This window comes from Homalodisca vitripennis, chromosome 6 (assembly GCF_021130785.1).
Source record: "Homalodisca vitripennis isolate AUS2020 chromosome 6, UT_GWSS_2.1, whole genome shotgun sequence".
In the NCBI taxonomy this organism is placed as follows: domain Eukaryota; kingdom Metazoa; phylum Arthropoda; class Insecta; order Hemiptera; family Cicadellidae; genus Homalodisca; species Homalodisca vitripennis.
In genome coordinates, this window is record NC_060212.1 from 86714942 (window position 1) to 86787030 (window position 72089).

General features: G+C 35.5%; 1 protein-coding gene across 1 annotated transcript; it reads left to right on the top strand.

The window, feature by feature from the left end:
- The first annotated feature begins 23387 nt into the window (after window positions 1–23387).
- On the top strand, window positions 23388–55002 carry LOC124365459 (homeobox protein OTX-like). The gene is made up of 4 exons (XM_046821442.1): window positions 23388–24118; window positions 31586–31731; window positions 44269–44423; window positions 51541–55002. The coding sequence occupies exons 1-4, from the start codon at window positions 23388–23390 to the stop codon at window positions 52108–52110; spliced, it is 1602 nt and encodes a 533-aa protein (XP_046677398.1). The 3' UTR covers window positions 52111–55002.
- Window positions 55003–72089: the final 17087 nt, after the last annotated feature.

Here is a 72089-nt window from a genome sequence, read left to right on the forward strand (position 1 = left end):
AACATAGACTCCGAACAACTATCTGGTCTAATTGCACAGCTTGGTCTAATTATTTACTGGTCTAATTGCACAGCTAATTATCGATTGTGCCATCTCTCAATGCTGTACTTGACCTTGTAGTCAATGGTCATTGGTCAAATCTCGTAACCTCCGAGCAACTATCTGACCGTCAACTGTACGTAATGGATTTTAAAATGCTACTACGCCAGAAAATGCTACAAAAACAAAACGTAATTCCAATTAAGTGTATAATTATTAGTAACATTACCATGACAATTCGTTAAAACAATGGAAAGCAGAGCGATGAAAGCCTATGCGCTATGTTCCTAAACGTCTATCAAGCACTGCTGCCCGATGGGAAGGCGTTATAAAACGTGATGAAGACAATACACATAGGGGGAAAAAATTATTTTATTTTACTATTAATACTAAGATCCAAATCAGCATTTTTTGCATAAGACAAAAATACATACACTATACATACCTATACCAACATACACACTTATATATTTACATATATTTTTTTAATACATATTTCACTCAGTTATCTTGTATGGTCTATTTTGTCTCTCATTATTACTGTTATTTATTTCAATTGCTAAACTCATGCAGTGACTTAACTCTTTGTTCAATTTAATAGTGGATCTAGATTTCTGTATAAATTGGCTGCTTGCCGTTTATAAATAAATAAAAAAGGTTATAATAGTTTATAAATCTTCATCATGACAGTATCATGGCAGAAGATACAATCTATATTCATGTGAAGCAAAATTAAAAGACATCCTTTTATACTCCTTCAAATAGACCGCACGCATTTCTACGTTAATAAATCCAGAAAATACAAAATTAAGGCTTAGTAATAATTTATTATTTAATCAATAATGATTTATCATATAAGCACAGTACACGAATTTTATACATATTATGGGATCATTAGATGTTTTGATGGTCTGGAGGAAATAAAATTACAAGTAAAGGTATTTCTGTTTTGAGCGTGAAGGCATGGTTTGTGCAGCAACATGGTTGTTAAGTCAAAAATATAAGAACTTGTAATAATTGTTGTTTCCTGGTTGCAAATAGGGTACTGTTACAAGAAGCCATCAGGAAGCGAACCGGCTCGGGCAATGTCCTGGCCGTCACCTCCTCAATCAAGTGCTCTCCATAAATCCTGATGAATTCCAATTTGAAAGGGAGAAATAATTTTAGTGTCGGCATGGAGAAGAGTTGTATGTAGTAGCCGCTAGATGCCGGTGGCGTAGAGATCAATAACTGACTGGGCGTGGTTTCCCCGCCCCTCGCCACGCCCCCTCTGGCCCCGCCCCGCCCACTGCCCCCTCCTGATTGTATCAGTCTCTCCACGGCCGAGAGACCATCAAGTGGCTTCCACAACTTCACCGCAAACCTCCATCATTTGCTGCATACAATTGCCTTGGGTCTGCCGCTCTCGTGCAGATGCTTCACTATGGAGAATCCTTACATCAGATGTAGGATATTTGTCTTGTTACAATGTCCCGATAAACTTAATGAGCATACAATTGTTTTCAAATATTGGGTGATAGGTTGTCAGCTCACATATGTGAAAATGCCAATGGATTTCACCAAGGAGTTATATCCCATTCATGTAGTGTTAGCAAAATCACACGCAGAAAAATCTTAGGTCGCGTCAAGGCTTAGTAATAAAGGCTCAGACAAGCGTCTCGTAAGAAAAATGTTTCTCCAACAATGTGGGCATGAGAATCATAGCATGTATGAAATAAACAATTCTAAAGTCTAACCAATCGTCTATATTATATGCTATTAGAAAAGTATACGCAAATGTATTGTTTCTCCTACAGTGAAATGGGTAATCCTATATTAACTAATTTGAAAAGTGCTTCTTGATTTTATATGATAGTAAGATGGAATACAATCATAATAATTTTCAGTATAAAAACCCATCAGGCACGGTTATAAAAACTACATAAGCCAAACATTAAGACTGACTATTCGATTGATGGTAAGTTTCATTCTCATTTTCTGACGGCGATATAATTTACATATCTGGAGGTTGACTTTAGGTAGGTATTTAAAGCATAATAAAATCTGAGAAAGAAATTAACGTTTGATATTTTAAACTCTTTCTTTTCCCTCGCATAATTCCTTAATAATTGTTCCGGTAATTACGAGAACTTTTCTACACACCCTTTAATTGTATCTAATCGGGAACATGTTAGATGTAACTTATGAAAACATTAAAACAAATTATCGGGTAAGAGCGATAAGAAAGTTCATTGACCTCGTACCAGAGGGGTTGAGGCGCTCACGTGATCAGAGTTTAATTTTTTAATAATGACCGGTAGCCTAGTAGGGGATGGCTCGGAAGCCCATCACTGATGATCAGGGTAACTAGAGATCAGTAGCTATACTTTTCCGTGATCAGATCACATTGAATGATTTGACAAGAACATAAAAACACCTCCCAATGTATTTAAAACCTAAAATTAAGCTGATACATCGTTAGCTCTCTAATCGTGAAGGGCATTGCATTGATTAACTAAGTAAGGATAAATGTACACTCTCCTTTACGCACGGGACTGATTTGACCGTGTCCTATACAACAGTAGGCCTAATAACGCCTGGAAACTAAACCCTTTTATCGCTCAGCAACGTCAACAAAGGCTTTCCGACACTCAACCTTCACGTTCCTTACTTTCTAAAGACTGTCTAGTAGTCATACCGAAAATACTATGGTAATTAACGTACATACTTATTCATAAGCAATATTTAAAACCTTTGTTACAGTCTATATTGTATAGAAAATTGTTCGTGAATGCAGGAATGTTCTGATAAAGACCTTCCCATTTTGATCCCCAAACTAGTGTTAGTTTCTTTTTTGGGGAAATTTTCTCTATCCATTTCACGAAAGATTACGTTGTGTGCTTCTAAGAAACAAATTGACTCTGGATTGTAGGCTATCAAACATTCATCTGTTTTCCGCAAGAAGCTGACCATTGAATTTGGGGAGCTGCGATGTTACGAGTGGTCTCAAACAACAAAGAACAAATGCTTCCTTTTTATGGAGTTGAATCCCGGTATGTATGTGTCGACCTAATTAATATTCCGTCTCATAAAATATGACACATAGGCCTACTTCTAATAGGGTTTACATTTGAAACAAAATTGGAAATATATTATATACACACCAGTGTTTGTAATTAAGTACATCAGTAAAAAATGTAAACTTTACTCTTTAATTCTTTGTTTGAAGTTTTGACCATTTTTAACAATGGAACGATTGTGAAGGAAACAGGATTTTTCCGGACATTTGCCATAGTTCAGTTTATTACAAACTAGGTTAAAATAAACAAATCTTACCAAAGCGACTCAGTCGTAGGTGGTTGGTAGACGAATGCAGACGTATTGCGACCTGTATTCTGTAGTTCAGTTTTATGATTAGTGTTGTGTATAGTTATTTATTAAGTGCATGTTTATAGAGTTAGTGAAGTTGACACACAACATGGCGGTTGTGATTCTTGACTTAGGCGTGCCACGACGCTTTGGTATGATTGGTTTATTTTTAACCTAGTTTGTAGTTATGTATTAGGTTAGTTATTTACCTGAATAAGAGATCAGATTGTAGATCTCGAAACGTAATGTTACTGATTTTTTTCCTGAACGATGGCAAATGTCCTGAACAATCCTGTTTCCTTAACTCTTTAATTTAAACCAATATGCGTTAAGATTATGCGCATTAATCAATAACTGCGAAACAATGCAAAACGCACTGCAATAAAAAAATCTAACTATGAATAAATTAAACTATAAAGTGGACACTGAAATAATTATCTGTTACCTAAAACTAACAGTTAATAACAGTAAACAAACTTGCAATGTGGCTAAGAATACTACGCGTTACGTTTAACGCGTTATTCGTTACAAGACAGGAGTAGGCTACGCCACACCACGTGTAGCGTAGCAAGCTTCGCCGGGGTTGTACGGAAATGTCAAGCCTACACAGCTGTCTATTTCAGCTATCTATGTCTATGTACAGCTATCTATGAGTCACTACTACTATTACTTCTGCTAATGTGAGACAATAATATTGTATTCACCATGTCATAATAATTGTTATGAGAAGAATACAACACGGTACATTACTACTCGTACTTCATGTTAACAAAATAAACAAGAGTAAGGCACACCACGTGTCATTTAACAGGCGTCGGTGAGGTTGCAAGCAAAACTGCAACTATGTCACATTTTAAACTGTCACATAAATGTGTTTAGTTTGATTACAATTGATGGTTGCCATGATTGCCATAATGGTTATACACGAACAATAGACTACTACCTACAAGAGAATGAAGCTCTCGCAAAATTTCAAATCTATAGCTCGGTCCGTTCTCGAGATATCGTGCGGACAGACAGACAGACAGACAGAAATGAAAAATTTTCCAGTCTTCTAGTGAAATGCTTCGCTGACGCTCAGCTAATAACATTTACTGTAGTAGGATACATCATTGCAAGCCTTGGTTGAGGCAAATAAACCTGTTGTTTAATGCACTTGGGCCTGAGATACACTGTATAAACTTTGCAAGACTAAACTAGATTAGTTTTTTTGCAGTAACTCCAGTATCGCTATATTAATAGACATCTCTTTAAGTTATGAATAAATAATGAAGTGAAACTTCTAGGCTTGCAATGAAATGTACCGTAGGTACTCTAGTAGAGATAAACAGATAACAGTACAATAGAGGTCAAAGGTCAGTTGATAACTGCGGGTAACCTACCTCGACGAAAAGGCCTACAAAATTATGATATGACTACATCCTTTAAACTCTTCTCGAGCAAAGATACCTTTAGCAGTTATGGATTTGACCACCTTGAAGAAATCAAGGGATATCAGGACGTATGCTGAGCTGAAATGGTAAGCTAACCTGATAAAATCGACAGTAATAAACTTGCAATGTCCCTTTTGTTAACAAATCATTGTTTCCGCGACGAGAAAGTAGTTTTTATATACTTTATTTTCACTAATATACATCAGTAACACCCAGTTCTTTATATGTATATACAAGTATATAACAAATACACTCTTACAAATTACAAAATAGGTTATTCTTATTTACTGGATTTATATTTAATTTAATTTATATTTTATTTTCTGTAATTTTTAGCGGAGAGCAGCAACAAAAAATTCGCAGTAGCCTAAATATTGCCGTAATTTATTTATTTATACAACGGTCATGACCATTTTTACAATATACAAGTCATTAAAATATACATAGTTATAGTTATTTTCTTTATTTTATTTCTAACGGAAATACTTCTCCATTATTTACATAGTTAGTCATATAGTTATTATATGTGTGTATTAAAAAATAGCATAACTGTAGCTGTAAATAAAGTCACAATAATTCTACTTTACTACAAAGGTTTTGCTATAGCAATCATTTTGCGTTCCAAAATGACAATGTACAATAATGTAATTTAATAAGCAATGGCATATACATTATTTTTTATTATGGCAGGATTGTGAATGGAACAGGACTTTTCTGGACATTTGCAATTGTTTAGTGATTAACGAATCAGTCACTACATTTTGGGTTCTGAAATCTGATCTCTTCCTCAGGTGGATAACTAACCTGACACAACTACAGTCTACAGGGTAAAACGTACAAATAATACAAAAGCGTTGTAACACGTATAAATCAAGAATTGCAAACAAGTTGTGTGTCAAATCCATGCACATTATCTTTCAGTGGTTGGTTGTAGCCTACCGTACGCACCTATTGTAATCTGTTTTCCCTAGTTCAGTTTAATAATTAGTGTTTTGTTTCTATTACGTGCATGTTTAGTGATAGGCCTATAATGCGTAGAGGTATTCACTTGATGAAGAGATCAGATTGCAGATTTCGAAACGTAGTGTTACGTATTTCGTGTATAGTAGCAAATATCCGGAGAATCATGTTTAATTTACAATGTAATATAGTGATTTGTGATTCTCTATATGTTTAAACCTATTGAAAGATTACAGGCCATTGTCCATAAGAATTGCCATCCATATATGTAATATATAACAAGGTAAAATGAAAATCTGGCGAGCTTCAAAATATGTTAACGGAACTCCTTATAATTTTACTTCATTATAGGATGGCCGTAGAAAGTGAAACATCGTCGTGTGCAACGTAACATTGAGAAACTCTACCCGGGACTATTTATTGATGCATAAATAATAAAATAATAATATTGGAAAGATACATTATGTAATATTAAGACGTCATTATGGTTTGATAGATAAATAATACTTTTTTCTCAGACAATGGGAAGGGTTTCCAGCTACGACGTAATAAAATTGTATTACAGTGCACGCGTAGTAGTTTGGTGTGACGAGTCCCTGTAAATTCTGTAACTTTAATTTTATTTATTTGAGGTTTACTTTGAAGCACATTTGATTTTTGGAAAGAGTAAGTAATTAATTTCTTATTCCGTTTTATAAAATTGGAGTCCTGGTTTGTAAAGCAATATAGTTCGTATCAATGTTATAAACAATTAAATGTTTTATTATGTGTAACATATATGTTGCACAATCAATAGTCAACGAACATAACTCAACTTTCAACAAGTGTAATATCCATATACAGGAGGAAATTTTGAGTTTTAGATTGCATTTCGTACTTGCAAAGGAATGGAAACTAAAAGTTGCATTGTAATTACTAATTAATTCGTAATATATTCACCTAGTGTACATACATTTGCCCAAATACATAATAGAACATCAGATACTGCCGGATTCTTCTAGAAAGTGTGTAGATTTGCTTGCAGAATTAGTAGTAACACAGAACCATCGATATCATGGAGAAGATCTAACTACCGGGGTAGTCATAACAGAAGCAGTATTTTTATTAAATAGTCCAAATTCAATATTTTGCATACGATTCTCCATGTCTCGAGATGTTGAGAATAATACACAACTTTATCTGCTATAAGATTTAAGATTTTTCATCGACTCTTCATGGCCGTTCTCATACGGGGATGAAGAAAGTTACCGATGGCTTAGAAATGAACGGTTTGAAACCCTAAATACAAGTGCTTATTTTTATTTTTACGCGATGGATTATAATTATGGTTACACGTAGGTTATTTTAACGTTGCAAAATATCATGGTACCTCTACTATAGTGGGCGTAGATTAAGTTTGGGGCCATATCCAACTTGAGTGTTTTGTTTTATACGATTTCTTGGATTGATACCTTTTTCTATAGAAGCCCTTTGCCTAGAAAAAAGCGTACTGTAGAATGTTTTTTCAGTATGTGTATTTTCATTTGCCTTATCTTAATCACTTATTTCAAGCCGCAGTCCCTGTATCTGATCATGATCAGCTGACTAATGATTGCGAACATGTTTGTTTATCCCTTGTTATCACGAACAAATTGAAGTTTTTTTACATTGTATTAGTAATTCTCTCGATAAATTCTAGCTTCAACCGTGGTGGCATCCCTGATCTTAAACAGCGAGTTCTTGAAATATCAAGCATTGTAAATCCTCCGTTTCGTTGTAACCTACTAAAAACCTATAAAATCTAAGTTCAGCCCGTAAACGTTCAACTTTGAACATAAAAACATAAAATGTACCTTTGATATCACCAGTAACTCTTCGCCTACGTAGAAGAATGTTCCAAAAACTAAAGTTGAAAACTCTGTTATATAAGCATAGATCAAGTCACCTATAGTTTAGAAGCCAATAGAAGCAGAAATCATAAAATAAGTGCAATAGACCCTAAATGTCCAAAAAGAATAGTTACCATTTAAAGTTAAAGTGCTATGCATATTAAAGAAACTTTGACATCACTGTGTATACACAATACACAGTGTATAGGAAGGGTGACGAGATACCTTCTGTATACCCACAATGCCACTGCCTTCTCTAAAAGCACGTACATATACGAATATACACAGAATGTGTTGATCGGAAACTTGTTTTGAGTGCGTTAAGTTGGAAATGTTGGATAGTAAGTTGTCAATCTGCACCAGTGACGCTTGTGTCTTAGTTAGTCAAAGTCAAAGTCAAAGTCAAAGTGTTTATTTGTCAATTAACAATTAACATTGCATGACAATGGTCAATAATTTACAATAATAATAAAAACAAAAGATAAAATAACTAAACATCTTATTTGTACATTAGATAATCTCTTACAGAGTAAAACTCTCCATCAATCAAAAAACACTTAAGTCTTTTTCTAAATTTGCTAACAACAGTTTCTGCTTTTATTTCCAGTGGGAGACTATTAAATAATTTGATTGCTGAAAAATATAACTGGTTTTCAAAAAATGAGGTCATTATAGTTAATGATATATAAGCTGTGCAATGGTCACTTGTTTAGGTTATTCAATATGCCCCGTTGTTGAAAATTTGAGGAATTCGTAAAATTAAATATTTATTGCCCAGTTAGAGCTGAAGAAGTTTGTAATCCCTCACGGAAACCATTACGATGTAAATGTCTAATAAAAATCCAATAAATTAGGGCCATTGTTTTCTTTAACATATATCCCTGTCCTAGTGCAATTTCTATTGGTAGGTATTAAAATCTATGTAATTAATATCGGCTACTATCAAAATACGTAATACTTCTTTTATGTTGTTTGAATTAATTAATTCACGCCTTTTATTAGCTTTTTAATGATTTATTTGTGCTTATTATTTTTGTTAAATACAATAAAATACAATTTAGTTTGGTTTTCACGGTTGAAAACAAAATCAACTAACTTTTAAGAATGATTTTTTAATTTTATGATTTATTTACCTTTATTTAAACCTCGTATTTATTTGTTACTAGTGAAACATAAAGTTAAATAAAACCAAATGATTTTAAAATATTTTATCATAGTTTTACTATGGTAAACTTATTGTTTATTAACTCGAAAGTTATATAAATACTTTATTTCGTTAATTAAAATGTTTTTTGTGTTATTTAATATTTACGTCATGTAGTGAACATGTATCCGGATTTAAATTGTAAACAATATTTTTGAAACGCATGATCCTAAACCATTCCATCCACTGCAAAACTATTTCTTTAGTTGAAATGTATATTATATATATATTGCTGCAATATGTTTACTAGTAACATACTACACCACGTATCGTAACAGGCCTCGCTGATATGTCATGTAAAATGTCAAGTCTATTAGCTCACTGCATTCTCGATATGTCTCGCGGACAGACAGATGGACACACAATCGTACAAAAAATAAGTTGACACAACAAAAATGACCCACCGTAGAACTCATAATTGTAGAAATTAATTTCGTGTAAAATTTGAAGTCTACATACGAAATCTTTCTCGATATACCTTGGAACATGATACATTCAGATGTTTTCATGAAATTAATGGGAATTATATCAAGTGTTTAAACAATGAAAATCTTCTCACCAAGTCGTTATAAAATGATGTTGTATAAATTAGGATAGTTAGGTTACATGGTTGAAACTCTTATAGATGTATTGAGTTTGTTTACAGATTTATTTACTCAGGTTTTTTTTCTCGTGGTTACCCATAAAACAAATGTAAAAATATACCAAGAATGAAATTGAACTTTGTGTTCCTTATTTATAAATGAAGCTTATTGCTCAATTTTTATTTATTATTTATAATTTCATCAAAAACTAATGTTTCAAAGGGTTTAAATGGTTGGCCACGAACTATTGAATGTAATTTTTTTAATGTCTGGGAACCCAAACTATTGTGAAAAGTATTGTGGTTTTTTTCGTACCACATTGGTGAGCGCAGCTAAAAAATTTACAATTGGGAATTAGAGCATTAAAAACTTTGTGAAGTTTTTTATATTGGCAGCTGTACTGTTGTAACTCCTCACACAAACAAGTAGTAGGCTACCTTAAGGTTTTCGATGTAGTGATTACAAAAGGTTTTAATTTTGTTTAATAATTATAAAAATAGGAAGTTATTATTTAAAATGGGGTGTGAAGGAGTGGGTAATCTAGATTTAAATTTACTCAAAATAGCCTATGTTAAAATAAGTAGAATAGATGGAGTGGGAATTGAAAAAGAGAATATTAAACTAAAATATAAAATAATTACGTTTAATTTCCTCGTGAGATTCTGTAATAGGCCAAGAAAAACAATCAAGAACACCGGAAATGGTTGGTTTAATAATTGTTATAAGTATTATACTTAGAACAATAACTCCAGCTGCCGTGGCCTTGAGTGTGTGGTGATAGGCGGGAGGGGTGGCAGGGTAGCATTATGCGCTACGTCCCGAAAACATTTCCTGTGACTCATAGGTAAAAGCCTCCTTTCAGGAATCGTATTGGCCCAAATAACTCTTCACACTAAAAAAATACGCTAAAATCAGTCTGTTTTGTGACAGTGCTGATTGCGGTGGAATTAAATAATAAGATAAAACCAAATAATAGGACTTATCCTGGGTTTTCAGTTGTTATAGTGTTTTTTAACGTGTTTTTGAAAATAACGTATTTGTCAATACTAATCTGCAAATCAAAATCGTGAGTTTAAAGTCGTTTAAAGAGATTTTTTGCGCCTTTACCCCCAGCGGCTAGCACGTAAACGCAACCCGCCAGACAGCTGAAAGGGTAGTATTTGGGCCCTACGAGCACAGCTAAATTCCTCCGACTGTACTACAGTCCGAATAGTACTGCTCTGGAGGGGAAAGGCAAGTTGTCCGTCCTTGGCCTTTTGTGACGAAAATAGAAATGATCTAAGTTCAGTTTGCTCATTCGGCTGGAAGGGTCATAAACCTTTCCTGGACGCGAGTCACAGGTGACATACCCCCCGTGGGAATTGTGCCTTCCTGGACCCAACGTGTGTTTTGAACAGAATACCGACCAGATGGTTATCTACACAAATAAAATATCTTTATTGCCACAAAACAATTGCAATATGTTGTATTAGAAATTGTCAATTTACAAAAAGTACTCAAGGAAGGATCGTATATGCAAATTATACTAGATTCAAACACTATTATTTTACTATTTTAAACACACAATAATATAATATATATTCACTAAAAAATTCATGGACACTGTGAAATAATTAGTCCAAAAGGTATTGTTTATGTGCATCTGAAATAATCTATGAGTAGATTCTTTCAAGGAGGCTGGTGAAAGAGTTTCACAATTCAATACAATAATACATTATATACATACATTTTAACGAAGCATTGGGGGCTGGTATTTTTGTTCATATCGGAAGGGAGTATGTTGTAGAGGTCCAGACTAAGTAGAAAATATCACAAGTTTTTTTTAATAAATATAAAAAAAATAAAGACGTGGAAAAGTAAAACACACTGGTCTTTGAACAAATGTGTGCAAGATTAGGTTATATTTATGCCAATAATATGTTCGTAGTGTTTTCTTATGCAGTAAAAAATATACTTGGGCCTAAATTGTCATTTCGCAAAATAACAGAAATCAGCAAACTGAGGATAAAACAACCATGATAGTGTTAAAAGAATATGCGAGTTTGTATATTGTGGTAGTTTCCCAAGAGTAAATAAGGGAGAAATAAGCCTGCCAGTTATTTATTTTAATATGGGTATGCAATTTTTCAGATTATCATTAAGGTTCAAACCCAACTGATGCTGTATCAGTAACCAAATATTCGCTCAGCATAATACCCGTGTTGTTAAATGGGTCATTTATGAGTTTAAAATTTTAAAGATGCGTATTGATATACTCATCACAGTTCTCCTAATGCGTCTACAAAACCTTAGGTCACACAACGCTAACGGTTGTGGCTTATACGATTCTGGATGGACTTTCGTTTAATCATTTGCCATGCATTTAAAAAAGTCAAAGAATGTCTTATTTTACCAGGCGAAGTTAGGGCTAATAAGCATTCTCTAACACTTAACCTGCGAACCAACGACTGAAAGGTGATTTCCGAACCACCACCAATTAATAGCCGTCTAGGCGGGCTGCTTTCAAGGACAGAAACGCTTAGCTGTCACCCGTCCAAGCAGCAGCCACGTTCAAGTTGCTTGGTTCGGTTATCGCAAGATATCCACCTTACCCACACTGCGCCGCCATTGGCATGCGTTGACTGGATTACAAGGATTATACGAAATATATGCAGTAATGAATCATTAAGGCGATAATAATTTAACTCAAAGGCCGATTACTTCAATGTTGATGGCGATAGCACGTTTTGGTGCACGATGATCCATCGTGCCCAGAACGCGAAGAGTTCTCCACATATTTGGATTTCATAACTGGGTTGATCTCGATTATAATACTTTAGAGATGACATCAGGATTGAGAATCGTAAGTGCAACTCTGGAGATAGTCAGAGACTATCTACCGAGGCACCGAGTTATCTTTATTAAATAAAACGTGATAACCAGTACAGTTGTAGATGTTGCATAGTATCAGGTAGTTCTTATTTTGTAATGACATTTTCCATCGTTCAGTGATACAAATCAGTAACACTACGTTTCGAGATCTGCAATCTGATCTCTTCCTCAGGTAAATAACTAAATTGACTCATAACCATAATCTACGTTAAAATAAACAAATTATACCAGAGCGTTGTGACACTTAAGACAGGAATCACAAACACCATTTCGTGTGCCAACCCCATGTATACTAACTCTAAAACATGCAATTAATAAAAACAAAACACTAATTATTAAACCGATCTAAAGAATTCATGCCACAATAGTTTTTGACTACTTCACCATGCTGATGAGTTTCAAAATTAGAACGAAAACAGGATCAGACAAAAACTGAGTCATAAATCAATTTTTCATTTTGCAGGACACTTTGTCAAGGCAATAAGACTTTGTCACAAAGAGATCGGTTACCCTTTTGGGACCCGAAAGCTCGTGAAGCCCGGTTACCCATTTTGAATCCGTTACTCCGTGACGGCCAAAACGCTTATGGATTGCATGCCAATGCAAACTTATTCTTTGAGCTAATGCTCTTGAAAAAATTTCCCGATTTTCTGTTTCGACCGGTTCGTCTCTTCAGCCAAGGAGTTCGTGCGTAGAAGCAGCAGATGTTCGCTGCAAAACACACACCTTACCACAGGATGTGGATGGTAAACAATAACATTACCTTGCCAAAACACCGCATTTTGTAATATCCGATTTTGTGTTTAATAAAATAGTGTTGCTTTTACCCCCTTCTGTAAACCTCGTTCCCACTCAAGTTCCAGACAATGATTTTTCTATCAGACGTTTAATCCACGATACTAACACATATTCATGTATTTTGATAGTTAAACCTGGAATCTAGAAAGTATTTCTATAGACAGACGTTTAATCCAAGAATATACCATGTTTTATAGCTAGACGGTCAACCCAAGAATTTAACAGAAGTGTCTATTAACTAGACGGTTAACCCAAGAACCTAACAGAAGTATCTATAGCTAGACGGTTAACTCAAGAATCTATAGCTGATCATCCAGGTTCGTCTTAATATAACACGTAGCCTAATAATATAGCATCTAACTTACTATTTATTTTAGTCTTTTATTATTTATTGTAACCTTAAATTACAAACATTTATCGCTGTATAAATATGTGGGCACTTTCTAAGATTTATTTATTTTATTTTATATTTTTAAAGAAGAGGCCGATCCCCTTTTAAGCCTTATTCTGTCCGTCCTCATGGGCCACTGGCCTGTGCGAGGATCTTATCAAACAGAATAAGGGGGAGAGTCGATACAGTACAAGGTCAATGGTACTGATAAAAAGTGCAATGGTCACTGACAGGATTTGAACCTGAATTATCTCTTACTCAGACCCAACGACTTAGACCGCTCGGCCATCGGCACTCCCTACCATAAACACTATATTTTGTTACATGGGTGGAAGGAGATTATTTACGGCCTAGCGTGGAAGTTTTCGTCTACTTTTATTAGTTATTTTTGTACTTAAGGTATTGCAAGAGCCTGTCTCTCACTATGGCAGTGTCGGCTGTTACCCTTTATGATAGTTAAAGGACGTGATTTAGCAATTAACATGTTACAGCATCCGGGATTTTGGAAACTTACGAAGCAATGTACAGCGATTGAGATACATGGCTTGCAAAAACATTTATACATAGTGATTTTGTATAATACATTATGGTTAGGAATGGTGTTTTCAATGTTAATTTATAATTATTATGTATTTTATCACTAATTGCAGCTCAAGCGTGCATAAAATGTATGCTATGCATTTCACTGTAAGCGTATGTTAACAACCAAAGGCGGAAAACTATGGTAGCTCTCTGAACGTCTCAGAACTAAATATACGTAAGTAGTATGGAGTTAAAAACCCCAGAAGTCACAGAATCCATTGAAATGCACCCCTGTAATCGCCCTAACTACGGCCTTGGGAGAACTCTAAAGAAGACGTACGAAATCGATAGTATGATTAAGTTGTATTTAGGTTTACATAAAATCTAGAAGAATAAAACGAATAAAAGAACATCACTTTCTTTTGCAAGCTGGAACAATTTAAAGATTGTTATTAAATGAAATTTGTATTCCTCCGCTCTCACTTCAGTTCTTTGTTATAAGTTTGTTATTGATGATGGATGGTTCGAAAAGATAATAGGATTTCGGACATTACCCCCGACATATGTTACAAATTTATGATTAAAATGAACGTTTCGAGGATTTAATCGTCTTCGTCAGGTGAGAAAACAACTAGTACATATACATGCACATAAAAGCTACAAAATGCGAAAATGGACTGCCACTAGCAAAATAGAAAAGTGACTGTAAATGGGACAAAAGCTTAGTACATTTTGTAATATGTAACGATGACAAATGCCCTAAATCCCGTTAACTTCGTTCAATGTCATTTTATGTCCTCAGGAATACCACCAGCGGTATCTTTTACATGAAACAGATTTAATATAGTCAAAGTAATGACGTCTACATATAATGTAATTCTCACCAAATTCATTACAGAATTTAAAATAACAAAGAATCAGGAAGAGCGCTCATCCTGTTTCCGAAAGAAGAGGACTTATTCCTAAAGTATTTGAATTTGCTTAGCATAACAAGTATTATATGTTAATATATTAGTACTGTAATTATTAAACTAGTGTTTTATGAAGTAGTCTATTAATGTTAAAGGCGGTGCTTATTTTCGGGATTTTTGTTTTAAACTGTGCATTAAAAAATTACAAAAACCAATATTGATAATTTGTATTTTGTGAGACCTTTCGATAGCGAGGCCGTTTGTGATGTGTCTAAAGATGATTTACAAAATTAAACGTGTTTTAATATTTTAATTCGTGGATTCTATTTTTGTAAGTGGTCTATTATCTAATTGAAACGCGTTCTTGAGATGGATACTTCAGTTTCCACCGACAAAGATTTGAATACGAACCAAAATCGATTTCATGAATATTTGGAAAAATTCCGACAATCAATGAATGTCTAGTGTCACAAGAGGCTGAAGCCACTTCTAGGCTATCTTCTTCTAAGTTGACGTTAAACAAAAAGAATGTATTGTAAGCTGTATGGTCTACATAGGAATAATCCTTCATTACAGAAAATAATTATGAAAATTGTATTGAAAACGGCATTTCAAAATAGTTATGGTAGAGTCCCGAAACCACATTCTCTATGCTTTGCGTAGATTATTCAAACGCAATCCAAATTGTTAGTTGTATAAACAATTAGTAGGCCTAAGATATATTTATGGTAATTCATAAAATCTCAAGGAACGCTTAATGAACGGCAGGATTCATGGCCACATAGCTCGACAAGATGTAACTTGGTAAATACAGAACAGCGAATTTCAAATGACGAAGAAATATCTTGCGATTTGAATTTTTTATCTGATTAGAGTTTATTGTGAATATTTGGTTTGAGAATTAAGTAGTGATTTCTTCGGGGTAATTTTTGATACCCTTACCAATTTTATTTGGATAACATAGTTAGCTACTTGACGTTGACCGGTCAACAACCTCGACTGACGCCAATGGTAAATGTCAAGATGTGAACTGAAACTTTGTTCTGTGACTTCAAAAACTGTCTGCGTGGAACGTGCTATATTTAGATGATGGCCTTTTGTGGAATACGGGAGAAATTAACGACCTGTCTGGGGCTTGACTTGAAAAGAAGACGCCTCAGGGTTCTTGGTACTGGATGGCGGGTTGACAATTGTAGGTCCCTTGTCCCAGAAGTAATAATTAGAATTAACGACAGGAGTATGCTTGAGCGCACAGGTGAAAAGTCAGACGCTTCCTCGACAGGTATATGGCAGTCGGGAACCTTTCTCCTTGAGTTTTCCCGACTACCCCTACCACCGTCGGCTACCCCGGCAGTCAGGGTCGGTCTATCAGCAGTCAGTTGACTTCTGTCAGTCGAACGGTCGAGATGGCGTCCTCGAATTCCGTAGCCTCCGAGTACACCGCCGAAGACATCGCGCAGTGGTTGTTGTCCCCGTCGATCAGGGAAGCCCTAATAGACAGTCAGTTCGATTCCGGCTCCAGGTGCGAGAGTGCATCTCCGGTTTCCGTTACCTCCGGTTATAGCAACGAAGATAACACGCAGTTGTCTTACTCCCCTCCAATCAGTGTAGTATCGGAAGTCGAGTTCGGTTCCGGTTCCAGATGTGAGACAGTGTCTCCTAATTCGGTGACATCCGGTTTTAGCAACGGAGATAACACGCAGTGGTCTTACTCCTCTTCAGTCAGTGAAGGACTAGACGGTCAATTCGGTTACGGGAACGAACCGGTGCAGATGACGTCTCCATATTCGGTTCCTTCGGGCTCGACCAGCCCTGACATTCACTGCAATCTTCTCCTTAAGAGCGGCGGTAGTGTTGTATCGCCTTCGCCCCCACTGTCTTCATCCCCACATGAGGGTGCTGCTTATCCGCCGATGATGTCTCCGGAGTATCAAGCTATGGGGAATGCTGATTTAGAGTGAGTACAGTTTTTTGTAATTTGATGTCATATTATTCTCTCAAGGTTCTTCTGCTAATATAATGTGTTCCTTGATTTGACAACTTACAATGTTATCTTTCTTCGAGATAAGGCTGTAGACTCCTTCATAATTGTGTTTGCGTTATTAGATAAATAGGGACTATTGATATTTTATAACCGTTTCATTTTTCATTATTTTAATAAATTTTAGTTATCATTTTTGTTTTGTTTTAAATTTTATTTTCAAAATTAAGTAGGCCTATATATTCAGGTTGAACTAAAGTTTTTCTAGACTAAATGTTGTGTTTTTCATTCATAAAATAATTAAGTTACTACTCACTTCATCGAATTTATAACAATTCTTATACTTTTTCCACCGCATATTCTTAATAAAATGACTCATTAATATTTCTTGGGGTTTAGAAGATTCATTATTTAAGTATGTTTTAATTAAAAATTTATTTTCATATTTACTCATTCAGAATAAAATATACGTTTGATTTACGCGACGATGGATTAGTCTCTACTATTCACGAATATTGATTGTGTTAATTAGTAGTTCATCTTTTAAGTAGTTAGCACTGAATTAGTATTTTATTCAAAGTTCTGCTTGTGACGTTATTGAAACAAAGGGTGTAATGGTACTGTTAAATGAGAGGAGCTGTCACAATGATTAGCCTATGTCTTTATCAAATGATAAGTGGTAGTTCGGTTTTATTATAGTAAAAGTATTTTATTGCTATGTATATTTTAATTTTAAAATCTGAATACTTGTAAGAAATTAGTTCGCGAATCCGATTATTTTTCAATTGTCAATTCAATTGACAATATGAATTTATGGTTGACATTGAAATTTGTAATAGAAACAATACTTGTGTATTACTTTGTTCGGTTATATAATGCCAGCCGTGACCAATAGTGATTTTGTTTTGACCATTGCATGTTTTGACACTCAAAATAAATATTGTATTTTTATTTTGTTCGGTTGTATTCATCCATCATGGAAGTAGCCACCGAGGAGGTCCAAAGGGTCCAGACACCCTCATCCAGATTTTCAATAACTTTTTAGTAATCTATTATCATTAAGATCGTTCTCGAAAAGAAACGTGTCAAAATTTTTTTAGGTAACAAAATGCGGTCTTACTCTCTTTCCACTACGGGAAATATCAGTCATCTGCACCCTCATCAAGATGTTTTCTTGGCTACGTTCTTGAGGCTCCTATTACGTTTTAACTTATAATATTACATTTAGTATTATTAAGGGACAACGGATTTAGGAAATTCACATTTTTTATCCTATTGGTGTGTATTTATTTTTATGTCGGAATACTAAAAAGTGATTGGGAGAATGTGATTAAATGACAATCGCCTTATGAAGTTATGTTTTACATTGACATTTTTTAATGACAATTATTATTATTTATTACTTTCTTCGGTTGTGTATCGTTGCGATTCGTTCCGAGTATTGAATACTTTAATATTAAAAGATTTTAATATTTACTTTTGTTTATTTCGTTCGATTACAATATGTAGACCAGTCACTCCCATTATAATTCAGTTTGCCGTATTGCGTGTTTTGTCATTATAAAAATAATCATTTACTTCTTTTTATATTTATTTTTTATAATTTGTATATAAGTTTTTTATTAAAAGGTTGAGGAATTGTAGACATTCACTTTTTTGAGCCGTTTAATGTAATGAGTACAACAGACCTAGGATAAAACTGAGACAAACCATGAAATCTTCTAAAATCCGTGCTAATTTATGATAGATGTATATATTACTATATATTATTAAAGTTGAAAGCGGTGATTATTTTCGGTTTTTTGTTTGTTTTAAACTGTTCATTAAAAAATTACAATAACCAATATTGATAATTTGTATTTTGTGAGACCTTTCGATAGCAAGGCCGTTTGTGATGTGTCTAAAGATGCCTTAAAAAATTAAACGTGTTTTGGTATTTTAATTCGCGGATTCTATTTTTGTAAGTGGTCTATTATCTAATTGAAACGCGTTCTTGAGATGGATACTTCAGTTTCCACCGACAAAGATTTGAATACGAACCAAAATCGATTTCATGAATATTTGGAAAAAACCCGACAATCAATGAATGTCTAGTGCCACAAGAGGCTGAAACCAGGCTATCTTCTTCTAAGTTGACGTTAAACAAAAAAAATGTTTGAACACATTGTGAGCCGTATGGTCTAAATAGTAATAATCCTTCAAAACAGTAAATAATTATGAAAATTGTATTAAAAACGGCATTTCAAAATAGTTATGGTAGAGTCCCGAAACCACATTCTCTATGCTTTGCGTAGATTACTCAAACGCAGCCCAAATTGTTAGTTGTATAAACAATTAGTCAGATATATTTATAGTAATTCATAAAGTCTCAAGGAACGCTTAATGAACGGCAGGATTCATGGCCACATAGCTCGACAAGATGTAACTAGGTAAATACAGAAACGCGAATTTCAAATGACGAAGAAATATCTCGCGATTTGAATTTTTAACTGATTAGAGTTTATTGTGAATATTTGCTTTAAGGATTAAGTAGTGATTTCTTCGGGGTAATTTTTGATACCCTTACCAATTTTATTTGGATAACATAGTTAGCTACTTGACGTTGACCGGTCAACAACCTCGACTGACGCCAATGGTAAATATCAAGATGTGAACTGAAACTTTGTTCTGTGACTTCAAAAACTGTCTGCGTGGAACACGCTATATTTAGATGATGACAGGGACATAATATAATACAGGAGATATTAACGACCTGTCTGGAGGGGTTGACGTGAAAAGAAGACGCCTCAGGGTTCTTGGTACTGGATGGCGGGTTGACAATTGTAGGTTCCTTGTCCCAGAAGTAATAATTAGAATTAACGACAGGAGTATGCTTGAGCGCACAGGTGAAAAGTCAGACGCTTCCTCGACAGGTATATGGCAGTCGGGAACCTTTCTCCTTGAGTTTTCCCGACTACCCCTACCGCCGTCGGCTACCCCGGCAGTCAGGGTCGGTCTATCAGCAGTCAGTTGACTTCTGTCAGTTGAACGGTCGAGATGGCGTCCTCGAATTCCGTAGCCTCCGAGTACACCGCCGAAGACATCGCGCAGTGGTTGTTGTCCCCGTCGATCAGGGAAGCCCTAATAGACAGTCAGTTCGATTCCGGCTCCAGGTGCGAGAGTGCATCTCCGGTTTCTGTTACCTCCGGTTATAGCAACGGAGATAACACGCAGTTGTCTTACTCTCCTCCAATCAGTGTAGTATCGGAAGTCGAGTTCGGTTCCGGTTCCAGATGTGAGACAGTGTCTCCTAATTCGATGACATCCGGTTTTAGCAACGGAGATAACACGCAGTGGTCTTACTCCTCTTCAGTCAGTGAAGGACTAAACCCTCAATTCGGTTACGGGAACGAACCGGTGCAGATAACGTCTCCTTATTCGGTTCCTTCGGGCTCGACCAGCCCTGACATTCACTGCAATCTTCTCCATAAGTGCGGCGGTAGTGTTGAATCGCCTTCGCCCCCACTGTCTTCATCCCCACATGAGGGTGCTGCTTATCCGCCGATGATGTCTCCGGAGTATCAAGCTATGGGGAATGCTGATTTAGAGTGAGTACAGTTTTTGTAAATTGAGGTCATGTTATTCTCTCAACGTTCTTCTGCTAATATAATGTGTTCCTTGATTTGACAACTTACAATGTTATCTTTCTTCGAGATAAGGCTGTAGACTCCTTCATAATTGTGTTTGCGTTATTAGATAAATAGGGACTATTGATATTTTATAATCGTTTCATTTATCACTATTTTAAAGATTTTAGTTGTCTTTTTTGTTTTGTTTTAAATTTTATTTTCAAAATTAAGTAGGCTATAGATTCAGGTTGAACTAAAGTTTTTCTAGACTAAATGTTGTGTTTTTCATTCATAAAATAATTAAGTTACTACTCACTTCATCGAATTTATAACAATTCTTATACTTTTTCCACCGCATATTCTTAATAAAATGACTCATTAATATTTCTTGGGGTTTAGAAGATTCATTATTTAAGTATGTTTTAATTAAAAATTTATTTTCATATTTACTCATTCTGAATAAAATATACGTTTGATTTACGCGACGATGGATTAGTCTCTACTATTCACGAATATTGATTGTGTTAATTAGTAGTTCATCTTTTAAGTAGTTAGCACTGAATTAGTATTTTATTCAAAGTTCTGCTTGTGACGTTATTGAAACAAAGGGTGTAATGGTACTGTTAAATGAGAGGAGCTGTCACAATGATTAGCCTATGTCTTTATCAAATGATAAGTGGTAGTTCGGTTTTATTATAGTAAAAGTATTTTATTGCTATGTATATTTTAATTTTAAAATCTGAATACTTGTAAGAAATTAGTTTCGAGAATCCGATTATTTTTCAATTGTCAATTCAATTGACAATATGAATTTATGGTTGACATTGAAATTTGTAATAGAAACAATACTTGTGTATTACTTTGTTCGGTTATATAATGCCAGCCGTGACCAATAGTGATTTTGTTTTGACCATTGCATATTTGACACTCAAAATAAATATTGTATTTAAATTTTGTTCGGTTGTATTCATCCATCATGGAAGTAGCCACCGAGGAGGTCCAAAGGGTCCAGACACCCTCATCCAGATTTTCAATAACTTTTTAGTAATCTATTATCATTAAGATCGTTCTCGAAAAGAAACGTGTCAAAATTTTTTTAGGTAACAAAATGCGGTCTTACTCTCTTTCCACTACGGGAAATAACAGTCGTCTGCACCCTCTTCAAGATGTTTTCTTGGCTACGTTCCTGAGGCTCCTATTACGTTTTAACTTATAATGTTACATTTAGTATTATTAAGGGACAACGGATTTAGGAAATTCACATTTTTTATCCTATTGGTGTGTATATATTTTTATGTCGGAATACTAAAAAGTGATTGGGAGAATGTGATTAAATGACAATCGCCTTATGAAGTTATGTTTTACATTGACATTTTTTAATGACAATTATTATTATTTATTACTTTCTTCGGTTGCGTACCGTTGCGATTCGTTCCGAGTATTGAATACTTTAATATTAAAAGATTTTAATATTTACTTTTGTTTATTTCGTTCGATTACAATATGTAGACCAGTCACTCCCATTATAATTCAGTTTGCCGTATTGCGTGTTTTGTCATTATAAAAATAACCATTTACTTCTTTTTATATTTATTTTTTATAATTTGTATATAAGGTTTTTATTAAAAGGTTGAGGAATTGTAGACATTCACTTTTTTGAGCTGTTTAATGTAATGAGTACAATAGACCTAGGATAAAACTGAGACAAATCATGAAATCTTCTAAAATCCGTGCTAATTTATGATAGATGTATATATTACTATATATTATTAAAGTTGAAAGCGGTGATTATTTTCGGTTTTTTGTTTGTTTTAAACTGTTCATTAAAAAATTACAATAACCAATATTGATAATTTGTATTTTGTGAGACCTTTCGATAGCAAGGCCGTTTGTGATGTGTCTAAAGATACCTTAAAAAAATTAAACTTGTTTTGGTATTTTAATTCGCGGATTCTATTTTTGTAAGTGGTCTATTATCTAATTGAAACGTGTTCTTGAGATGGATACTTATGTTTCCACCGACAAAGATTTGAATACGAACCAAAATCGATTTCATGAATATTTGGAAAAAACCCGACAATCAATGGATGTCTAGTGCCACAAGAGGCTGAAGCCAGGCTATCTTCTTCTAAGTTGACGTTAAACAAAAAGAATGTTTGAACACATTGTGAGCCGTATGGCCTACATAGTAATAATCCTTCATTACAGTAAATAATTATGAAAATTGTATTAAACAACGGCATTTCAAAATAGTTATGGTAGAGTCCCGAAACCACATTCTCTATGCTTTGCGTAGATTATTCAAACGCAACCCAAATTGTTAGTCGTATAAACAATTAGTAGGCCTAAGATATATTTATGGTAATTCATAAAAGTCTCAAGGAAAGCTTAATGAACGGCAGGATTCATGGCCACATAGCTCGACAAGATGTAACTTGGTAAATACAGAACAGCGAATTTCAAATGACGGAGAAATATCTTGCGATTTGAAATTTTTGACTGATTAGAGTTTATTGTGAATATTTGGTTTGAGAATTAAGTAGTGATTTCTTCGGGGTAATTTTTGATACCCTTACCAATTTTATTTGGATAACATAGTTAGCTACTTGACGTTGACCGGTCAACAACCTCGACTGACGCCAATGGTAAATGTCAAGATGTGAACTGAAACTTTGTTCTGTGACTTCAAAAACTGTCTGCGTGGAACGTGCTATATTTAGATGATGACAGGGACATAATATGGAATACAGGAGATATTAACGACCTGTCTGGGGGCTTGACTTGAAAAGAAGACGCCTCAGGGTTCTTGGTACTGGATGGCGGGTTGACAATTGTAGGTCCCTTGTCCCAGAAGTAATAATTAGTATTAATGACAGGAGTATGCTTGAGCGCACAGGTGAAAAGTCAGACGCTTCCTCGACAGGTATATGGCAGTCAGGCACCTTTCTCCTCGGGTTTTCCCGACTACCCCTACCCTCGGTTCGGCTACCCCGCCAGTCAGGGTCGGTCTACCAGCAGTCAGTTGAGTTCTGTCAGTCGAACGGTCGAGATGGCGTCCTCGAGTTCCGTTGCCTCCGCATACAGCAGCGAAGACACCGCGCAGTGGTTGTTGTCCCCGTCGTTCGGGGAAGCCCTAATAGACTGTCAGTTCGATTCCGGCTCCAGGTGCGAGAGTGCATCTCCGGTTTCTGTTACCTCCGGTTATAGCAACGGAGATAACACGCAGTTGTCTTACTCTCCTCCAATCAGTGTAGTATCGGAAGTCGAGTTCGGTTCCGGTTCCAGATGTGAGACAGTGTCTCCTAATTCGGTAACATCCGGTTTTAGCAACGGAGATAACACACAGTGGTCTTACTCTCCTTCAGTTAGTGAAGGACTAGACAGTCAATTCGGTTACGGGAACGAACCGGTGCAGATGACGTCTCCATATTCGGTTCCTTCGGGCTCGACCAGCCCTGACATTCACTGCAATCTTCTCCTTAAGAGCGGCGGTAGTGTTGAATCGCCTTCGCCCCCACTGTCTTCATCCCCACATGAGGGTGCTGCTTATCCGCCGATGATATCTCCGGAGTATCAAGCTATGGGGAATGCTGATTTAGAGTGAGTACAGTTTTTGTAATTTGAGGTCATGTTATTCTCTCAACGTTCTTCTGCTAATATAATGTGTTCCTTGAATTGCCAACTTACAATGTTATCTTTCTTTGAGATAAGGCTGTAGGCTCCTTCATAATTTTGTTTGCGTTATTAGATAAATAGGGACTATTGATATTTATAATTGTTTCATTTTTCATTTCTTTAAAGATTTTAGTTGTCATTTTTGGTTTTGTTTTAAATGTTATTTTCAAAATTAAGTAGTCTATAGATTCAAGTTGAACTAAAGTCTTTCTAGGCTAAATATTGCGTTTTTTCATTCATAAAATAATTAAGTTACTACTCAATTCATCGAATTTATAACAATTCTTATACTTTTTCCACCGCATATTCTTAACAAAATGACTTTCATTTTAGACCAGTCACCCCCCATTATAATTCAGTTTGCCGTATTGCGTGTTTTGGCATTATAAAAATAAACATTTACTTCTTTTTATATTTATTTTTAAAAATTTATAAATAAGGTTTTTTTATTTAAAGGTTTAGGAATTGTAGACATTCACTTTTTTGAGCCGTTTAATGTAATGACAATACAATAGACCTAGGATAAAACTGAGACAAACCATGCACGACATCTTCTAAAATTCGTGCTAATTCCTCATAGATGTATGTATTATATTTACACAATATAGTGGACGCCATATAAGCCATATTTTCACATGTGGAATAGTTTAATTCGAGAAAGGTTTCTAAAATCACGTAGAATAGTGTTAAACATTCTTAAACCTCAATTAAAAATATAATTAGTATTTCACTTACACTTTATCTAAGTATAATTAGTCGCTAATATTGTTTCTCGTTACATAATTAATTATATGTGTCAAATATATATTTATGGCATTATATTTTATTCTGGTCTTAGTATTTTTGTGCTATAGTTGATTTTTTATTGTTTTCCCGATCAAGAAATTAATATATCCAACGACATGTCTGGAACCCAAATTCCGTGAATTGGAAAATAAGGATGGGTTTATTTCCCTTTAAATTTATAGTGAATGTTAGATAGTATTTTGTTTTATACCCAAACACTGCTTACTTTATATTTCTAAATTGTACAGTTAAAATTATATTTTTATTTAAACTTTTCTCATTTCTATTTTTCAACTGTGTGCTCAACAGAGGACGCAGATAAGGTTGAAATAAAAATATTGCTATCTAGCTTAATCTATGCGTTCATACTATAAATGTTGAAACATAGAAAATAGTGAGAATTAATTAAACATGTAGTTATAAAGCGTATGTCACAAAACAATGTTTACTCAGAACAGGTAATTACATTTGACACGCTCTTTCAGTCTATAATATTATATAAAAATCACTTTCTGTTTACCAAATTTCCCCCATAAACTTCTAATTATTCTATTCGGGGCGGAGACGAATTGAACAAATCGAGATTATTATAATCGGTACATACGTTCTTGAGTTATAAATGGTGCAACTACCCCGACTTTGTTCTATGTGTTTTTATGTAGATTTACTTAAGGATAAAAATGTAAGATTTAATAAAGAATCTTGATTTTAAGACTCTTTTTTAATTGCTAGCAATTTTAACAATGTTAACAATTTTAAATATTTTAGTACATTTCTCGAACATTAGAATGTCAGTTTAAATTACTTTCGTAATCTTTGCAACATTTATAAGTGAGCGGGATAGTATCAATGTAAAATATTACCTGTTAGAGTTATAAAATTAGACACATATTTACATATGCGTTGTAGTTTCAAATAACCGTTATCTGTGAAAGGACGAGATATTTCCTATGAGCTCTTAAAGGTTACATCAGTTCAGGAAAAAAGTTATAAAGGATCCGGCATGTGTTTTTTAATCGTGCCGTTGCCTGTATATGCGGCAAATCTGATAGAAAAGTCCTTGACTTCTCAAACTTCGTTAAGTTTATCCTATTCGAAGGACCGCAAAAATGAATTTAATCCGTAAAGGAATTCCAATAAAATTTTGTATTTATTAAATAGAACCTACTGGACATATGAAGGGTATGCTCAATCTGGAGTTAAATGGACGACGTTGTCGATTATACTCCATATAAAATCCATAAATATCTACATGGCTATGTCCTAGTGTTGTAAACCAATTGGATCTCGGTTCGGTTTAGTTGCGTTCTCCATTGTATCGGTCTATTCACAGCCTTGTTAATAATTAGTGTCCTTTGCTCATACCAGGTCGGTAATAATTAAGAAAGGCAGTTGTCAAGACCTTCGTCAACAAGGTTTTTGACATTTTCTCCCACGCCCCTCATAACAATCTGAGGAGGGCCTGTCCAGAGAACTATAATAGGGGTATTTTTAGCCATTTCTGTCGGTAGGGAGGGGATGCCGCTACGTGGACTTCGACACTGTTTCCTCCGCTTTCTTCGCACAACATGAGTGACAGCTCTATAGGGGTGGTCTTGCCGGGCCGGGCGTCTACCTGGGGACCGACCGGTCAACAACCCTTCCTACCCCTTCTACCACTTCTTGGTCACGTGGCCAGCTGGTTAAAATAGATGCTGACGGGCGTCTACCTTTGAGTCTTCATTAGTGGGTTACCAATAGCTTGGGGTCGGTCATGTGGTAACTTCATAATGATGAGTCAAATAGTTGAAATGCCTATGGCATTGTTTTGTGCTTCGTGTTCCACACGTACCCTACACTCCTTTCACATTTCGCCACGCAGTGAAATTTGTACAATGGCTTATGTAATTTGTATTGGTTACGATTATGTCGAAGTTGCAGACAATCTTTAGACCGTGTTCGATTGTTACAAATAGTTTAATTATGCATTCAATGAGTTTACGGATTTCGCAGCGGCTATTGTTATTACACGGCATTGGTTATCATACTAGGAATATTGCTTACCTATTCCGGTTACCAATCAATTTCTGTGTAAAGAAAACAGAAAATTAATGTAATACATGAAACGTTGTATACATAATTAAATATATATGACTTAAAACAAAATATTAGAGATCCCCTTCTAAACCTTTACAAATAGTAATGTTGTATCTGCCATAGTTGAGTAATTTTGTTATTTACTTAACAATTCATGGTTAATTTATGCGGCCATAAAATTGATAAGGACGTTTACCAGCAGATTAAAAAGTTAAGATGCCCGACCTTCAGTACATAGGTTACGTTAAAATTTGGCTTGTTTATTTCGGCGTATATATAAATATAAAGCAAGTGATTTAAAAAATATTGCACTAATTTTGGAGTCTATAATTACAATAAAGGTTAAAGGTTTTTAGAGCTTTTCAACCAAACCGCATCTTTGAAAATTCTCAACAAAACAATATGGGATCTAAATTAAATAAGACAAATGTTTAATGACAGATAGATACAAGCATATTGCTTTTTGTGAGTAATTGTATAATTATGATGAAGAAATTGTTAATATCATCTTTAAAAGGCGGTACCATCTTAATTTTTATTTTTAACCGGGTGGTTAAAACAAATCTGCATTAGTCTCGCTATGGAGCTCTTAGTCATTATCGTGGGACGTAATAATTATGTAAATAACTATTTAAAACGTTGCACGCTCATACCGCATTTTGTTAACGCTCAGCCCAAAAAACAATGCTTGCGAGAGGGAAATATTTAAAATGGTAGAAAATCTCTTGACAGCTTAAATACACTCTGACGGGCAACTTTTATTAGTAATCAACCCATTTCAAATATTAAAACAACTCTAATTGGGGCCTGTATCCCTGTTACAAGTGAAGATCTAGAATATTAAATTATAGTAAATTCGTTGAACCGTACCGCAATGTCACATTCGCGGCAACTATATTCCCCGTATTTGAATGATCTTGTGTTGGACGCGTGACATTTTGTCATCCCGGTGCTATCGTAGATTTTTCGATACCTTTGCCGGCCGCAGTGACACACATGTGGTACATGTCGCTGATGGCGGTATTGTAAGCACAGGCACAGCGAGCGTGTCAGGGCGCAGTGACACACATGTGGTACATGTCGCTGATGGCGGTATTGTAAGCACAGGCACAGCGAGCGTGTCAGGGCGCAGTGACACACATGTGGTACATGTCGCTGATGGCGGTATTGTAAGCACAGGCACAGCGAGCGTGTCAGGGCGCAGTGACACACATGTGGTACATGTCGCTGATGGCGGTATTGTAAGCACAGGCACAGCGAGCGTGTCAGGGCGCAGTGACACACATGTGGTACATGTCGCTGATGGCGGTATTGTAAGCACAGGCACAGCGAGCGTGTCAGGGCGCAGTGACACACATGTGGTACATGTCGCTGATGGCGGTATTGTAAGCACCGGCACAGCGAGCGTGTCAGGGCGCAGTGGAGCAGACACGGGGACCTGACAGCCAGCCCGTTCTAATGGCGGTCTGGAGGTGAGATGCTGCGATATCGACACCTCCAGAGTGTCTCTGGGTCCGGTTACGGTACAACGGTGGGTAACCATCGCGGCTCGGTGACAATAGCGGCCGGCCGCAAGATGGCGTGCTTTTGATAGGATCCTTGATAAAACACACCCTTGCAACATACCCTTGAGGTCCTTAGAAGAGTTCCCTTGGTTACCGTGTATTCTGATGTGCTTTATATTCGCGGAAGAATGGTTTATATCGTTCCCTATAGGAATTGTTTCTTACGAATGCAGATTAGGTTGTTTAAATTGTATTTCCCAACCAAACAAAAACTAAGGAGAAAGAGCAGTTAATTTTCACATTTTCATCAGACATTACATATAAATTGATTATGAATATTCCAAAGGATCGTATAGCAGACCATTCAAGGCTCCAGCACTAGTAATAATATGGCGTATAAGCCAGCTAATGCTAATTTTTGAGCAAAAGTCGAAGAGTTCTTTGTCAGCAATGACGCTTTAAGGAGAAAGAACAGTTAATTTTCACATTTTCATCAGACATTACATATAAGTTGATTATGAATATTCCAAAGGATCGTATAACAGACCATTCAAGGCTCCAGCACTAGTAATAATATGGCGTATAAGCCGGTTAATGCTAATTTTTGAGCAAAAGTCGAAGAGTTCTTTGTCAGCAATAACGCTTTGAACCTTAGCGCCGAAATGATACCTAATTGATTCAAATATAATATATTAGAGTTCATTGTGAAAAATGGTTGTTAAAAACAGTCCATAATTTCTTTGTTGAAGAAATTATTTATACCGTAAACGCGTTATTTTTGCCACAGTTAGAATTAGACGTTTATAATAAATACAAAAAGGAATGCCACAACCTTTGAAAAGTAAATGGAACGCTAGTATTAATAAATAGGTTTACCTACAGCAAAAGTGTCAATCGCTCTGGACACTTAAGTGACACCATGATGGGTGTTGCCTTAGCATCGAGCTACGTGAGGATCGAACAATAGGACCTCATTAGACAAGGGACACAGAAGTAACTACATTTAACGTGGGATCCGCACAAAGGAGGCATTGGTCCGGTATTACTAATTGGCAGGTTCGCATGCTGAGAGACTACACCCGAGTTAATTCTTAAGTTGGGACTGGTAGTTTCTCTGCTCACAATACGTACATTCATTGAGGTTCTGGTAGTATTATTGTCACTGAAATCAATATGATATTCGGCCAAGGGAGGACACTCATTTATTAATAACTCCAAGTATGTTAGTAACTAGAGTTAAAGTCCATTTTCCACTCACAATCGCAACATTTGTATAATCAAGACATATAACATTGTAATTGATAATTCGGCTTCTTAATTTGCACCTTTGAACTGCAATGTCTGAACACTACCAGACTACTCTGTATGTAATTTTTGAACTTCTAATTTTATTCTGATAATTTCATTTGTTATTTTTTTCTGTTTTAAACTGCAGGAAGCTCGAGCGTTGTGTGGATAAAATCGTAATATAACATGCATGTGCTTGCAGTAAGGGCAATCAATGCAAAAACACGGCGTTCAATGAATCATCGTGCAGATTCTTTAGTTTGATTATGGCAGCAATTCTTAAGGTCTATTAATTTAACTTTACGAATCTATCATAATTTTTTTAATAAAACCATACCGCGATACCACAAAAAAATCGATTTAGTGTAAAATGCTATTGATAACGTTAGATGAGAATCAACCTCCTTTCCTCCTTGTTGTTCACCTCCTAGGGCGCAGGTGTGGAGGGCGTCCTCTAACTCCAGCTTGCCCAGGGAGAGCGAGAGGAGACCGGCGTGGGCGCGGGACCACATGTGGCTAGTCGACCGTCTGCTGGAAGTAAGCCACGCTAATCCAATAAGCATACAATGTCCGCTCTGCATTCTTCAAGACATTCTTGTCTCGGCATAGAGTAAGGCTTACCTTGGCTCGCGGGCCGCCATAGAGTAGTGAGTCACAAACAGCGCGATGAACATCTGATAGCCCCGGCCGCGCTAATCTGCAGTATTCCGGTGCACTTGACTCGAAGCTTCAACGATTGTTCGGGGCTAACGAGGGAGATCCTATCTCAGTGCCCATCCTTACTTTGTACAGGCAGCGTGTGTACGATGAAGCTCTTGAAGGTTAATCCGGAGAAAAAGTACGTGAGCTGTTCAAGGATAGAAACGGTGTAATGGAGATTAGAGGGCCGGAAAATAAGATTTACACGCTGGTTAGTCAAACTGTATTAGTCTGTTTAATAGGAATAGTCCAAAAGTAGCTCCACAATCTAAATAAAGTGAGCTTAGTGAACATATAGAGAATTTACAGTTTTATGTAACTGATGGTGTAGCGACGTAATCAGCTAATCAGAGTCAAGTTTAGCAAATCTTCTTGTGATAAGCAATTCCAGCCAATTTTCGGCCAATCCTCATGAAACTTCCAAAATAGGTTCCCCTTTCTTTGACCAATCGATGTACGCGTTGGAAACATTAATATCAGATTCCTTATTTTTAAGTGTTCAGAAAATACTACAAAAGAGGAATAATTAAGTTTTTAGGCTCAACAAAACCTTTTCACTCGATCAATTTAAAGTAACATTTCTTTAGTTTCATTGTCATAGTGAATATTAGGACTTTGATTTTAATAACAGTGACGTAGTACTAGTAGTAAATATTATAAATTTGCTATGAACTCTACATAACTTGTTCAACATTCTGTTAAACCGAAGTTGTTGAGTGAAGATGGTACTTCACAACGAGGCTGAAATGTTAAGATTTTAATCCTGTAAACAATTATTTCGATGCGGTGTAATTCGGAAAACCTACATGATGAGATGCCAACCGGCCGTTTAAGAACTATAAGGTGCATGTCACATCACATTAATCTATGCTGTACAAGCGAGGAGATTTATCAATCAAAGGTATATTTAGCAATTTTAGGAGGAGGAACGAAGAGACTTCATTTTGATCTGGAGTACAACAATTATGTGGTATTAGTTGTACCACATAACTGAGGCAGTATCCACGCCTGTGGTCTAACGAGTATCCGAATGTTCCAGGGTCCTCGGAGCGATGGCGAGCGGGTTCATGAAGGGTCCGACCCTCCAGCCCATGATGTCCACCCATCATCAGTTTCCTCCAGTGTCCGCCCTGGGTACTCCCTTTGGGCTTCATCACATAGACTCATCAGTTGGGTTCCCACCAGGTAACCACAGTCTTTATGCATGATTTAATTTAAGTGGCCATTTCTGTACGTTGTACCCCCAAAGGACATCAGAGATTTGAAATGCTGCTCTTGAAGTTAAACTTTCAGTCAAGGCTAAATTTAAATTGTATATCTCAGGAAACAAACATGACATGGATAGTTCATAAAGATTTTAATTCTTCCACCTCTGATCAAAGTCATGATCGTAATTTAAATCAAATCGATCAATCTATTCAATGTTAACTGATAACCAGTATGGTATTTATTGCATTGTAATATAATTTTTACCGAGTATCCGTAACAAATATGAAGTGTTTTAACAAATTGTTTTCCTCTATGGGGTTGTTTGCGCAATGCGCACGGAGTTGTTGTGTAGAATAAACTTTAGCTTTGAGTGTTCTGGAGATGAATTTAATTTGCTATTACGTTATCATAATAATAATATTTATTGCATTAAACATTACAAATTCCATGATATTGTTGGGTTTCGGATTAAATTAAAACTCGCTCTTATTCGTGTAATTATTTAAAGCTCCTTTAAAACATTTGCTGATCGCTTTTTGAATCTTGGATATCGGAACACTATTCTACTATTCTAGCTCTGCCTGCTCGATGTCCCTGCTGAAATTACGTACTCGCAAACCGTTTTAGGCGCATGTCTTTGTTCCGCTCCTAAAGTTCGGTCGTGTTTCCAGCATCAATTATACATAACACAATGAACGGATAGCGCTGCTACTAACAGCTAGACAGATATACAGACAGACAGACGGACAGTAACAGTTACAGTTACAGTCAGGTATCCCACTGTGCCACTGTGCCGAAGCCGTACCACCCGTCTACTACAAGGTTTCCCTTGATATTCATTTCACCATTCCACCACTTCTACAGTTCCTCGCCACACTTATGTAACGGCCGGGGTTGACCAATCGATACATCCTACACTTGTTGACTTCTCCACTAATGCGGCGAATTGGCCCAGGTTCAGCCGTTCCGCTCGTCTACAAACACAGCAGCTAAGCACCCAGTGGACCGACCATTACTTTGCCGTTCGGAACCATCCACTGAATTAAATTTGGGTGATGGTCCTTCCATCCCATAATTCCCAATAGTTAGTTCTCAAATGTGGTCTCGCCGTAAGGGCATGTACCTATGATTACTAAAATTTCAAAACGGTATTATACAATCTTATCATCTTAAATACTTAATACATGACTGATGTTTGTTAAAACTCCTACATCTATTTTCTTAATTATTGTGATGTAGCTGATTAATTAACGGCAGAAACATCTCAACACGGTTAAATGTTCCAGTAATTACTGAATTAAATTTATACGGAGTATACAGCGTATCTGTATTTAACACTGTATACGTCATGAAAAAGTGTGACAGAATTCTTATTTGCATTGGATTTGGATCTATTAAGTGTTGTATAAGAAACATTCCGAAATTATTTTTAACAACAAAAGCCACAATTACGTTATGATGAGGTGTAATATTGATTTTTCGCATAGAACCAACAACTCTATTTTGAACGATTTTTGTAACGATTTAAAGAAATTTGCTTAACGAATTATCTTTGTTTCAAGGTCTTTTGAAAACAATTAATTGTAAACATAATCAAAATTGCAGTGTTTATAAATCCAGGGTTGTACTAAAAATGGGTTATTATCGTTAAAAAAATAATACTTTGAAAAAATTAAAATTAAGTTGATTTATTGGGTAGTATAGAATTTATAATTTTAAAACATTGTACTAAATTTATATAGGGCATTATTAACTTATCCTACGGTTTATATTAATTTAATTTACGGTACACAACGAGTACCTTGTTCAATATCATATGATACCGTAATTTTAAAGTGAAATTTACTTATTTATGAAAGACTCATAAATTAATCATTTAAAAATAGTACATAAAGTGAAAAAATTATGTACATATAGATTATCTGCATAAGGTATTTGATAACAAATGAGGAAGCTTGTTGTAAAAGGTAATTCGGATGCTTCATCTATTGGAACTAGTGTGATAAAAATTAATTGGTGTCCTTGTTTGTGGATACTTTCACGAAACGTTTACAACTGGTATCTCAACCCATTCACTTATTGTGTAGAGTAGACTTTCCGGATTTTTCTGTCCACCTGCGGGACTGAACAGGTCAGTGTGTGCGTGCAAGACTTCTGTCCACCTTTCCATATCTTATCAATGATCTGTCCGCGGCTTGTTTATGGGGCCCACTTACGTCACATAGTAGTGGCATTCAGAGCAGACAAACGTAGTTGTTTTTGTTATTGTGTTCAGAGCATAATTAGAAACTCGTTCGGGATTCCCTAAAATGGAACACAATACATTTGTGCAGTCTGTGATTAATAGGTCAATTTGCATGATTTATTTGTGCCCAGGTCTAATTTAGTTACGTGTTTGTGTTGGCTTCCCGGGTCGTTAACACGTGTATGACAGGTATCGAGCCCAGTATGTCAAGGTCGTCTAGGAGGCCATGTTCTCGGAACAAGAAACTAGCCATTAATGTATTGATCTTCGATAGTTTCCAAAGAACCACGACTAGGTCACAAAAGCTACTAAGAGCATTACTAAAAGTTATCACAACATATGCAACGAAAGGTTTTGGATTATTCTAAGAATAGTTTCGTCTGTAAATCAGTTTTCCGAAGTACTCGGTAAATATCGATATTTAGCTGGAAATATTACGATTGTAGTACTTATAATTATTAATTAAGTTCTCGAACGCGTAGGCCAGCAATTTCTGCAGTGGTTATGGTCGGCGGGATGTTCGCTAAAATATTGACGAGACAGCGACGGTGAAGTGGGGTGGGGGGAGGGGCGAGTCTTTGAACTTAACAGGGAGCTGATCCGCTTACCGGCCCAGCTGACTTCTGGATAACGAATATAGGGTCACGTGACCATAGCCGCGGCACTGCCACTGCCGGAGTCAAGTTAGACTGAGGTTAGGTTTCCGACATCAATCTGAGCTTGGATTTCGATTCAAAGCAAAGTCGCGGGCATCGACCGCGGAGGATTTAAAAGTCCGCTGACAATTATTGTAACTGTAAGCAGACGGATCTGATAAATCAGATAAAGGTATACTTTTACTAACAATTTGGTTTAAGTAATTATAAGTCGAATGTGGCAGATTATCTTTATTATTTTTATTACCGTTAAGTCAAACGCGAGTTTTATGGATTATTGAACCAACACAGCCCGCATGTGTACTGTAACATTGTAATTCGTCATGCAATTTCTGCAATAATAGTTGCAATGTCATGTAAGCTATATTGAAATCAATAAAACCGCTGGTGCAATGTCAATATGGTTAAGAAACCTATCATATAATCAAAGTAGTGAAGATAAAAAAACAATGGTTTCATCTCAACACGTTTTAAAATATTATCTATTGAAACTGACTAATTAGAAAATTTGATGGAAGTTTTTAACTACTTTAGACGTAATTCTCCAAAACAAAGGCTGTTAAATCTTAGCTTTAGGACGTTATCTTGAACGATCTCTGAGATTGAATAACTTCAAAACAAACAATATAGTTACTATATCTACATTATTTACCGAGTTAATAAGGGCATATAAACAATATATTTATGGGACATACAACTGAACTACACAGTACAGTGGTTATCCTACAAACAACACTAATCATTAAATATCTGATAACTAATGACCTTTAATTACATACATTCCTATAACAAACAAAATAACAAACGTGTTGTTATTAATATGTTAGGTAGGTTTCCACCTAGGCAGGCATATTAAAAACAGTTTTGGTCCAGGAGACAGTATGTGTTGCCCTTGATTATATTCTAGTTGTCAGACACAGTAATATTATTAATGTACTAAAGCCTACCTAACCACTAGTGATAAGCTAGAATACAGCGAGGCACTTCCAGTGTTGAAGTTTACCGGGAAGAGGCGATTACTGTGAGTTCTTCTACTTGACATTTTACGCCAATCACAACATCGCGAATCCTGGATGTTCAGCCGGGCACTCCAAACAATGCGCGGGCCGCGGAGAAGGAGGTTACGAACTGTAAATACAGTTGGAGAGGAATTACCCGCCAAGGCGCAAGGCGCTGCTGCTAGGTTATCTCGCACCCGTCCGTCAGACCCAGTAAGCGGATTAGTGCTCGAGAGCATGCTGTAATTGCGTTCCGTGCCCCTCGCGCTCTTAAAATTTTGTAATAAAACCTCTTTAAACATATATATACTCGGAACGATGTGTTTAGAAGAACCTGCTACATTTTAGCGACCGGGCGATTAGCGTGTTGAAGTCACTGAGCAGGGGTCTGCTCGAGTGTATGAGTACAGTCGATTTATATCTATTGGTTGATTCGAGAGCTCCAAATGTAAAGGAAGCTACGCTTTCATCGGAACGGGAATTTCAGAACAATGGATTGAATTGCCACTTGTCTGAAAAGTTACAACGGACCGAGGTTTATCATTATGTGATTAATCATATAATTATTACAGTCAAAATTCAGTTTTAACGCTAATGGACATTATTGGAAAGTTTTATCCATAGTACTGAAGTATTTTGTCTGCACGGATAAGGAAATACTAGGGCAAACACAGTTTTGTTACTCAAAACATAATTTTAAAGTATTGTAGAAGGTTAGGTAAAGCGATATAGTTTCAGAAATCCTAGTCATATCTCGGCATCCCGTTACGTGATACGTTTTGTACCTTCTGTACCACTATTTCAAAAGAAATTTCCATTTTCTATTGTGAAACCCCATGTAATTTTATATCCAAAATTTCCTAAAATCCGATTTGAATGTTATAACATGTTTATGGAATTTAAGATATTAGAAACGTAAATAAGCTAATACGTCTGTTTCAGTTTTGCTGTGTACAAATCTAAAGCTAATAACAGAAACACGAAATGTAAATAGGGCTTTGAGTAACTCCAAGCAAGTAATGAATATGTCTTAGATAACTGTGGACAACATTAATCAGGCGCATTGCCAACAGATAGTGTTGCCATTTACATAAAAAAGACAATGCTAAAAATGTATTACGATAAATTATGCAATCTGAACGAATCTGTCTTATTAGACTTAATTGAATTTTTTTATGACCGCTTAGTTTAGCAAACTAATAATGATGTCCCGAAATTTAAAGAGTAAAGAAGAATATGACATTATGAAAAATCACCACTTAACTAAAGATTAGACCTGTAATGCGGATGATTAAATTAATGGCCCGTGAGAGAATTGACACTGTACTTTAAACATTTTGCTTAGTGAATTGAATAATTAATTTAACGACTGCGCCAACAGTAAACAATCACAGTGAAAGAACAAATAGACGCAGTGGGAAGGAATGCCCTGATGGCCCCGGGGGGGGGGGGATGGCTAATGGTGTTTAGACACGATGTGGCGGCCAGCGGCAGTACAAACCGCCCCTAATGGACAGTTTCACGCCCTTCTGCGGGTATATATCACGGGGAATGTGTGTGAGAATCGCTTCCTCATCTACACAGCGGGCGGTCAGGGGTCGTGGCGAGCGCGGCGCGGCGGTGATGTCTCAGTCGGGGTTGGAACGGTGGAACGTGGGACATTCCTTGTCTAAACTGCCCTCTCACCTTGCCGCGGCCCCGGCAAAGCGAGTTGTACTGTATGCGTTTCAAAATTTTAGAATTGGATTTGTAAAAACTGAGATTAACTACTTAAAACAATGATAACTATTATTATTATTAGTTTTTTTATTAATTACTGAAAAAGAATTAATATTTACTATATGTTAAAAGTATTTTGTTGATGTTAGCCCGTTAATTAATCAAGAAGGGTTTCCGTATTCTTTAAACAGGCAATTTACATTAATGTTAGTTGTTAACTCAACAGCGCATAAAAAAATAATGAACAAAAAATTACTACAAAAACACAATACTTTAAAACTTGAATAGCAATAAACTGTAATTTAAATTTAAGAAATACATTTTTTAATTCAGCCGTTGTCTAATATCAATATCTGAACTATTATAATATTCATCTTACTGCCTAAATTTTACTAAATTTAATTTAATTTAATGAACAAACAAAGTGTTCAGTTAAAAACCAAATCTTATCTATCCTATATATATTTTAAAAATAAATGTAAAAAAATAATAAATAAAAATGTATAAGTACATAAATGTATTGGTAGTGATAGATTTTACTGGTGCAACCTCTGAACGTTACTTAGTTTAAAACGTAAATAAACTAATAGGTACTGGTAGGGCAAGAGATGGTTCACTGATATTGTACTATAATTAAGCAAAGTAATCATATAAAAATGATTGATTTAATAAGTTTTGGTCATATTTATCTAGAGTGTAAATATTCTTCGGAAATGTTGGTCACACATCGAAGTGTCGCGATCGTTGTAGTCATTTATGAGAGTCATTGTTTGGGATAGCGAAAAATTCTATAACTTTGATTATTTGAGACTGTAGAGATATTGTTTAACGTTAAAGTTTTATCTGTCTCTCACCCCTGAAAGATGGCACTGTCCCATGTTGATTCAGCCTCCCCAAGCACTCAATGAGTGCGAGTGTGATGTCATTAGAGTGACACGGCTCGGCACTCAGTTAGAGTATCGCTGTCTTGCTCGCTAGCCGCGTGTTTGCTCGCTTGTTGCTCCCGCACCCCCGCGCGCCACTCGCCTGCGGCAGCCACCCATTTGCTCTCAAAACATTTGTCTTCTGTCGACGTTCCACTGATTGCCCCCGGCCGCCTCCGATTGTTTTTTAAGAGGGTGATTCCGTTCACGCCTTCACCTCGACGCAGCGACGATCCCGCTCGCTTGAATACACTTAACTGTTTCTTGGGTGATTGCTTCCATTTTATTCCTTCGGCGATCGCTATACAGGGTTCGTTAACGCTGAGTCAGTTGGATGCTTAGATTTCTAAAGTTTTTACCGTCTGACTACCCCAATTAGATTTCTATCATTTCAACACATCTTTGAACTGAAATGTTATTTTATAGCCTGTTATTAATTAAGAAACTCGTAGAATAGCCTACTACTTATTTAGTAGTATTTATAGCCACACCCATTACAAGAAATATATTTTCTCGTGTTTGATGTCTTTCAAACTGCACAAGCTGTCAATAATGGAAGTGCTACCGTGTCATGCGAATGACTTGGTAACTAATAAATGGTAGTTTAAACATACATACAAATAGCGTGTTTTATGGTTGGGAATATACAATATTTAGCAATTATATAAAATTCAAACGTGTATTGGATATTTTTATAGATGTAGTACCCAAAATATTTAAACACTATGGTGTACACAGTGCCTTTCGGAGGAGTTTAAGTAAATGCATTTAAATTTATTGTTTAATTTTTTTAAGAGCGTGTTTCCTTGCAACTTTAAAGTACAAATACTGGTAATTTAATAACCCTGTGCACAGATTTATATAACTTGTATATACGCAGACACAATATGAGATAGTATAATCCTGAAACATGGTGTGTACATTTATGTTGGATCTGAAAACAAACAAAAAACGGTATGTCTTGTTATAGTAGGAATTAAACTTAAGAATAGAACATTTAAATGAAAGGTCCCCCTGTTCTTCTCTGAATATACCCCTTCAGTTTTTCCCTAATATTATATCTGGTGTATCAATTTTCGCGTTAAGCGATAACGCCTACGTCATTTGTTATTTGTTACCAGACTCTTAATACGTTCGAGCGGGAGGAGCATTGTTGAAAACGCGGGCTTCGCCGAGGTTATGTTCTCGCACCATTTTTCTTTCTTAATAGACATAGCAATACACTTGTAAAACACCACAACGCGGTAGCCAACTATAGTAGATGCGTGGGCCAAATAAACTACTGTACTAAACGATAAAGCGGCCACATAAAATTAGCGGCACCTACAAACAACAAGGGCGGGATTGACGCTGCGGCATGTCGCGTAGTGCCTGACACAGCGGGGGGCGATATTGATGGCTACTTATCGCCGACGGGGGTAGAGTTATGGCAATCCTGATAAGGAGCGGGAGTGGGCATTATGATCATGACCCTACATTACAGAGCGTGAAGACACGATTGCTGCTCGCTAGGGTTTACCCTTTCTCCACTCATTGATCATAAATTATTGGCTATTTTTACAAGGGCAATTTTAGAAAGGAGCAAAACTACTCAGGGTATGTAGCGCAACTCTGCATAAACATTACCTGTTGGACTGATGATTCATTATGAGAGACCATTTTATAAGAACATCCTTTTATACAATTTTGGGCAAGTATCCATAGAACACGAAAAATTAAATTACTAAGGCTAGATTTTGAATACCCTAGCAGTTACCTAAACGTAAAAAAGTCAAATTTTCGTCCCTAATGCCATTTGAATGTATTTAAATATTCATCTAAAGATGTTATCCTAGAAATCCAACTAATTGTCAAATAGTGAATGTATTCAGATAAAAGTTGTTGATATTTTGCTTTAACATTATAAAAATATATGTTCCAGTTTGGTTTCTTCTTTCATTGCCTATCTGTATTTTTACTACACAGCATAATATTCTATGTCATAATGTGAATTTATTTACTTTCATCTCTATTCATCGTGAAGTCCTTCCGTAGAAACATTGTTATTAAAATACATTTCCTACGTAATACTTAATATATTTGCCTGAAACATTTAAAAAAATCCATTTGGTTTATTTACTTGTTGAAATGACACAAGCCGTTACACTGCTAGTGAAACGGACGTTTATAGATGGAGAGCGTTAATCTTCACAGTTGAACTATAATATTCCCTAATATTCGGTGTCTGTAATGCTTGTGCTGGTTTTGAAAACGTGTGGGTGGTGATTAACAAACAAAACAGCTGGAAGCCAAAATGCAACTTCTCTTTATGCGGTCCAAAACAATCTGAAACTCCGTTAAAGTATTCCACGGGATTAAAACATATTCAAATGAAGTGTACAGCTGACAGTATTGTTTGTTTTGCGGTCCGTGGATCATTATTTCGGTGGAAATTGGAGTTGGCTGACCGACCAACGCGAAGCGGCGGCAGCGGGGGTACTCGCTGTACGGTATTACAACGCAGACATACAACACACAGAGACATACAGAATACCGCAACGCGCGCGTGCGGGTGCGGGCGCAATTTGCCGCAGTGAAGTTGTGAAATGGATATTTAACCATGGGGTGCGGGTGCGGGGAGACGAGCGCCGGCCAGCTGGCGGTTCCCACAGGCTTACCGACACATCACTTACACCTAAATATTCATGACTGAAATTAATTTAAACTAACAACACGAGCCCGGGGTGGTGCGGGGACTTATTGTCGCGTCACGGGGGAACGCCTGCGTCATTTGTTATTTATTCCCCGACGCTTAACACGTTCGAGCGGGAGACATTGTTGGGAACGCGGGCTTCGCCAAGGATTCGATCTCGCACCACTTTTCTTTACTATCAATTTAAACAAATTAGCCTACATGTTTTAGGTTTTTTTGGGGTCAATGATACTATCACGATAGGCAAATAAATATAGTTTAACTGTAGATTTATAAACGGGCAAATTAAACCACCATAGATTGTCTCTATAAGATAATCATCATAATAATAAAAATTAAATGTATTATGGTCTTCAGACAAATTAAAATTAAAAATACATATGTCGAGAAATTTAATCTAGCATTGATCTAAAATATATGAAATATTAGTTGTAAATGAAGACATTACACTTTTGTTTATTTTCATTTGTCGCTTGCTCGTAGACATAATATTGAATATGCGGAACCCGAGCTAAGATTTTCACAACAGTAAATTTATATAAAATAACAGTAATATTTTCCCAATCATTTACAGCCAAATATTGTTTATGGAGTGTTAGAATGCATAGTTTACCCAAAACAATTCTTTTAAGATAAATTAAAACTTAACTCAAATATTATAATTCAAATATATCGTCACTATTCCTATTCAAACCACCTTTATGGTAAAAACCGCATCGTATTTACATGGGGCTCCTGTGTTAACATCGATATAAATCTCTTTTTTACTATTGACCCTAGAAAACTGCAGGTTCTCCCGAATTGCAGGATCTTCCTGGAACCTGATAGACATCGCGTCTCCAGTTTCACACTACCTAACGTCGTTCCTAACACATCACAGATAGGTGTCAAATTATTATACCACTATACCTTGTTTTTTAATTTCAAATATTAAATTTACGTGCTATTAGTGAATTGCTAACTTTTGTAGTAGTATACATTTTACAATGTACTTGCATAGTCATTAACTTTCGATTTTAAATTGTCTACAAATAATGAGCCTAGACTAATTGAATCTAGTAGGAATTTAACCACATGTAATTATTGAAGAGCAAACACCAACTAGAGAAATTGAGGAATTTGGAATAAGAGGTGTATGACTTTCCTTTGAATAACTAAATCAGATCAATACATAGATAGCAGATTCTATTAAAAAAAATAGTTAAAACTAAATAGTTAAAATTTTTAATCCCAAGAAATTAAAAAAAAAACTTAGCTTTCACTGAAACACTTTCGCAGTAGCGACTCACTGTATCGATATTTTGTATAGTGTACTTATTATAGTACTGTATGTAACGTTGCTTGGTTGGCAGAAGTGCTACAGTTGGCTGCCTGCCGCTCCCTGACGGGACTGTACTGCTCCAGACTGTCCTGGTTCCATCAGCAAGGACACTAAGCCGGATTACAGGAGGCTGTCCCCTCCCCTCCCCTTCCCTTCCCCCTTCGCCATTGTTTCCTTTCTCTCTTCTGTATTTATTTTACTTCGGCACTGCCGCGGCCGTTCCCTAAAAAACCCGGTGCGGCTGGAGCGAGAGCGGGTGACGGTGAAACAGCCGCTGGAAAAAACGATCGAGGCGGACCAAAAAAGAGTTTGACGCGAGTTTTATTTGAGTCCTGTCAGGATCAGGATTAGCGCGACACTTTCCAGGTCGAGAGGAGCGGACCATCGGCAGGAACTCGGTGGAGGGACTCCCAACCTTCATAAATCTTACTGCACATTAATTTGTCGTTTGTAACATTATGGACATTGTAACTTTACAGTTCAGAGTGTGCTGAAGATTATCCCCCCCTTCCCGCTAGCGTAATATCATTAATTAATATTGGCAATTTCACCATTTTAACAAAAAGCAATAATATGTGTTGACCAATAAAAAATTAATTCTTCTGTTTAAATGAGTATTGAAATATTTTTTCAAACGAAGCAAATCTAAAAAAAATGTTAGCAGATTTTTCTGAATATAGTCCTTTACATATTTACATTTGAACAAAGGTACTGAACATTCCAGTACTAATGTTATATTGAAAACACAATTACATTTATCTAGAATTATGCTTTATTTGTTTAAGTTAAACATCACAAGTCATTGTTGACAGAACATTTTAATTAGTTTATAGTAATATAAGATATCTCAAAGTTAAACGAAGCTACATTCTTATCGTGTTTTTAAATTATCACTGTACATCAGATAATTATTTTCGTCTAATGACAAGAATATTATCAGTGGCATATTTATAATTCCATATTTAATCTTTAAAATAATTATAAAATAAACTTTAACCAACGTGCATTTTAAATTTTAAAGAAATCGACAGGGTTCTCGAAAGGAGTATAAACTATGCCTATTACATTATAATCCCAAAATTGTTTTTTGTGTTATTTTGAATTTTGCTAATAATATACTGGTTTCGCGTCTAATTATTTGAACCATAAATTAATGGAATTAATTAAATCTCATGTTTTAAGCAACATTCTGATTTGTATTTAAATAGCATCACCGTTGTTGTCTACCAGGGTATGAGGGTGGTAAATTTATCTGTGTGTACTAATATTCTGTTATCAATTTATGTCCACTCTTTGATAACCAATGAAGTATCTCATCACATAGTTTATGATAGAATTGGGTACGAGGGGATGAGGTTAAGGTGGTGTAATCGTTTCTGGCTTGGAAAATATTTTTTTAATCAAATTCATAGATCTATAAAATAACTTCCCTGGGTACAGAAAAGGTTGAAGTTTTTTATCGCTCCAAGTTAAAAAATATAAGCATCTGGCCCAAATAAAAACGGTTAAGGATAAAAAGTAAAATTTTACAGGATATACGCTAGTTATAGCTTCAGGAAGTGAAACTCTTTAATTATAAACAATTAATTTCGTTAGTAAATACAATTTAAAACATGGCATTTTATTTAATTTTAAATATATAATTTCCATCAGTTGCGAGTAACTAAAAATGACATGTCACTGCTTGAGGCTATGACTCATGTCCATACTATAAAAATGTCGCTTTTTTGGTCTGATTTAAAAATGGCCTGAATCTACTGCTTTAAAAACCTTTAATGTCACGTGATATAAAACGGTGTTATACTTTTTGTGCGATCAGGGAAATTATCAGAGCTGTGAATTCAGCATAAACAAATATGTTTCTATTCTATAACCGTAATTTCTATTTATCCTCACAGTATATAACTTTACTTGTGATCATGCCCTTGGAAAAAGGAATGAGTATTGGTCTTTCGACAGGGATGGGAACTCGTAAACAGAGGCGGGAGAGGACCACCTTCACCCGCGCCCAGCTGGACGTCTTGGAAGATCTGTTCTTCAGGACCAGATACCCGGACATCTTCATGAGGGAAGAAGTGGCTCTGAAGATTAACCTACCTGAATCTAGAGTACAGGTAAGCAGAATACCGGTCATATATATGTTAGAGTGTACATAATTAGGGAGACCTGTCGTCATTTTATATGAATCTCGAATGTTAACTTTGAAAAAGGCCCCGAGAAGAAATCATAACATTCTGAAATCATAGAGAGTGAATATTGTTATCTCGGGTGGGTAAATTATGCTCTAGAATTGGTAAACATTTCATAGTTAGCAAGTGAAAGTGCTCAAAGGTTGAATTTGAATGGTGAGCAGATTTGTCATTCTAGCCAGATGTAGTGAAATGATCGTGAGTTTTACTCCATAAGAAAAATATAAACACTTTAATGCTCTTAATTTTGGTCGGATAATTATGGGAGATATGTCGTTTAAAGATGTAATTAAAACGCATCCAAACTCTTGTTTATTTTTTTAATGCGTACCCTATACTTTTTGAATGTTTTAACGATAAAGCATAAAGCAATTACAATGTTTTCTGACAACCTATAACAATATATTTTTGAAGAATTAAGAAACGTTTGGATGACTACTAATTATATTTTTGAAATGAGGCTTTTAAATATGTTTACGAGATAATTCATTGAATGTAAAAGTATTTGAAGTTTCATTTTATATAAGGCTAAAATGAAGAAGTACATCAGAATCAATACATTCACATTTTTAATTTAATTCACTGCACGAGTCTCTCCATAAGAAAGGAAACACAAAGGTATATGTTACATAATTAACTTGCTTTATAAAACACCCGCTATCTGCAGATTACCTAAATCGTCAATCTTGAATTGACGAATTTTAGAGACATCCAGTTTACAAATCTCTACTTTAGGATGTTCAACATTGTATCCTATGGATTACTCTGGCTCAGCTCTAAGTGTTAACACAATACATTTAAATTGTGTTACAATTCGATGCCCGAAGAGCGGATTTATCTGTACGGACAAACAGTCCACTAAAGGACATCCGACTACAGACACGCGTAATATAGATTTCGTCTCTGTTTGCTTTCGGCGAGTTCCTGGTAATCGGATCGTTTACTTAGCGATTTAAAACAGCCAGACGATCACAATGCGCTTTCCAATCGTCGCAATCAGGTAAAGGGGGATCGCGATCGTGTCGATTTAGAAAACAAAGAACACGATCGTCAGCTCGGCTAAACGCATTACGGAATCTTCAACACCCGCGTGAAATGTGCTCAACTAAGCTTATTAAAGTATAAAGGCTCGTTCTGGCAAATCCTTTCAGGATTGTTCAGTCATTCATTCGACTGAACAGGGCTTCCGTTCTGTTGACGCCGCAAATACAAATGCAATCTGCAACTATGGAAGAAGGCAAGTCCATTACCTACCTACCGATCATGGGGGGTGGACTACGGCTTTCCCCGATTCGGGGAGCTTGTCAGAGGATCGGATTTGTTTTACAATGATTATTTGCTCTACAACATAAAAGGTGGCAAATGGCGAAGGATGACTCCACTCTTACAATTCGTCCTCTTCACACGACATTATGCCGATCAAAAGTTCCTTTTTCTTCAAAAAATTTCAAAAATCCTCTCTTTCTTTAAACATTTACTTAGATTTACTTTCTCTTATTCTTTCTTTCGTCCAATATTTTGCCACAACTAGTTTGGGTCCAAAAACACACGTCTGCCGTTGGAAGATCTTGGAAGAATCACGAAAGGCGGAAAATTGTCGAGGAATGGTTTGGCGTGAAAACTGGCTAATGCCCTAGTGGATAATGGAGATTCTTTTGCTGGCATGTAGGATAATACTACCCTTCATCCTACAACCGAAATGGTTGTTGTGGTTCGGAATGATGTATCAGAAGAGTGGTTAACAATTTTAAGACAAGGCCGCAGAGGCGCGCCATGCGCCAGCTGTCGGACAATTAACAGCTGACATGGTGCGGCATGGCGACAATGATGCCGAGACGTGTGCCCCAATGCTGGCAGTGTCTAATGACTCCATCACCGGGGACAGAGCCTGACTTATGCCCTGTTTGCCCAGGATTATCGCCGCCGCCCTGTGTGTGATTTATGTGACTACCTCGCACACTACCCCCCGCCAGTGTTTGCACTATCGATTTATAGCATTACGCATTGTGCTGCGGCCGGCTGAAAAACTCACCCCGTCACCACCTCTGATGATTTGCAACTCTTCCGTTACACAATTCTGCCGTTTAACTCCTTACGAGCAAGAGCTTTGATTTTGTTCTATACACGTTTTGTCACCGTCCACCAACTAGTACAGGAACTGGAAGCTGTTTGCTCAACATCCAAATTTCCGGTTTCCATATGGCTGGGTGAAAGTGATTTAGGTTTTGTGTACATTTTCGGGTTGGAGTGTGTCAAATTGAAACATTATCTGAGAAAACTATATTTTAATATTTTTCGCCCCTCACTAAACTTACCGGCTCGCAATTGCTTCTCTCATAGAGGAAATTCTTATAAATTTCAGGGAAAACAAGATTGTGCTTATGTACAGGTATATATATATATATATATATATATATATATATATATATATATATATATACACTATATACTATACTATACAAATTGGTCCTCTGCTTCGGGTCTGAAATAAATAAACCGTTAATTAATTTTAGGCGGGTTAAAACTAGACGTATCCAGAGCCATTTAACCGGTGTTACGGAAGGTCCAGTCAATTATAGTATTAGACTTGGCCGTTGGAATGCGCTATAAATAATGTTCCAGCGAGACTTCTGCGTTTTATCTTTCTATTGGTTCTCTGTTTTCTGCAATTCACGTATATTTTGTGTTTTCCGCGAGAGCAGCGTAGTGGTCTGTATAGTAAAATCAAATCAAAAATCAAAATCAAATTTATTTCAAAATTTGCAAACAAGTAGTAAGTAACACAGGTACAGGTACAGGTAGTAGTTTGTAGTTGTAGTAAGTTGACTAATGGCCAACATTAACAAGCAACAATATAGTAGAGCACCTGGAACTTTAATCTTCATCCATTATCCAAGTTACATCCACTCCCTAATGAGTGATATCACGGTAGAACACTACTCTCGCTGCACTAAGCCTCGCTCTGAGCACGCCCAATCATCCAAATGCCTGCCCTACTCTCCTGTTGTCTGTAGTAAACCACCTCTCTTTAATTGGCAACCCTTTGTCAGCGAGTGGTACCGGCCAGATCGCGCGATTAGCCCTACAAAGCATGGCTAATGAAGCGATAAGAGATATCAACAAGCGACCCCCGCCCCACCTATTAGAGGGTTGATTCCAAGAACTGATTAAGGTAGTTAGGGAAAATCAGTTTAAGGGCTTCGGGGGTATTTTGACTCTTAGTGCTCTTCCGCTGTTCCCAATGATTGTAATTCATTGATCATGCATTGTTTACAATCCTTATTTTTGGGAATATGATATAGAATACAGTATGAACTTTAAGTAGTTAGAAATTGTAATATTTTAGTCTTGGCAACATCCACTTTTGGTTCCGTTAAAAATATTCAAACACCTGCATATTTAAATTTGAGAAAATACTTTAATATCAAAAACATTATTTTCTCTACCCGTTGTAAATTTTGTTCCGCTTGTCAATACTTTTTATTAAACACCCTTAAATCCATTTAATGTTGGGATTTAGCTGGACCGTCCTTAACTCGCACTAAGTAAAAAGAATCGGTCCCAAAACAGTGCCCAGTGGTACCCCGGTAGCCGCGACCGGCCCGGCCCGTGTCGGATTATTGTAACTTATAGACTGCTGAAATATTGCGGCCACACATGCGCCGGACTCCGCCCATGCGCCCCGCTTGCAGTCAACATTTTTACTGGCTACACACATTTGATTCCAAACTCCACAACAGAACTCATACAGTACTTACGTAGTCAACATAATGTAAGTGAGATGTTTTTTTAAGGAGTGTTTTATTTGAATCGTATACACGCAAATATGTCTTATTTGCAAATAATCTCTGATTTTGGGATTCAAAATAAGAATGGCAATGATGTCTTCAAATCAAAGACCCTAACATTTCTTTGATCATTTAGTCGTCACTGTTTTATTTTCTATGATCACTTTTTAGTATGAATATGTTATACATTGGTTGCTTGGTTAAAAGCATTACCCTGGTAGTTTTTAACTAACTTACTTTAATATAACTGAATACTCGTATGAAGATTTGTAGTAGATGATACTATTTTAGGGAACATTTTATTCAAATTTATTTTAACTCTTTAGGTAAGGAATTACATGTAGTTTTTATTGCGACTGAGATTACTGTACTCTGGTTTATTTTATATACCTATTTTTATAAGGTATCAGGATTTCATAAGCAGTTACTTGAATATGTACAGGAATGTAATTGTTTGAGTCTTTATAATCCGTATAATTTAAATAGTTTTCTCTGCAAAGTAACATCATTTCAAATTCTTTATATCAGGTATAAGATGCAACAAAAGTACTGATAGTCCACTTACAATGCATGTCTTAGACAACGGAGCTACGTTTTTTGCGGTGAGGAACAATTCTGGATGAGATAATGAATGCAAAACTCTTTGAAAAGTACGATGTAATGAAAACCAGAGCCGAAAGTCAAACAAGAGCCCTGTTTTTATCCTGGCCCGACTTCTCGAAACACCGTTCAGTCGGTAACTTTATTCATCCCAGTCGGCGAGCGTTGTTTGCACCTCTATCGGGTTCTTTTCAGGGCCCCTGAGTGTGCAACTGGCGGGGACATCTTCTCCTAATCCTATCACAGGCAAGGAGTCTCCTGTTTTGTTTCCCTGCCACAGTAGCGAATCAAAGTACGCCCTCCCCTTGCCTCCCCCCCCCGGGGCGCAGTTTGCCCCCCATTAGCGCTCGGATTACTCTCCTTTGATCTGTGCAGACCCTACATTTAATTAATAAAGAGCTGGCACTAGCTTTGTACAGCTGAACCGACCGGCGACGTTTCGTTTATCATTAGTTTGTCGTCCTCAATGGCTCATGCCATCTGGCTTTGCGTAATTAGAAGCCTTTATCCGCCGCCAACTTGTACCGTGTTCCCGGAATACCACCGCTGAAGCCGATATCTGTGCTGTTAATTATCAGCAGGAGAATGTTGAGGGATCTGTAGTGATTACTGCCTGTGCCGATAGAGAAACTATCTCGCCCCGCTGATTACATATCTGTTTGTCGGCTCCGTTTACCGGCAAGTGATCGGCTCGTTTAATCAACACTCCAATTAGTAAAGCAAAACCTACCGTTAAGTCATACTTAAAGGACAGATTAAGTGTAATTATTTTTACTCTAAACTTTAAACCAAGGATAGTTACGATTTAATTCTGTATGTGTTTTAAATTCTTTTTAAACTTAAACTATCAGTTCTAGCGCAAGATTATTTCGTGGTATTTAACTTCTAAACAGATGTTTGGTTTCAGTGCTATTGTTTTGTAAAGCAGGTTAAGATCTATATTTTATGGATATACCATAAAATACTACGCAGATTTTAACAAGGTCTTCAACTTTTGTGCAATATATAAAAGCAACATAAAGAGGTTACTATGTGTTTCAATACTTTTAGGCTGTGAAAGGATTTCAGACCATAACGTGCTTAAATTTATAAACAACGCCCTTATGTAAAAAATTTATAAAGAGGCACGGACTTATGTAAAAAAACATAAACAACATAAACTGGGACAATCTGATGCAACGAAATTAATAAACTACTTACTATATAGAATGTATTATTGAATATATACATTTCTTAAAATTGTAATCGCCATGAAGATGAGCACTCAGCCAAACCAGCAGAAGAGTCTGGGTAAGATAAACCGATGATTGAGAACCGTTTGATTATCCCTTGAAAACAAAATAATTGATGGGGGAGGAAGTGGGTACTCTACAGGGGTGAAACTGTTAATTTGAATAATCTGGTGACGGCGGCGCGGGCGTCCTCCTCACTCAATAATGTACACAAAGGTATATGGTTGAAGTAGCCGGTATTCCACATGGTACAACGGTCTGGAACTCTGAACAACGTTAGTGGTAACTTCGTCTAAATTTAACGTTATATCAGCTAACAAACGTGACATAGTTGAGAAACTGTTCTAAAAATATGCGATACTTACGGTTAAAAAACGCACACAATATTTAGCGTAAATCATGTAAATATATTTATGACAGAATATGTAAATATGTTTCTTGTTATGTTTAAAATAAACACAAATCATTAAACTACAATATAGGGTACGTATTGAAGCAGTTAAAAGAAGTTTAATTAAACATTTACTACTTAGGAGGCAAGGTAAAACATTCACTTTGTCACGCAGGTAAAAGTTTCAAAGCCGGTGCTGTATAAATCCGAGGTAGCTTACGCGGAATTGTTTAGCACTGATGTTAATTTGATTTACATTTTAATTAACACATATTTTGCCGCAGGTTATTAAGTTTGCCGTAACAACCGCAAGTGTAGTGCAGATAAGCTGCGCATTAGAATGTGCAATTACCGTTGTATCAATTATTCAGTGTTCAATATATTTCGTAATCTGATTACGATATTGTTATGTTGTTAATAGCTAATCACTTAATCAGCGCAAATTATCGCTTAAACCATTTGCTGAATAAATAGTTTGTAGCGGATGAAATAAAATGGGGTTTAACAGTGGTAGGAAATGTGTGGGTTTTGTTATCCAAGTCGTTATTGTCATCGGGGCAAGGGTGTAGAGTGGTGCCCTTAATACAGGACGCTTATTTTGGTTTAAAGTACAAAATGAAAATGTTATTTTAAAGTGTTCAGCCTCGGATACGTGTGATGGAAAACAAGTGCTAAACGCACAACCGTCGTGCAAAAAAATTCAGATTTAAAATTAAAGGGCTTGTATTACTTTGCTTAATTTTTCAATTTGATCTTTTTAGAGTACAATCAATATTAGTGGATAGAGATTTAGTTAATAATTTAACCTGTATCTTAATTTTGCCCAATAACGTACGGGATGACGCGTTCGAATGTTCCCACGAAAACATCGAACTCGCGACCTTTCGGTTATTAGTTAGAGCATAAGATTGACTCAGTCCAGGTGACAGTGACTGAGAATTTGTTTACTTTTGTTTAATTAACAATTTTCTTGAATCAGTGTTGCTTTGTAAAACTAAGCAGAATAATTCATGAATCATGTACTGTTTTAGGTGTGGTTCAAAAACCGAAGAGCAAAATGCAGACAACAGGCTCAGTCGAACCCGGGGCCCACCGCCAACAGTGCTGCTAACAAGAGCTCCAGGGGCGCCACCAAGTCCCGAGGGATCTCCAAGTCTCCCAGCCACAGCGAGCCTATGGGTGACGTCAAACCTCCGGAGACCGCTGACCTCCGGAGCCTCAAGGCCTGCAGCTCACCCGTCACCTTCCCCGCCCCCGCCCGCGCAGCTCCAGGCACCCCCGCCGGAGGCAGCAGTGCCCCTTCCTCCGGCACCACCCCCAGCCCACCACTGACTCCTGGCTACTCGCAAGACATGCCGCAATACTACTGGGGATCCTCGGGTTCCAACTATACCCAGAACTATTACTACCCCACGAGCAGTGTCCACGAGTACTTTCCCGCCGGCCCTACTCACCCCCAGGGGTCCGTGAACAACCACTACCACCCCTACTACCACTCGGGGAGTGGATACTCCGTGGACTCCGGCCACTACCACCAGTACTCCCACAGCCACGCTCACTCCCACGGACGAACGGACTGCAGTGCGGACTACCTGGGCTAAACCACATCCGTTTCTCTCTGAACATTTGCCACCGTGCATGAACTGTACATATTGTAAATCGATATAGACGATAGAAGATATCGTGTCGAGATTTATTTATCAGTAGAGATACGTTCTTAACATGTTTAAAAGTTTATCACATTACGATAAACTATTTTTGTGATAATTTGGTAAATTAGATTTGTGCCAATTATGATGACATTTTCTTTTTTGAAAATTCATCATACGTAATATTGTTTCAATGACTTAATTGTAAATATCGTACTGTTTTCCTCTAGGATTAGTTTATACTACACGGATTGTACTGTTTGTCATGGAATAGTGTGTTCCATTGAAATCTAAATAATTTATACAGGGGTATTTGTGAACATAATACTGCACACCCATCGCTTTCAGATCGTTATTTTAGTGATCGTCTATCACTAAACAGTAAAAATTACAAAGACAAAATTGTTTACTGTCGTTCCAACAATCAATTGGTTTAAAGTGATTATTTGGTTTCAAGAACAGTCTTTAAAGAGAGATAACAAAACGCACATTGTTTAAATTTTACAACTATTTATTGCACTTTAAAACAGGCAATTAATACTATAGGAATTTTATGGCTATGCTCTTTTTTAAAACATTGTATATTGTTTACATTGGTTTTAAATAAGCATTATTAAGACCTTTTTCTCATGATCAAGTAGACTTGCTTCGTTTTGTAAATGCATTATTTGTTTTTTTCTTTTAATTTAACTGTCAACTTTTTATATCGCTGTAATCGTATCTTTATACAGCCAACAGTAATTAAAACATATTTAAAGGCCCAAATTTCATCTCGAAATATAACTAAATTTAATATAACTTAAATTCTTTATTTGGTTTTAAGAAAAAGACATGGTTTTTAAAGGGTAACATTAAAAAAATGCAAAGCTCGTGCACATTATAATATTAAAATCAAGAGATAAAGAAATAACGCTAAATCTTTTAGATCCCTGGCAGGAGCAGATATACAAATTAGATACAGTAGAGGGTTTGCCTAAGCCAGGGTTGCAGGCGTTGCAGGCTAGGAGTGATTTATTTGGTTTTCCCAAATTTGTTAATACGAGTAGTAAACAGTTGTCTCTGGATGCCATGTTTACTCTGAATATTCTAAGAAACCAATAAATCACTATCTTTCCTCCATTCACTAATTTCTCTTTTCTGTTATTGAAAGCCCATATCAGTAATCACTTTGATAATGAAATAATGATCCACTATCAAAACCAATTGTTTTGTACCTTTTCTTTGTAAAATGTCAGTCTTTGTAACTTCCTTTTGCAGAATTAATGACACCTAATTCATTTCTAAGCTGGCAGTATGGTTATTCCACAACCTCTGATAAAAGTCACGATATTCGATTGAGAGCATTGAATCAATTCTTGGAGAGAAGTCTTTTTGCGATTACTAAAAGACATTTCTTCTATGGTATTGCATAACATTTGTGTGTTTTTATATACTTGTATGTTTTAATAGTAAATGGTTTTGTAAGTTTTAGATAATCTGTGTGAAATACTGTTTGTAATATTATTAGTTTGTATACTTTGTGTTATTTTTCTTTTGTAATCTGTGATCTAAGACATGATTGGAATTATTTCAAGGTTTCATGTTTATGATCAAAACAGACTACTTCTCCATACGTAAAAATGATAAAAAAAACAAAAAATATGAAAATTATAAAAAATCATAAAAAATTGTGAAATTTATAATTTCATTTATTGTAATTGTAAAAAAATTGTATATTTCTTCAAATTTTAAGCAATATAAATCTAAACCGCTTTCAAAGTAATATTTAAAAGCAATTTAATTTATATTGCCTAAAATTTGTCTTACTTAGTGTCATAAATAAAGTGTGCTTTAATTTTGTAACAGTAAATGGAACCACATATTTAGTACCCTTAATTTTTATGTGACAACTTATATGCTTTTGAAATGTTTAATATTTGCATTGTCTCTAATTATTTTTGTAATTTCAAATTTTCCAGTTCTATGAAAGGAACAGGTGATTCCGACTTCTAGCTAAGATTAAGCCACTCCGGTTTTTTAATACAATCTTAGGTAGATGAGGTTTTGTATACAATCCTTTGAGAGTGGTTCCCTTTACTATTAATTTTTTAATATGGATGACAATACATTTTCTTGTCATCCATAATAAAAAATTGAACCATTGCGAAATGTATACAAAACACACTGCACACCGTAAATAATAAAACGCATACATGTCTCAACGGGTACATCGTAAGATTGAAGGCATACTGTGTGTTTTATATACATTTCGAAACGGTTACATACTGTGTTTGATATTTTATTGTGTTTTGTGATGCAGGGTGTGGTTGAAATTGTTTATCAACCTTTTCATGACTAACTAGTGGCAAATCACCCTTAATATTATTGATCTTCTTCCTACTAAAAATTGTTTTCTGTATCATTCATCGGACCTGAGTGCCAAATCAGTGTTAAATACAGTGGGGGAGAGGGTTGTCACTAGATAGTCAGTCATTTTTTGTGAAATAATGTATGCAGTATTTATTTCAAATACTATGTATTGTATCCTCCGATTTTTTGTTTTCAGTGCAGCATACTATTTAAAATGTTTTAACTTGTCCATGTCCTTTGATAACAAAAGGGTGATTATTTACACATAGATTATGTACAATACTCCAAAATCTTAACAATTTCCCCGCCTTGAGGCGCACACTGTGACGGGAACGTGGGTACTCCCACTTTGTAAATATTGTACATTGTGAGTCTATGTATATACTCTTGTCACAATATGTATGTATGCATGAGAGAATGACCATGTTGCTACTCGATAACTTTTGACTCGGCAACGACTGCTATGAAAACTATTAAATCGATTAACTTCTTTGATCCAATTGTTTTTCTTCTTCCTTTTCTCTTCCAGTGTGACTCATTGTTTCAGTTAGAATAATTATGATGGTTGCTTATGATGCAGACGAGCAGCGCTTGTTTCTTTCAAGCATTTAAAATCACCTGTTTAAAAAGTCTTTGGTGAATTCTTCTTTTTATCTTGGTGCAATTCGTGCTTTTTCTACATTAAAAGTGTTTTAATCACAGTCCTTTGTCCCGAGGACATTAAAATTAGAAAAAAAAACAATTTTGGTAATTCCACGAGGAAATCTATAGGCATTGAAAGTGGTATTTAGTGGTGACTTCTAATCAGGTCCTCAGAAAAGATTAAGGAATTATAATTTATTACAGTATGTATTTGAATAATGACTGATGGAAAGGAATGTTTTCATTTTTGGAAAAAATAATTTTATAAAGTAGTATTTGTCTTAAAACATGTGCTTAACTGAATTACATACCATTGAAAAGAGTGATTTCTTTGTTTTATAAATAATAAACTTCGGTGTCATTTCCTGAATTCATAATTCAAATACATACAGTAAAAACATGCTTATATTTAGCCATTTTTCCTTTTAATATGTAATTTATCCTTAATGGATAGATCATATACTAAACATAAAAAATAGGTTTTTGATAGTTCTGACATAAAAACTCTCAACCAAGTTTTATAAAGAGACAATCTCGAAAATTTTAGTTCCTAAAAATAAAAAATCTTTCTGGTAAGCTAGAAAGAGTTAGAAAATGTTTAGAATATAACAAAATATTTCTAAGCGAACGCATAGTTACAAACCAAAATACTTCTGAATTAGTACTTGTTCAGAGCTGGAATTAATGCATTCTTAAAAAAATACAAGAACTCATTAGTAATAATATAAAAGTATGGATTTAAATTTTGGTAAGCTCTGGTTTAATACATGAAAACTCCACTGCCCATACGGAATTACGTGTTGACCATGGTTAGTCCAGGATTAGCTTACATACAAGGGAAAAAATTAGGCGTGTTTTAGTTTTTAAAAGACAAAAATTGGAGTGTGAAAAATTAGACTTTTTAAATTAAAATAATGTGAATGTAGTTCAGATCTAATCTGTAACCAGGACAATATTATTACATCCACGCAAATTTATACTAATTCATTGCAAAAAATATTTATAACAATTTGGGTGGTGTAGCTCCTTTATTTCGCAGTTTTCACTCTTTAGTAAATGCCAGCGTGTAGAACATATTCTGGTTATTGTTAAAAACAGATCCTAAGGAAAATTGGTAGCCAAAGGAGACCCGGCTTTAATAAGGAGTTTTCTCCCATAAACACGATGTTAATACTGATGCATATTTACGCCCCTGTTTTTCATCATAGTGACATAGGAGATTTATAATTTTAAATACAAAATTATATGCATCCAAAATTCTTTTGGTTTTTTTTTTTCAAGTTTGTACTCTTAGAATATTTAAACGATATTTGTGGTGTTTTAAGATAATCTTTAAAATTATTGAAAAGACTAAAAAGCGTTTGGGTGAGTTCGGTTATCAGTTATATCTTTAAAATTATACATCTTCCATAACTCTACAGCAATAGTGCATGAGGGGGATGTTAAACATTCTTATAGAACTAAATTCAAGATGCTCTTAATTACAAGATCCAATTAGTTTATACAACAAACTCGCCATTGTAACAATATATGGACCAATGTTGCAGTTCAAATACTAATAAAAACTTATATTTCTGTTGCGTTGTTTGGAAGCTGCTTATAAATATGTTTCAGCAATGAAAATTAATTCATATAATTAAAAAAACACCAGTAAAGAAACACTACAGAACTAAAATATGCAGTTTTGCTAGGTATACTGTTTGTAAATCTAGAAAATATGAAACTAGATTGCACATTGCAAATGGTGGTGTAGTGGGTGAGGCGGTTATTGAGATTACCGAATCAAGCAACGTCGAGCGTGGCTGCTGCTTGGATGGGTGACCGCTGGGCGATCCTGCCCTGGCAAGCAACCTGCCTATCATTGATGGTGGTTAGGAAGTAGTTTAAGCCGATAGTCCCCAGGTTAAGTATTAGAGAGTGCTTCTTAGCCCAACTTCGCCTTGTAAAATAAGACATTCTTTACTTTATTTTTACTTCACACTTACAACAAAGTCGAGTACAGAAAACGTATGCCACCAAACTAGATTAGTGGTTAGCTTCTTAGCTTATCAAGTCTGGGGTTCCAATCCCAGTTTGCATATGATATTTGCATACACATTCGAGCCTAACGTTGAGTAGTACAATAAGCGCTCAAGGTTGTAAGTTAGAACGTTCAATACCTTTTTACATCATAATGAAAATGTTGTGTTTTTGAACAGATGGTCTTAACCTATTCTTTACAGTTCCAAATACTTATCAACAATTTTTAATTTTTACTGTAGAGCTTCTGCGTTATTACATCAATGGTCTAAATTTATCACAGCCTTTGTTTTAAAAATGGAACCTAGGCTGCTCGTATTTTAAAAATAGGAAAGCTGTCCAATCTGCTGTCAAGAGAGATTCAGCAGGTTTAATTGACAAATCTGCGTGTAGACAGAGATGTGTTGTAACACAATCAGAGAGTAGAGTGTGTGTGTGTGTGTGTGTGTGTGTGTGTGTGTGTGTGTGTGTGCGTGCGTGTGCGTGCGCTAATCAGCGTAGGAAGCCCGTTACTCTGCCACACGTGCTGAAGCCCGTCAACCCCCGCGGGCGACGCCGCAACACAATAGTCGCCTGCCGCAGCACCCTGCTACATTGGATTGTTGTTAATGAATGAGGGAACAAGCATACACTGTCTTCCACTTTGGTCGCCTGTGGCTATTATATCTAAGTCACCCGAGTAGAATGTATACTTAGCTTTCTGTCAAATAAATAAAAAGTTATTCATCATTAATTGTAAGTATATTTTTTTTAAATATTGATATTCAACAAAAACCTATTCTATTTGAAAAGTTCAAGGTGCATTCTCTCCTTACTTACAAAACATCCTTGTTCTCAAACAGGACATTACATGGCGTAACTAGGACTTGTCTTGATGGTGGGGGGAGGGAGAGAATCTGAATGAATAACATCCCACACCGGGGTATGGAGTAAATATGAATACGTCTAAATTTTCAGCAATAGTACAGACCTAATTCAAGGTCAAACATTTAACTCCTGTATTCCAGACAAGTTGATTTCGTGTTGTACGAATATTTTATTTATCTTTATGGCTCTTGGGGAGGAATTATACCCCCTACCCCTCCCCTTAGTTACGTTACTGTGACGTAATAATGTTTTGAATACTTTGGTAATCCCAGTACATGTTTTACAAGAACAATAACTTTATGTTAAATTGACGTTGAGTCAGAATTAGCGTTAACAGTCAGTTTCGCGTTCATTTTTATCTTCTGTTTTAGATAGATTCAATATCGACGATTTCGGGCGCAATTCTAAGCACATATTTATGAAAATTGGCATCGAAGTTCAACAAGTAAATAAAAATGAAGTACCACCAGTCGGGTCGAAGAACTGGAGCATAATTTTTGTATAGAACTACTCTAGATACTTTTTGTTGGCTAGATTTGAGCTAAAACTATCATAAACATTATTTCTAAAAAATTTTGTGTCAACACAACTACTCTACATAACTTATGATAGCATTAATATGAATCAAACTTTGCGTAAGTGAGTTTATCGAGAGCAAATTTTAACCGAGAATAGTTTGTGGTGATTTCTTCCTGAACATCCTGAACTTCCTAAGAGCCTATGATTATAAAAAATATTGGAATGCAAGTTTTAGTTTTAGTAACCCAGAGGTTATCCCGAGTAACCCAGAGATTTGACATACGAGACATTAACCAAAATTTACCATGAAAGTGACTTTTTTAAGTAAAGAACTATAACCATGGTCAGCCCTTTTGAGGCCCATACTGATTTAATTTAATTTGATTAAATTTAATATAAATTGGGAAGATTATTTTATAAAACACATTTTAAAATTATATAGGGCCTATTGTAAAAAGAGGCTGAGATGCGTGGCTAAAATGGTTTCCCACGAAGCAATTTCCACTATAATGTGCTTTCCACTATTTTCTATGTAATAATGATATTAAGTGGTGTCAATATTTTGTGCAACAGAGTTGTCTACTAATGAATGTTATGAGTAGTTTCACTACCATCAAGAGGGTGAAGTTCTTGAGCCAAATCTCTTTTATAAACAACTTTTATGGCTATGAGTCCTTGAGAGATTCCATCTAGAAGTCAGTAGCAGGAATGGAAGTATTTCCTAGAACAGAATTGCAAGGTGTTTCAACTGGCCAATACTTTCCAAAAGCTTAAGCACCCAGAGGCCGATACGTATTAGGGGTTTTGAATTATCTGGAGGTTTGAATATATTGAGATATCAAAGTTAAAGAGCTTCTAAAGGCAGAAAGAAACCAGGAACTGATACATCCTGGTTTCCAAGAACTACCAGTGGCACAGCACTCACAAAAGGATGACAACTATTAGAGACCATGAAATCCGTGAGATTCTAGAGACAAATCAACTAGTGATCAAATCTTCTAAAAACGAACGAGTTCTGAGTTGGTAAACTTTCAGCTGCTGAAACGTGTCAGTGGCTACACCTTTTAGAGGCTGGCAGCTAATAGATGATGCCACTCTTTAGAATACGGTATCTTCCGTAGAAACTTGAATCTTCCAGTTGCCAACAACTACTAGAGATCGAGATATCTAAAAGGATAGCAGCTTCCAGAGTCAGAGAGGTTACAGAAGCTGGAATCTCTATAGAACAATTTAGATGACAAGAGATCTCAGAGTGTGGTGCAGAGGTAGACAACTCCCAGATATCGAGATCTCACAAAGCCAGAGGGTTCACAGAGTTCAGGAGCTTCTAGAGGCGTAACTATTACAATTTTAATACAAATAAATATCATAGTTTAAAAGCTTATATTTCGAAGAAAATTCCACTACACCCTTTTTCAGGGGTTTTATGTTACTTCCAAGACAAGTCTGAGACTTGTATCCGTAGATTTAAGGCCATATAATTCATTATGATTGTACCTTGTCTCGAGGACTGTCGAATTTGAGGAATTTGAAATCCTTATTTTTCCGGATTTTTTTACTAGAATGTATTGATGCCATCGGTTTAAAGTAATCTTCAGGAGAGTGAAGTACTTATTCTGCACGAATCAATGATCATAGGTTGTGCGAGATTTCCGTCAATTGTCACTGATGATTCACTGATTCTTGCCTTACTGGGTGATAAGTTCCGATTGCTGTTTCTGGGAGACGTTTTTTCTATGGGAATGTGTACGCAATCGTGCCTTTTTTACTAAGTAGATGAATGAAAATTGTATTGAATTACCTTTTTCTATAAAATTCCTTGATTGAAACTTAACAAAGACAAAAAAGAATTAAGAAAGTCTGAGTTAGAATATTCTTAATTGTGACGATTCAATAAATCTGTTAGTAGGTCTCTCGTTGGATGTTGGTCAGTTTTAAAAATAGAGAATTCTAATGGATTCTTTAAGTATATGATCATCACTACTTTGCTACAAACTACTCCACTTCCCACCCATGTCACGTAAATTGTGTTGTTGAACGGAACCAGACACTGCCTGCACGAGCACACAGACGACGGTGTACAGTACTCCCCCCTCTCCCACACACCCGTGGCACAACGGTGTTGATTGTCTGTCTCGTGTACGCCACGTGCCCGCTACACGTGTCGCTGATAACATCAATCAATCAATCTGCGACTCCCGGCCAATCACTCTGTCCCGGCCGTTATACGAGGCTGTAAGGTCGCAGGTAGCTCATTACTCTAATGGTGCGGAGACCGAGTACTTCAGGGCTGAGTGAGCCAGCGGCTGCGGTCTACGGTAGAGGCAATTGTGATCTAATGGGGAGGTTATACAACTGTTACAAATAAGCTGCGTGAGTGGTGTCTTTAGTAGTAACAAATATTGTATTGAAAGGCTTCTGATGTGATATTACTAATATTAATAACAATGATATTATTTTCACTTCCAATCTCTTCTTCTTTACACATTTCCAGTTATGAAGGAGACAGGATTTTTCTGGACATTTGCCATCGTTTAGTGATACAAAAAATCAGTAATACTACGTTTCGAGATCTGCAATCTAATCCCTTCTTCAGGTAAATGTTGTGTATCAACTTCACTAACTGTAAAACATGCACTTAATATAAAACTAAACACAACACTAATTAATTAAACTGAACCACAGAATACAGGTCACAATAGGTCTCCATTCAACGACCAACCATCTACAACCATAAAGACAACAATACGCACATGGATTGAAACGCAGTTGTTTACTCTCAAAATCCTTTCAATTCTACAATTAAAATCTTATTATTGTTGAACAGTAGCTAATTTTATTTCCAACTTATAAAACAACAAAATTCCTGCTAAAAATCATTCTGTATGTTTAAATCAAATCGTACATTATGTCTGCAGCACCTTAATGCTCTTAAAATCAATCTACTCCATAAAATAATTTTTAATTTAAGAATTGAAATTTACAATTTCCTAGCAGAGATTTAATTTTTTAATAGGTAATTATCAAAGTTATTGTTATTGAAATGTGAAAGGTGTTTTGTACTGTTATGAATAAAAACTAATTGAATCAAACATCTATTCCATTCATGTGTACTTTATTTAGAAAGTTTCGTTAAGAATAATGCTTTCTAACAGTTTCTATAAAAATGTGTATCTTTTTCCTCGGTGAAATAACAAAGTTATTTGTCGCCCAAATATGAAATAATGTGTTTTTCACTCCATTACTTGTATTTGACATTGGTTTTCTCAAAAACTACTTAACAACTCGCTAACAAAGGATTTCCGGACCCATGTGTGTATAACATTGTTTTTCATGTAGAATGAGCTCCCGCAGTATTTTTGCATAATTGTACCTTTAAATGACTAGCTAACTTGTTACATATCAAGTATGAGATTTTTTTATAGGAAAACAATTAGTTAGTAGACAAGCATTTCCCTACATTTCATAAATCCTCTGAAATGTATAATTATTACTCATGAAATTAACTTAAAATCTATGAAAATATTAAGACTGACATGTCCATGTGCTCACGAACTAGATGCCATGAGTTTTCAGACGTACGAAGTGGCCGCAAGCCCTAATACCCAGCACTCTCCGGAGTCGGGAATTCTCATACAGGGCTCGGAATCTTCCAGAGACAATAAGGTATGGAAGGCAAGAGACTACCACAGGCTAAGAGCTTCAAATTACCACTGTTTACAAAGGCAGGTAACTGTCAGATCCCGGAAACTCCAATACGCTGAGCGCTCTCAGGTTCTGGGTGTTTCCTAAGATACGATGAGTTTCCAGAGTCAGGAACATGCCAATGACCGGGAGCTCCCAGAGGATGGGAAACTAGTGTTTCATAGTGACGTTTCAGTCTTCAAGCTTTCAGGATCGGGTTATCCATAACCAGTAATATATTATTATTACGATCTGCACCATAAATCTGCCTTAATCTTATGACCATTGAGCCCAACCTTCTTTTTAAAGATGCAAATAAGAAGATGCAATTGCTTTAGGAACAAATTTTAAGGTGGCGTTACAAATGTAATAGAAGTAAAAATGGAACTTGGCTTTATTAAAGGTGAAGTTAGGACTATGAGATCCTCTCTTCCACTTAACCTCAGAAAAGATTATCGCATTATACAACATTTACATTATTTGGAAAGAAGATGATAACTGAATAACATTACGTAAATTAAAATTGATTATTGACAACGCAATTTAAAACAATTGTATTGGACGTAAGGTAAGGATGTACAGTAGCGAAACATAGCATAACAATGAATTAAAATAAGTTAAAGTGAGTAAGTTTCACAACTTACTGATTTAAAAATTAGTAATAATCCTCACACATTTAGCCATGAGGTATGCCACCAGTGACTAAGACCGTATCACAACCACCGGCCACATTACATTTCCGCAACCTTTGCACTAAAATGAGAACACATGCCAAGATTTCTGATGTCATCGGGAAGAGCATTCCCTAGTCGGCAAGGGGTAACAGTGTTTGATTTATGAAGAAAGTAGAGTGTTGGATAGGAATGTATAAAAGAGATTCTCCCAAAACGTTAAAAAGGTTAAAAATGCAGGTTAAAAGAAATCAGTCAATTAAAAAGAAATCTTGTGTCTGCAGTTTCTATGTGATTGAAGGTTTCGTTGTAAGTACTTATTGCGTTTCTACATCGGACAAAGATATTGTATTTTGTGTCGTAAATGCGATATAGAAACACAAAACTATTATATAATCAGAATGTTATTCCTTTTTTAATACAAAAACCCTTTTACTAGTTATCTATAATGAATGATCTTGAGTAGAGTAGTAGGACATACTAACCTGTTTATTGACATTTAAGGATATAGTATTATAATAAATAGTTAGTTTTTAATGTCTGAGTGTAATTTAAGGTTTATTATTAGTTATAATTAGAAATTAAATCCAAAAACGTGATGTCAAGATCTCTTTTTGGTTCTGTGTTTTAACTGGAAATAAAAAGAATTTTAAATTATTAATGGATTGTGATATTAATTTAAATCTGTATCTCAACTGTATCATATGTCACATCATCTTCATACACCAGGAACGTGAATAAGATAATAGAAATGTGATGAGATATCTCCGTCATATTGTTTACAGCTACACTGTATCATATGTCACATCATCTTCATACACCAGGAACGTGAATAAAATAATAGAAATGTGATGAGATATCTCCGTCATATTGTTTACAGCTACACTGTATCATATGTCACATCATCTTCATACACCAGGAACGTGAATAAGATAATAGAAATGTGATGAGATATCTCCGTCATATTGTTTACAGCTACACTGTATCATATGTCACATCATCTTCATACACCAGGAACGTGAATAAGATAATAGAAATGTGATGAGATATCTCCGTCATATTGTTTACAGCTACACTGTATCATATGTCACATCATCTTCATACACCAGGAACGTGAATAAGATAATAGAAATGTGATGAGATATCTCCGTCATATTGTTTACAGCTACACTGTATCATATGTCACATCATCTTCATTCACCAGGAACGTGAATAAGATAATAGAAATGTGATGAGATATCTCCGTCATATTGTTTACAGCTACACTGTATCATATGTCACATCATCTTCATACACCAGGAACGTGAATAAGATAATAGAAATGTGATGAGATATCTCCGTCATATTGTTTACAGCTACACTGTATCATATGTCACATCATCTTCATACACCAGGAACGTGAATAAGATAATAGAAATGTGATGAGATATCTCCGTCATATTGTTTACAGCTACACTGTATCATATGTCACATCATCTTCATACACCAGGAACGTGAATAAGATAATAGAAATGTGATGAGATATCTCCGTCATATTGTTTACAGCTACACTGTATCATATGTCACATCATCTTCATACACCAGGAACGTGAATAAGATAATAGAAATGTGATGAGATATCTCCGTCATATTGTTTACAGCTACACTGTATCATATGTCACATCATCTTCATACACCAGGAACGTGAATAAGATAATAGAAATGTGATGAGATATCTCCGTCATATTGTTTACAGCTACACTGTATCATATGTCACATCATCTTCATTCACCAGGAACGTGAATAAGATAATAGAAATGTGATGAGATATCTCCGTCATATTGTTTACAGCTACACTGTATCATATGTCACATCATCTTCATTACACCAGGAACGTGAATAAGATAATAGAAATGTGATGAGATATCTCCGTCATATTGTTTACAGCTACACTGTATCATATGTCACATCATCTTCATACACCAGGAACGTGAATAAAATAATAGAAATGTGATGAGATATCTCCGTCATATTGTTTACAGCTACACTGTATCATATGTCACATCATCTTCATACACCAGGAACGTGAATAAGATAATAGAAATGTGATGAGATATCTCCGTCATATTGTTTACAGCTACACTGTATCATATGTCACATCATCTTCATACACCAGGAACGTGAATAAGATAATAGAAATGTGATGAGATATCTCCGTCATATTGTTTACAGCTACACTGTATCATATGTCACATCATCTTCATACACCAGGAACGTGAATAAGATAATAGAAATGTGATGAGATATCTCCGTCATATTGTTTACAGCTACACAGTTACATTCACAGCAATTTTATTGTGGTTTTATGCAACAGAAAAGCATAACAAATTGAAATTCTTTATATTTATTCATACATGTTTATATATTAGCTACTAATTGTATAATAACGTATCACGGAAATTACAATCCACGAGTTAGTTACCTTTTACTTAGAATCATTATTCTAGCTTCTGTTAATTAGTGAATGGAAAAAGACCAAGATTTCTTATATTGATTAATGTCTAATTGATTTTAACCAATGGTTTTGATGTCGAAAATGTAAATTTTATGTGACATTTACCATCCGCGTTGTTTGTGACCTCATCGCCACGTCGTCAAATTGCGGGAAGATTTGAATTTGTTTACCACCAGCTGCTTGTAGTATTATACCGTATAAAATGAATAATTGATTAAGTTGGTTTTGTGTATTATAATTAGTCTATTTACATTAATTTATTTCCCTTTCATTATACGGGTGGTAACCCTCATACAGTCAAAGTAGATGTCTGATCATTAATTGAAGGCACATTAGCTCATTTTCTCAATTAGGTTAGTTTATATTTTCAATTTACAAAGGCAATGCAACAATGTAGACATCACAATATTGTAGTTTTATGAAGGTATTGAGACTTAAGTTGTATTGACGAGTTGCCAAGTTCAAATTCAGTCTTTTTCGCATTTGAGGATAAAGTCAACTCTTTTACTAGACATATTAGTGTTGTCAAGCATAGGTATAAGAGGATATTTTAGGAATGCCTTTAGATCTATCTCTCATAAAATATCTAGATCACTGACTCAAATGTAATACAAAAGCAATATACCATTGTGTGAAGAAACGATACTAGGCAGTAAGTGAATCGCCAGTCAAAATGTATTGTGCCTGCTTAATTATACTGTACTGGACGTGAACATAGTAGTCAACGTTACATGAAGCGCCAGAAAACAATATCACTTACACCAAATAATTAAAATGTTCAATACAAACAGCTAAAGTTATTAAATTATTAAAAAAAACTCTTGGCTTCGTTTAGCACGTTTCTAATAAACCCATTCATTTGTTAATACTTTAGGACATGTTGTCATCACTTTATTCATGTACAATAAAAATTCAAATTATTTAAATAAAATAAAAATGCTACTTTATTTGGGGTTAGTAATACTGCCAACTGAAATGTATTAAAATATATTTCGATTGATTTTACACGTCACTTTATTAGTCAAATACACATAAAACATTTGCATGAAAAATAATCAATGTTTCTTATGTAACTAACATGGTAGCCTGCGTTCGGGAAACAAATAGAAAACTGTACCTAGGCATAAATTAAAAATAGAGATTGTTCTTAAACACCTCTAGTCTGCGTAAGTGATGCATTCGTCATCACAACCAAGTTCCACCTGCAGGGTACTTCTTTCAGTTTTCAAGTGGTTGTAATAGTGATGATAGCCATGGTGACCGGCCTAGATGTACGGTACAGAAGATTTTGAGGAAGATTAGCCAGGTTTTTCCAGCAGACTTCCGACTCCTTTCTTAAGAGTGTTTATTTTTCCAAATGGCATGTCTGGTAAGAAAGTAGTTTTATATTTATCGGAAAATGGCTCTTCCTTTTCAATTCTAGTCCATCTCTTTTTTAATCAGATAACCGGTTCACCCCCGACTTTTCTTTTCGTGTTTATGATAGCGTATTCTAAGATTTCTGTTGAATTGAAGTCTTCATTGTTAATTTCTGTAAGTACATAAATATAAAAAGTTTATTTTTAGTTTATGTTACTATTTGTTATTATTACTTTTATTCAGTTGTGTGAGTTCGAAGATGTTCTCATTGAGTACGAAAGGCCTCACAAAAATAAAAACTTTATATTATTGGAGAGTTTGTTTAAATTAATATATAAGTACATATTTGTTTGTTTTTCTGCAGCCAAGTAGTCTATAATTACGTACCAATCTCTTGATGAGAAGATGTTCCTACTATGTTTTGCTCTTTTTCAATAAATTAAAAATTCGAATCGTTCTGGAGGTAGTTATGACCTGGTACAAGGAATCGTTTCATTGTTAACATTTCCATTGAGGTATTTCATAACAGATAGATCAATTTTGATGTTGCGGTTTTGGACGCCCTATGAGTCGGAGTACACGACATTGTGTTTCGCATTATTGACAAGTTTTGTTAGGCAAGAGCTTATTTCCTGCGAACCCCTAGAGCCTCCAGTTTCATACATGTATGCTTTTTCTAATTGAAGACGTGAACACCATACACATTAAGTTGAAGTCATACACATATACGTTTCTTTAATAATATGCTACAGACGTAGACAGTTTTGGGAGAGCCAAAGGTTTCTGTAGATCGAAAATGAACACATAGTAATCCTCATAACATCTACTTTGGTATTTTTAAACTTTCTGTGGCCTTGTGCGCCTTCCTTAGACGAAGTTCCTAGTAAAAAGTAAAAACATAAATCTATTTAACTGTTTATGTAGAAATGTGTATGTTCATACTATACATTTCAAATAATGGTGATACATTCTTCCATAATAGACCATACCAAAAGTGTGTACAGTACCTGTGAGAAATGTATAGGATTCAATGGTTTCGAGCTGTGAGAATTATTTACAGTTGGGTCGGAGCTTCGGGCCTTACACTCTTATCCACTTTTAATATATGATATGTTCATAATGGGTCTTTAGTTTAACTAATTTTGAGCCCTCCCCTCCCCCAAACATCCCAGTTTTTGGAAATGAACAAAGATGGAACAGACACTAGAAAGATGGTTCACTTTTACCTAGAAATGTGTCCCAAATTTCATCCCTCCATCTTTATCCATAAAATATATGTAAATAGTTCTAATCATGATTGTTTTAGTCGTTTAAACCAAATCATCCTACTGGAATTAATAAAGGACACTCTGGGATGATGTATTAATTATTCTAGTCATCATGGTCTTGAGGTATACAAGGTAGGAGTACGCCCCGCCACGAATCGCGTAGCAGACTTCACTGAGCTTGCATGATAAATTGCAAGTCTTTAACTAATTTCTTTCTTGCCATGTTCTGAGGTCGAATTGATTACACAGGAAAATTATACAGGAAATAAATCTCTACATCCCTCAGTAGACAAAATATAAATTGTGTCAGCTTACCGAGTGATAGGCTTGAATGACCCTCTGCCATTCTATTGTTGAACATCTACCACTATAGATCTTATTCCCATCTCAGTAGAAATGAAGTTCCATGCAAAATTTAAAGTGTACAGATGAAACCTTTCTCGATATATCTCTTCACGTGATATAATCACATTTTTATTCACGAAGTTAAGTTGTATATCGTTCAAATAATAAAAGTTCCGTTTGAAGGAGGGTACTACAGCGTAAAAATGCGCTGAAATCAAATACTGCCACCAAATTTAACATCGACTTTCCACTCCATTATTTGTTTACTCTATGAATAACATTTTGACATATTAAAGTCCCATATGAATGTACTCATGATTGTTTACAAATTTATTTATTCCACTATTTTCTCGTTGCTAACATGGTTACGTAAAATACTAATATAAAAATATTCGCTCATGCTCAGCCATATCCCATGGAATCGGAGTGACATGCACCTTCATCGAATTCATGCAAAATTTCAAACATATAAGTATGTTTGTTTTCGAGATATCGTGCGGACAGACAGACAGAGAAATTAAATTGTTCCAGGATAACGCTCAGTCAATGAAAATTAAGATGGTGCATTCAACAAACCAACACAAGACAAAAGCAAAGGAAAATTTTGAATTCGCAATGTTTGAAACATAATGCTTTCCTTTGTGCCTGAAATTACTCTTTTGTTATTTTGAAAAAATATAAACTTCACTTCGAAACTGAAATCAAACAATGTGCGTGGTTTACACTACTGAATATTTGTGTTACAGGAAACAGTAGGCTATGTGTTTGTGTTACAGGTGCTAAAGATTTGTATACTTTGCTGGTAATGATAAATCATTATAATCGTTTTCAGAGCCACGTCCGATAGTCATAGTATCCAGATCTCTATACATTTTCTCATCCAAATTAAAGTCATGTTTTAAAAGTAATTTGTTCTTCATATGAACAGTGACTTCGCTGTCTTGTACTTGAGAATGATTTCCTTATTTTAAAAGTTCGTATGCATACTTGTCTACTTATGCGCACTGAAAATATTATCAAAAGTTAGCCTTATACACTTTATATGATGCGCCCATCCAACGAATCATAGACGTATGATTCAAAATAGTTTTAACATATGGAGTACATGTCCATAAGAAAGAAAGGAGGAATTCGTAAGGAGGATTATTGCGATTACCTGAGCATAATAGTTTTTATTAATTTATGATTTTATAATTTAAATTAGTTATAATATTTAAGAAAATTACATATTTAATTCTTTTCTCAAATAAAATGATTATTTTAATTAATAAAAAAACTTGCACTCCCTGAATCTTTAACTCATATTGTGCAAATTTTCTATTTTCCGCATCACATTGTATTTAAACTTAACATGAAAATTAAGTAAATGTCATACTTTGTATTTCTTATTTAATACTACATGGAATGATCAAAAATATTTTATTACTTTCATTTCAATTTTAAATATATACTTTTTCAGTAAAATATTATTTTTCAGCCTATTGCCATTTATTTAAATTTAATTAATGTAAAAAGTAGTTTTACAATTCCCAGTTAGTTTGGTTATTTAAACACACATGAAACTGTCAAATACAAAATACTCGAATCGCAAAATATAAGAGCTCTGTGGTGTATTTGTAGCACAGTCACTCGGCAAGTGAGAGATCCGGGTTTAACTCCCGGTGGATCGAGTACTTTTTGTGATTCAATCTTTATTTAAATTATATTCTATTGTACCGCCTTAATTCAACGAAAGCATGCTCTCATCTTTGACTCGATTTTATGATGAAACTAGCATAGTTAAGGACATCGGCAAGGATACAAAATAACAAAATATTTATATGAAATCCTTCATCAAATTACCTCCCTAATCACGGTGGGCGGGGCTAAAGCCGTACCGAAATGATGGTTGCAGAACGGTTGCGACGTAAGGAGTTCCCTGAGCCGGAGTGCCGGAGGTTAGGAAAGACTAAGTACAATGAGCATCGGTCCGAGGTCTCAGGGTCCGGAGGGCGGATGGCGGATGGCGATGGCACCGGATTGGTTATAATAATCAACGGTTCGCCGAATAATTAATTACACTGGAGAGCTGAGAGTCCGCCGCGCCGGGCCGCTGGGCTGCCGGATCACGGGCTTTACACTCCCTGATTAATGTACCCTGAGTTAATTAAATGTTTATCTTTCACAGGCTAAGCATGGTTCATTCTCTAACAAATTGGGTTTTACGGATTGCGGCTCGCTGGAAACATGGCTTACATGTAATCAGGAAATTAACACCTTTGTTTTCTTCTGTCGGGTTTTAACGGTTTAAGAATCGGCTGCAATTACATTGTATTTGTTTGAGACTTTACACTGTTTTGTTGTGCCTTCTAATGTTCTTTAGTGTGGCGTACATCGATATATTATATATTTTTAAAAATTTATTTTTCATCCCGCAAATCTACCTTTTCTCATGACTGAGGAAGGGAGACTACGGTCCAAGAAGGAATTAAATCTGTAAATAGAGCGGATTAAGTTGAACATAACATGAAATGTGCTTAGAATTTGTCAGGAGAAGGATATAATTAATAGTAGTATTAGTATTTGTTTGCTGGTTCCAGATCCTTACCGACAAATTTAAAGTTAATATTTGTCGAAGGAACTTTTATGGGGGACATATTCTGTCGTCAAATTTAGTTTCCTGTATGGCAAGCTCGTCGCCGTACTTTTAGTGCACATTTATCTTATGTGTTACGCAATGTCGGCACCTGAGGTAGAGAGAAGAGTTTAATCCTCGAAACGTAGTGTTCTAACACATAACGATGAAAAATGTCCTAAAATCAATCATTTTTAAAGGGCATTATACATGTAAAATAATTAATTTTTACAAGTTATATTGATAGAAAAAGTTTATTCCGAGAGGGTTATTTACAAAAATACACATCTAATGATTATATTTGAAAAAAAATACATTTTAGTTTAAACCATCCTAAAAGAAAGTGTCTAAAATAGATTAAATAGATTATTAGGGTCGATTATTATTAAGGGCACGGCACTGTCGTTATCTCATAATCTCCAATTTTGCACGACTTAACTTAAAAAGATATTTCAGTTTTGTAACTAAATGATTGTATTTATTCCCTGAAGTTAAGCATAAAGCAAATAAATCTCTAAAGCCTTAAAACTTTATTAAAACATTACGAAAGTCTATCATTTAAATGTTTAATGTAAGCTAAGAATAATTATTTCTTAAATAACTATTGGTTTTTTGCTGCCATAAATTACTTTTGTGAAAAAGAAATTAATAGGAATTTTTATAAATTGTACTTTTTACACGTATAAACGTAATTTAATGCTTTCAACAGTTTTAATCCTGAAAATAACACACATAAATGGCATTTATGTACAATAGGACGATTGTAATTAAATTTGTCATTTTATATTACTAGCCTTAGAAGTTTATGTTTTGATATGATGGTATTAGTTAGTTAATAAAATTAATAGCGTTTACTAATTTTTGGAATCAAGTAGAAGTGCTGGGGCGACCAGATAGATTATACAAAGAATACAGAAGTGAGCAAACCAAGTATTCTTGTTTGATTAGTTAAAAGCTTTCTTTTTTGTCTATTACAATGACAATAGCTTTGTAATTAGCTTTTCATTTGGCAAGCAAATAACTTATCAAAATAATATTAATTTAAAATTAATGTTTGACATAGGTGAGCGAAACTTGGCTTAAAAGCTTTGCATATTAAT

What these genes read in the sequence shown, in the direction of transcription:
- LOC124365459 (XM_046821442.1), top strand. Translation starts at nt 23,388, where the DNA reads ATGACAGGAGTATGCTTGAGCGCACAGGTGAAAAGTCAGACGCTTCCT. An exon ending in ATGGGGAATGCTGATTTAGA is followed by an intron (nt 24,119 to 31,585) that starts GTGAGTACAGTT and finishes CGAATGTTCCAG; the next exon opens with GGTCCTCGGAGCGATGGCGA. An exon ending in ATCAGTTGGGTTCCCACCAG is followed by an intron (nt 31,732 to 44,268) that starts GTAACCACAGTC and finishes GTCTTTCGACAG; the next exon opens with GGATGGGAACTCGTAAACAG.